Raw genomic sequence first — 72,089 nt, forward strand, 5'->3', positions numbered from 1 at the left:
TGGCGTGAGAGGAAAAACAGAGAATTTTAAAAAAATATGAAAAATTTATTATTTAATTTTTAAATATTATAATTATTAACAAATCAATTTTTATATTTTCAATAACTTATTAAAACGTTACTTTTTTTTCTCGCTGTCACCATACTCTTTCTATTCTCTTTTCCAATAAGGAAAAAACAAATGTGTAAATATATATTTGTGAAATTTTTGTTGTCTCTAAAGTTGAAAGCTTTTACAACAAAATTTCAACTTACAAAAAGCGATAGTGGAATTATTACACTCCATTCCCCTCCTATTTTTTAAAATTTTCAATAATATATAAGTCTCCATATTTATCTGCGGAAAATAATTTTAAAAAAAATTACGAAAAATACTTTTTAACAAAATAATTTATTTTTATTATTTAATTTTAATTTAAAAATAAATTTTATTCTTATGTAAAAAGATTTTAATAAAGATTTCAAGTATGAAAAATGAATTTCTCTTTTTAATATTTTTTATGATTAAATTTTTTGAGTACTCCAAATAATAAAAAATATAAAAAAATATTATCCTGAAAAATACTTTTCGTGAGCAAACGGAACTAAGTCTCCATTTTTCTTTTTTTTTTTTTTTTCTTTAATTTAGCTTTTGTTTCGTGTATATATAAAAGTGAGAAAGGGTGGAATATTTAACTATAATAATTCTAATTTTTTTCGTCTTTACTGTAATTTGAAAATATTTAATTTAATTAGATAAAATGTTTTAATTTTCCATTTAAACTGAAATCGTCAAAAACTTGTATTAACATTTAACTAAAATTGTTAAGCAATTATATTATATTTAATTTTACTAAATTAATTTTATTATAATTAAAATAAAATTAAAAGCTAACTAAAATAAAAATTCGCAAGTAAAAAATCATTATATTTTTAGTGATGAATATTTGAATTCATTGCTAATACTAAATTAGTGAAAATACAATTATTACTATGATAATGAGTTTAATTTTAATAATTCATTTTGGGTTTTTTTCTGTTCATTTCAAATGGATTGCATACTAACCACAAATGGATTAGAAAATAACTAGTGAAGCTCATAATTGTCCATTTGCTGGAGCATCTGTTGAATTAATGCTTCAATAAAAGATTTTTCTCCCTGTTACCAATCAGTTTCATTCTTCAAATATCCAGAACCTTATCCTAGGTCTACTAAATAATAGGAGTAACAATTCATAATTCATTATTTGATCATTCTGGAAAATGTTTTAACTAAAATCAGAATACTAAACACAGCCTTAAAAGCTATTGTCAAACAGAGATGTGTAAAAGAATAAATAAATGATAACTAGTCATAAATTTTGGCAGCTCTAACAAGCTTTTCGCATCAACTACCTCTGCGACCATCCGAGCATCCAGACATTTTCTTAATTTTCACAAGCTTCCAAATATTTTTTTAACTCTTGCGAACTTTTTGACATTATACGATTCTAATAGGTTTTTTGGCTTTTTATAACCCTATAATTTTTTTACATTAAATACCTTTATAAGTTTTCAGGCATTTTTCTAACTCTTTGACTTTTTTTGTCCGGCTTTCTGCTATCAAATATCTTAAAATTTTTTCATGATGCAGGATTAATACTCGGTAGGTCGACTTAGTGTGTTGAAATTAAATATTTGGATGGCCATGTGACCTTTTATAAATCGTCTAGATTATAATGCAGGATCCATATTCGGATGATCTTGTGGCCTTTTATGAATTTATTTCTGCAAACCAGTACTCAAATTATAATGCGCAATCCATACTCAAATGATTTTGTGACTTTTTATAAATTTATTTTTGCGCCCCAGTGTCCGGTTTTATCCATATAATTTAAAAAGGCAGATATTTTTTTTTAGCCCTAAAAACTTAAAAAGCCTAAGTTTCTTACTGCATTGTTCAATAATTCAATGAAAACTTCTACTTTGCATTGAGTCCAACCATATCTTAGATAATTTTTTTTTAATTTTAAATTGCTTATATAATTTCATCGAAGGAGTGTATACATCCGGCGCCTGGTAGAATTTTCGAGCTAAACGTTGCAAGTATATGATATATTTTGAGTTCTGCCAAAGCAGATAATCAATCCTTTTCCTTTTCTTCACATTGCCTTAAAGCAGGCATGTAGCTCAGCTAAATCTAAATCTTCTAAAATGTCTGTGTTTAATTTAGAAATCAACGTGTTTACATTCCTCACAACACACAAGAATTAACTAACAAGAAACAATACATGCATGATTATTTTCGCAGGAAACAAACAGAAAAAAAAAAAAAGCCTTAGTATATTGAGGACTAGAAACTCTGCAACACAGGCCTCTTCCCAAGCCTCTTGATCTCTTTATTCATTTGGCCGGTGATCATCAATCCAAACATCTTAAAATCACACAGAAGAGACAAAAATGGATGCCCAAAAGTTGCAGGAACATTCCTTTCCACAAAGAAATGGCTGTACCAGGCGAAACCATAACCAAAGAAAGGCACAAAGAGCAAAAGCCACCAATTAACGAACACCGAGCAGAGCAAAAATAGCATACTTGTAAGTGTGCCGACAAAATGCCAACACCTCGTTGATGGTTTTGAGTGCTGCGTCACATAGAAGGGCCAGAACTCTTCTAAGCTCCTGAAATTCATATCTTCTACAGTAACAAAAGAAAACCCAACTCAACACGATCGATATAGATATAATTCCAAAATCGAAATCAAAGGCCAAAACTCTACCTGGGTTTTGTTTGGATTGGAATGAAGAGCGGGAGGGAATTAAAGCTTATCAGATTGTGGGTCGGCTTCAAAAGGTTGAAACAATTATTGAGAAAAAGAAAACCAGAGATTCTGCGGCTGTGGTTGACTGTAATTTGGGATTAGAGGATTCTTTCAAATCCTCACCAAGAGCTGGTTTTGATTTAGTGGAAGATCCATCAAAAGGTGAATTGTAGCTGTCTGTCTCTCTGTTAGTGGGGAAATCAAGAGTAGGTTTGGGATCTAGTCTTCATCTACAGGACTTGAGAGATAAAGAGTGACTGTCGTGGATTTAATAATTCTTGTTGTTTCGTTCTGTGGAATATAACAGAGATATGAATCATATAGATTTTTGAAGGTTGAAAATTTTCTGTGAGGAAAGGAAAAATAAAATTTTTTTTATTTCGTTATTTCAGTGTGAAAATTCAAAATAATTAGTATATTCAGAGTTGCATATCTTAAATATAACAAAATCGAATTTTAAAAAGTTTAAATTTGAGGTGAGTTTGATTTCAATTCATAATAAACTCAATTTATTTTTTAAACAAATCATGTTTAAGTTAGAGTTTTATTTATTAATAAGTTTATTTAGTTTAAATTTAATTAATTTAAATTTTTAAATTTTTAAATTTTAAATTAAAAAAATAAAAAAAATTAGTTTATTTAAAATATATGATAACAAGATTTTTATTTAAATTATAATAAAGAAATTTCGCTCTTATAATTTTATAAATTTTGGATGTGAAGTAGAGATTTGATTAATAAATGATGGCTTTTTTGAGGTTTGGGTTTAATTCTAAACAAATGATTAAATTTTTTTATATTTTTTTATTATTTAAATTTTAATATTTAAATTCTTTTATTTTTTTATTATTTAACATTTAATATTTAAATATTTATTTATTTATAATATTAAATATTCTTTATTATTTAAATACTAATTATAAAATTTTTAATTAATTATATAAAATGCATTTAATATAAAATCAATAATATAACATTAAATTTATTTAAATATTTATATTACATTTTATATCAAATTAATTGAAATATATATAATAAATATATAAATCTACATATAAATACTCTATACAGTGGGGAAACGGTTTTTATTTAAATTACATAATTTTAATTAAATCTATATCATTTTGTAACTACATAATTTTAACTAAATCTATGTAATTTTGTTTCCAATAGATATTTTTATAAAAAATTTATTAATATATTATTATTTATTTTTATTTAAATATATAATTTATATTAAATTATTTTATATTATATAAAAAATATTATACATATAATATAAATATAAAATATTATATTAAATAAATATATTAATATAAGTATAATCAACTTAAATTATAAAATTATATATATATATATATATTATACTCAAACTTCATCAATAGATTTATATTTAAATTATATAAAAATTTTAATTTATAAAATTAAGTGGATAATATTAAATATGAAAATAATAAATATATAAAATTAAAATAATAATAATAACTTATTAAAAAATTTAATATGTTAAAAAGAGTATCTATTCAGAAAGACATATAGTGAAAAATAAATATATAAACTAATAGTATAGTTACACAATTAAGAGATAGAGATATATAATTTAATAATATATATAATTATTTAGTTTTATATTATTTAATTTTTTAAAAATTAAAAAATTAAAAAATTAAAAGAGATAAATAATATAAATAAATATTAAAAATAGAGTTTCTATAACTTTTTCTATTAAAAAATATTTATAATATTACTTAATATTTATTAGTAGTAGTTTTTATTTTATATTAAAAATATATTTTATCTCATATATTAAATTTGTTCCTACTTATGGTATTGTATTAACTTATGTTTTTTATTAAAAATTTAAAATAAAATTATATAATAATTATATTTTATAAACATGCATTTTATAATGTTTATATTTAATGAGTTCATAAATAAAAGTATTATTAAATACATTTATGAGCTTTATAAATTAGTTTAATTTACGAGCCTCTTAACGAATTTGCTTGACAAGCATCTTCGTGAGTCCGCTTACAAGCCATTTAACGAATATGCTCATAATCCTTTTAACAAGCTAGCTTGCAAGTCTCTTAATGAGTCAGCTCGCGAATTTTAACGAGTCAAATACTACTAAACTCAAGTTTGGCTCGTTTAATAAATGAGTGATATAAGATTGATTAGACTCCGTCAGTAATTTTAACAAATAATGCTCGGCTAAGACAAAATAATAGAAATGAGAGACTAGAAGGTGAAAACTCTTATTAAAATTTTTGAAAGATTGAAAAGTATCACAAAACAGCAAGGAAAAGCTATTTATAATAGAAAACCCTAATATGAAAAATTACAAAAAAATTTAAAAAAATAATCAAAATGCAAAATTGACCTCTTAAACAGTGGAATTTTCGCCTCAAATTTTGTGACAGGCTTATGACCATTGTCACACTTTTAAAAGTCTTGCATCTCGATATTCCCTTTCTGAAAAGTTATCGTGGGTCTCTATTGGAAGTTAACAGCAAAAAATTAGGTCTGATTCAAGTCTGCTATAAAATTCAAGACTAATTGTTTCGTATCAACGAGCCTACAAAATCGAGCTGAATCTCTAATACCTATGCATACAAGACAAAATAGGTCATTGATTACTGTACTTGTATTGGATGATTTGTTCTATTCGAGCACGACTCTACAATTTATCTCATTCATCACATTTATATATGTGTATATGTATTTATGTCTTTTTACAATGTTCTATTGAAATATTACTCCCCATTTCGTAAAAAAAAAAAAATACTTGCCGTGTTCTCATGTTCTTGGCAGGATGCATAAGTTTTTTTTTTAAAAAAAAAAATAGAAATATATGAATTGAAAATATAATTCTCTTTCTAGTTTTTGCTGAAGAGAAAATCTCTCAACGTTTTCTTATCCAATGGTTTCTAGGAGCGAGTATTTCTTCGTTATGTAATTTAACGGTTACCTTCTAATAGAGTCTTCCTTGCTACAGTCTAAAGAATGGGTTTTAATCCTCATCTTGAGTAGTTTTATTTTATTTTATTTTATTTATGTAGCTCCAAATCCAATAGAGGAAGAGGAGAATTTTGTTGATATACTTCTTAGTTGATTTTTTTCTTTGGGTGTGTCAAACTTTTGAGTTTAAATAAAAATTTACTTGATGGATCTTAGAAGTGTGCTCTCAGTTGTCTTTTTTTTTTTTTTTTTCTTGATTTAGGGAGAACCCTAACATAATCTTCACGGTTTCTTCTTTCTAAGTGCTAGACAAATCTCTGTTTGAAACTACAGAGACCATTTGCACGAATATACTATAAACAAAACATCACAGGTCTATTCTACTAAAACTTAAAACCTCATTCAAAAAGGAAAAACTGAGCTCCATTTCAGAGGCTAAAAATAAAAGAGCAGAAGGAAAAAGCCATAACAACTACCTAAAAAGTAACCTAAGAAACTAAGGAAGAAGATTAATGGCGAAAATGCCAAATATCCCCTTGAGAAGAAATCATAAGAAAAATTTTTTTAGAGAGAAGAGAGTTTTTTCTAGAATATATAAGTTAATCCACATTTTTATTTAAGAAGTTATTTATCATTCTCATAATTATTCGTTAGTGTTTGAATTTTATAAATATAATTATTAATTTTCTATACTTATTAAAATATAATTATTACATTCCAGAACAATGAAATAAAATGATAAAAGGTATGAAAGTCATAATTATGCGTTCACCAGTGATAATGTTTAAATGGTTATATGTTGTTCCTTTCCCGTCTCTCCCTCTACACTTTCTAAAGAGAGAGTCTCTTCTTGTTTTTCTTTAGATTTCTAGGTGATATACTCTTTTCTCTACTATTTTTCTCTTCTTCTTGTCCGAGAGTGGGTCTTCTCTCTTCATTGTTAGGCTGGGTGTATATAGTCTTGTTTTATTATTTTTTTTTTTTATACTTTTGATTGGTCTCGTAAATTTTGAACAGTAGATTGTTATTTTCTTCTAGACTTTCATCACTGGTTAAAGTACTAAAGAAGGTGAAATATCTTGTTTGTTGTGGTGGAAATTTAAAAGGTTTAGATAGCTCTAAATAATTTTGAGTCGTGTTTCGCTTTTTCTTGAAGACTATAGTTGTCAAAGCTTTGTTCTTGGTACTCTACTGCTTGGTGATGCCCTTTGCATATGAAACCTACTGGTGATCTTGGCTATTTACAAATTAATGGCTAGATGGAGATGTCTTGCATGTGGGTTGTTTCGTATTCTTCGGTTTGTACTAAGTTAGATCTAGCTTTTTTATGAACATGTCCGATATTTCTTTAGTCGCCTTTTCCTTCATTGGCTTTAGTTTTTTTTTTTTAGGATTGTGTGTTTCTATGCTTGTTTCTATCTTGCCTAAGCTTTGTATTGGAGGGATTTTCTAGAGAGTTTTATTATGTGTTTGGGACCGGCATTTGTTCTCACCGACAATGAACGAGGTACTCCGTGGTTTGCTTTAAAGGCTAATATCCCTTATTGGGTTGTATTTATGGTTGGGCCTTTGGCCTATATCCTTACCATGATCTCTTACCATTTTTAGAGTCTTTTTTAAATGGTATATTGAGCCTAGTATTCATTTATGAATTAAAGATTTCCATTTTTTATATATAAAAGAAAAAATTACATAATACAAAATTCAATATAAAATGAAATACAATTTAAAAATAAATATTAAATAACTTTTTTTTGAAAACGTCATGGATTGAAGTTGCCCTCATTTTTTTTCTTCTAGATTTGGTTAAATTTTGCTATCCCTTCCTTAATTAATTCACATATTTTGAGAAAATTAAAAAGAAAATAAAAAAATGAATCCATCGAAATTGATAATTATAATTTTAAGTAACCTTTACTATGTTATCTTATAAAAGTTGAGTCCATTTTAGTATAGAATCAATTGGCCATCAATTATGAGATGCAAGTTTTATTTAAAAGTTAGAAATTATTAAACTAATAATTCAATGTTAGGTAATGAGGCCACAAAAACATGCCATCTTGAAAAATTATTCAATTAAAATGTTTTTAATATTTTATAAATTAAATTTTTTTATTTTTTTATTTAATAAATATTAACCGATTTATTTTAATATGACTAAATAGTATAAATATTTAAAATTATATAGATTAAAAGATATGTATTATTAGAATTATGCAGCTAAATATTAGAAATATTTCAGATTAAACTAAGTAGACTAATATTTTTTTATAGTATGATTAAATGGTTACATCTCACTGTATTCAGACACATTTAAATAAGTGAATTTAAAATAGAGATTAAATAGTTAATTTTGATAAAATAGGGAAACTTGATAATAGTTTATTTAAAATTAATTTATTGTCTCTCTATCACTATTCTTTTTTTTTTTTTTTTTTTAATTTTTTCTAATTGTGATTCTGCTAATTTTATTGAATTTAACTTGACCAACTAATTAAAATTCACTCGCCAATATAACTCTTCTTGTTACTATTGTCAACGGCATGATCAAGAGGAGACTGTGGTGAATGGAAAAGCAATGGCGAAGGTGTGAGAACTTGAAGATTGAGAAGTGGCGACAGAGGCAACAGGAGAGAATTGAGATCCAATACATTGACACAAACATCAGTCTCACAAAAAAAAATTAATAGAAAAGCAATAGAATTGAATTTTATATACTATTCCTCATCTCAGAACAGTTTAATTCTCGTACCGGCTGATTCTAAAAAGAAAAAAAAGAAATTAAAAGAAGGCAGATATTGCACCTAATAGAAAATACTTTCTAGCAATATTATAAATAAAGAATTATAAATAACTTTGGAGTTTTTATAGATTGCATTATAAAGAAAGAAGTATTTACAGTGAGTTTAGCCACAGATTTTATTTTTATATAAAAAAATTTATATCAATAATAATAATAATAAATAATATATTAAATTATTTTCGATAAATTAACGATAGAAAAAGTAAATAATTAGTATTAGATTTTTTTTCAATCCCTAATCAGTCAAAAACTTTAAAAAATAACTTGAAATAAAAATCTAACATCTCTTTCTCCATTTTAAAGATCAACCGCCAAACTTCATTCTTTGCTTCTCCTTACACGACAGTTGCTCTTCCTAGCCTTTTTGATGCTGTCAACATCGATACACCTTTTGCTGAAAGTTTCCAAAACACTACGGATGGCCTGCACCAACTTTTGTGACACTCATTCACTCCTGCAGAAGCTACAACTCATTGTAGATAGCCCCTACTGTGCGCCTCCGCCGCCTGCAATCTCTCCCTTCTCTTGTAGGCAGCTTTTGAATTTTATCGAAAGGGTTAAAAGGTCAATATCTTTTTTTTTAATAAATTGAAATTGTAAGTATTTGTTGCGGATGATTTATGAAAAAATGTTATTTTTATCAAGATTTATGTTGATTATTGTTGAATTTTTATTAAATTAAAGTTAAATTTATTAAATTGATAGATAATTAGTGTTGAATTTATTAAATTAAAAAATAATTAGTGTTGAGTTTGTTAAATTGATAGATAATTAGTGTAGGATCTGTTAAATTGGTATAATTAGAGTTGTATTTATTTAATTAATATTGAATTAGTGTAAAATTCCTTAAATTGATGTTGAATTAGTGTAAAATTCATTAAATTGATGGGTAATTAGTGTTAGATTTATTAAATTTATATTAAATTAGTATTGAAATTATTAATTAAAATTGAATTAGCGTAAAATTTGTTAAATTGATAGGTAATTAGTGTTGAATTTATTAAATTGATAAATAATTGGTTGAGTTTGTTAATTAGTGTTATATTTGTTAAATTGATAGATAATTAGTTGTAGGGTTTCGTCAATTAAAGAATAATTAGTGTTAAATTTGTATATAATTAGAATTGAATTTGTTAAATTGATGGATATTAATGTTGAATTTATTAAATTAATGTATAATTAGAGTTAGACTTATTTAATTAATATTGAATTAGTGTAGGAATTATTAAATTGATATTGAATTAGTATAAAAATTATTAAATTAATGGCTAATTAGTATTGAATTTGTTAAATTAGTATATAATTAGAGTTAAATTTATTAAATTGATGGGTAATTAGTGTTGAATTTGTTAAATTTATGGATTATTAGCGTTGAGTTTATTAAATTGATTGAATTAGTGTTGTATTTGTTAAATTGATATTGAATTAGTGTTAGGTTTATTAAATTTATATGAGATTAGTGTTGAAATTGTTAAATTAATTTAGATAAGATGTGTTGGGTTTTGTTAAATTGATGGATAAGGAGTGATAGATTTGTTAAATTTATTTTATTAGTGTTGAATATGTTAAATTATTATGTAATTAATGTTGGATATCTGTTAACATTTAATTTCTAAATATTTACTATTAGCACATTATTTTTTTATTATTATTAGTATTAGTTGTGTATAGTTAATGAAATATATTATTTTTTTACTTATGAAAGTTATTTGAGTGTTATTATTGAGAATTTTGATAATAATTCTGAAAGTCTTTTGGTATGAATAAATAAATTGAAATTTTTATAAAGGAAGTGTGTATGATTTTGGATTTTTTAGGATTGCAAAATCAGAAATTTCAATTACTTTTTTCTTGTGTACATCCATTCATATTGGAGAATCTTCTCAAATTATAATATCTTTAGAGGTTGTACAAATTTCAAAGGAAAATCGGACGAAAATAAAAGAAAAAATAAAATACTTTCTTTGAAAAAAACAAATAGTGCCTGCAGTGCTTCACAAGCACGGTAGGCAGCTATCAAAGCCAGTCTTTTAATTTTCTTTTTATTAAAAAAAAACTCCAAAAAATGGCGTTGCTAGCTTTAATTTTTTTAAAATTATTATTATTATAATAAAATAATATATTTATATTATATTATTATTAATTTGATGATATTATCATAATTTTTTATAATAAAAATATTTTTTATTATTTTTTATAATATATTATATTATAATAATATATTTTATTATTTTTAATGTTTTAATTTTATAACAATAAAATTAAATAATATCAGTTATAAATTTAATAATAAATAGTTATTATATATTTTTTTTATTGCAGCCTAATGCCATTTTATTTCTCAACATATTACTTGAACTTTTTATTTAATTATTTCTTATGTGTCTTTACGACATAATATTTATAACATTAAATATATTTTAATATTATTTAATGTTAACGTAAAAATATTTTTAATGTTATATTATATATTATAAAATATATTTAATTATATTATAAATATATATAAATTTTTTTTTTAATAATAAGAAAGCCGGTCACGCAGCAGGGTTTTAGGAAAAAAAGTAATGTTAAACGCAGCATGCACATTTTAATTTCTTTCAGAAAAATTTAAAAAATTTCAACAACTTACCATGGAGAATCCTGCATACTGAGGTGCTATATCCTGATCAAATAGAGATTCATCAATTTGTATGTGATCATAAGGTAGGGCTTTTATAATTGTTTCTCTACGGAATGAATCAAGAACTTACTTGTATATTAAGAAGAAAGCCAGCTTGGCTGAAAGAACTCAAACTCAGGGCTGCTGTGATGAACATGGCAGCAGTCACTGGTATCTTGGCAAAATTTAAGCAGAGCAAAGACACCCCAGGTCCAATGAAACCAATAGACTGTAATGTGCATGATAATTACAGGTAATTAACTCAATAAAAATCTTGAAAATGAACAGATATCCAGTCATTTAAAAAATATAGAGGATGCTCTACGGCTCTACCTGCATGATCTTTCGGACTGGTGTGAAAGAATAGCCTGCCTTGATTAATGAATCTGATGCTGCTCCTGCAATGTAGCCAGAGACTGCCATTGCTCCCCAGAAACAGCACTAAACCAAGCTGCTTGCTTCAAGTTCACATTGAACACCTGCATTCAGGTAAAATTACGTATTAACTGAACAAAAACAAGCTACGCCCTCAGCAACTCCAAAGAAGGCACGAACGGCCAAGAGGGCAGCGGTGGAGTGGTTAGCAGCCTATGGAGTGAGAAGGGTAGCGAACCACAGTCCCACGCCCCATGCCAGCACTCTTTTTCCTCCATTTTTGTCTACCAAGGCTCCTCCTATTACTGATGAGAATATGTATCCCCACAGAAACGATGACTTCAACAAATAATTAAGGAAAGCATCTGTTAATTCTATTGGAATATGACCACCTAGTGTTTGTTATTTTATTAAAAGGGAAAGTCTGATATAAACTTGAGCTCGTAAGAAAATAAATTTAATAACCGTTGAGATTTGTGCATAATTAATTAAGGGCTATTAATATTAAAAATCTTTACTTTTGCATAGGTTTGCGATTTACTCCTCACTTTTCACAATTTCTAAAATTTTTATTCTGATTTAAATTGAAACGGAAGGAACTCTCCCATCTACGTGGCAAGCCACATGATTAATTTTATTATTTTTTAATAGAGTCAATTAATATATTATTAAGTAATTTTAAGTTAAAATAAAAAATTAAATAAAATATTATTAGAGTAATATGTCAAATGGCTCCATTAAATAATAGTAAAATAAACTTCGTGGCTTGCCATGTAAATAGAAACACATTCTCTCTAATCACAATTTGAAATCAAAGATAAATATTTTAAAATTTTTAAAGATTTAGTTTATTATATCAAAATTAAAAAAGAGAATTAAATTATAAAATAACGTAAAATTATAAATTTTGACATAAATAGCCTTAATTAAAATGTATATGGTGAATGTACAAAAAATATTTTAAAATATATAAAAGAAAATCGGTACAGAAATTAAATATTAATTTAATTTATTGAAATAGTAAAATAAATTCGTTTCACTACTATTCTTACTAATTAGATATGATTTTTCTAGCTGGACTCTAAAATTGTGCACAGTCTTACGTGCAACAACTAAATATTAGTTCAATTTTACCTAAAAAACAACTAAATATTAGTTTTTGCTAAAATCAACTGCAATTTCGGCGTCATAAAAGCACAGTGCAGAGTCCGTGAAACACAGAGGCTATATTCATGGATCTACCAGCATTCGTTCATATATATTGGAGGCTAACTCTTTTGGGACTATATGGAATTAGGCAGGCATGTATTTTTTATAATGATATGGAGTAAGGTAAGAACTATTCGGTTTAAATTGAAAAAATCGATCGAATTGAATTAATTTAAAATTTTAATTTAATTTTTTATTTATTTTAATTTGGTTTAGTTTTTAATTTTAAGAATTTTGGTTATTTCGATCCAATTTGATTTTGATCAGAAAAAAATCAAAAAATTAAATCAAACCGATAAGTGATAATAGTATATTATTTTCAATAATATAGAAAGATTAGATCGTATTAAAGTTAAAATATTTCAATTAAATTTTAAAATATTAAAAATAACATGTAAAAAATTAAAAATTTATTAAAAATTTAAATCGATTAAATCAAATCAAATCGAATCAAATCAAATCATTCTGATTTGGTTCGATTCAATTTCTGATTAAAATTAATTCGGTTCAATTTTTTTAAATACTAAAATTTTAATTTTTAATTTATTCAATTCGATTTAATTTTAAACCGAATCAAGTTAAAACATTCATAGACCTAAATACAAATAAAAATACTTAACTTAGAACACGTACATAGAGCTCCATATGTATATATATATATATATTGAGTTTATTTTGTAAAATTTAAATTAGTTTTAACATTTTTTAACTAATATATTTAAGAACTTTGTTTTCCAAATACAGTTAAACTGTAATTTTAAATAGATAAATTAATTAGTTGCCAAATTAATTTTAAAATAAATCAATAAGACATAGAAATATAAAATTTGAATTTCATACATTTTAAAATGTAATGTTTACATAATTATTTCCTAAATAGGTTTATAAAACTTTTTTAAATAAAATTCTTTATTAACATTAATTCACTAATAATAGATGCGAAAACAATATGTTATTTGACAAATGGAACTAATTAATTCCAATATTCTCAAAAAGAAAAAGATAACAAGCAATTTCAATTGATAAAAGAAAAAAAAAAACAAGCAATTTCAATTGATAAAAGATTATAATACACATATAAGTCTCTTTTTTTTTTTTTTTCTCCTCATGATTTTTAAGTTTTGCATGTTTTATTTGTTTAATTTCGTCTAAACTCTAAATTTACATAAAACGATTATGGCTATTTAGGATTTAAATATTTCATCCAAATTCCACTTTAAATTCCATCCATTTTCTTTCATTAAATTCAAAAATTAAAATTATAATTAAATTTTTTTTTAGTTAATAGAAATTTTATTGTCAAAGTCAACATACAACTGACAAGCTAAAATCTAGCAGAGTAGTCAAATGCAGACACTTAGACAGTGACTCGATTCTAAACAGATCAATGAACTGTGATTAGCTTGATGAGGAGTGAGTGCCCTTGAGATTTCATAAAGGTTCCTCCATACTTGACCTTGAGAAAAAGGACATGCAAAATATGAGTTGACCTTGAGAAAAAGGACATGCAAAATATGAGAAGACTGTCATGGGTCTATTGGGGAGACTTCAGTGGAGACCCTCCGACGCTCAAATTAGATATGAGACATTTTAATTTTAATAGAGTAAAGAGAAAAAGTTAGATATGAGACATTTTAATAGAGTAAAGAGAAATAAAACAAAGAGGAAAAGAGGAAGAGAAAGCTTCTTGAGAGTGCCTGTTGAAGGAGGCACTTGAGAGTTCTTCCGTGTATGTGTTAGAGAGAGAGAGCCACTTGTATGGTTGGTTTAAGGGTTTTCATACCTCGATCATCTGGGCATTCTTTAACTTACGTCCCGTCAGACTGGAGGAGGACATCCGATGGCAGGTATGTCCTGCCTCATTAATGATTGGTAGTTGGCTAATAAATGCGGAGTCAATTAGTCCATACCATATCCATTCATTTCTTATACGTCATATTAGTCTGTCTTTTTGCATGCGCATTTATAATCCTGATGATGTATCCAGAAGACAACCAACATATTGGAGGTCGACTTCTTACTCCAGTCCCATTAGGTCGTGCTCGGATTTCATTGAGGTCAGTAGTCTCCATATTTAATTCTTGTTTATAGTACGAGTCTTAAAGTAGTCGGCCTATTCATTCCAGGCATTAGTAAAGTCAAGGGTGCTAATGGTCTGATCTTTGTACTCCATAGGTCGGGCTTTTTACTGCCCGATCGGACCATATGGAAAGGATTACACGTCCATTCCAAATCTCGTGTACATGTGTCACGATCTTAACGGGCCCTATTTTTTATATATTATCAAATGCCCTTTCGCTTCTTTAAGGGTTATTATGATGGTTAGAGGAGCAAATTTATTTCCATTGAGACATTGTGGACAGTTTTCGACGCATTTTCCTTCCGAGAAACATGTCCTTATCGCTATCGATCTTCGAACAAAAGCTATTAAATGAAGGTAGTAATTATCAGGGGTTTTTTCAAAGAATCGCCGCCCAAGATTTCTTTTAGGGATTTTGAATTTTGAATTCTTTGGCCTATAAAAACCTTCCTTTGGACACTTTAAACCACTTTAGTATTTTTGAATTTTTTTTCCTTCTTGCTTCAAACTCCCTTCTTCTTCAGCTTTTCCTTTGAGAATTTTCCTGCTTCAGGTACGTCTCCCTTTTTCATGGCTCCCTTAGAGTTTTCTCTCGTAGATGGTTGCAGTTTAATGTTACCCCAAATAATCTTTGGAGAGCCATTCATGAAAAGTTGCTTCACATGGAGTCCTATCAAATTAGGGCTCCACACTCCTTTGAGAGAATTGCTCTATTCTCTTCTCCTCCTTCTCATGGGCTAGTCGATGCTCAATATGGCAAAATTAGTCTTTTAATTAAAATAATTCGACTATGGTATGTCTTTTTCTCTCTCTCGTTTCTTTGTGGAGGTCTTCTGGTTCTATCAAGTGCCTCCTCGGATGCTGACTCCTAACTATATTTTATTCATGTGTGCCTTTGAGGTGGTGTGCTGGGGATGGAGATTTAGACAATCTGTGAACCTCTTTAGGTCTCTCTTTAGGATCCTTAAGTCAAATAACAAGTTTTAGAACTTTAGTGGCCGTATGTGTTTGTTTATTTTCACAGGCCATAAAGATTCTATACGTCACTGAGTCGAAAGCTTTACTATTGTCTGGTTGAGTGGAGAACGGAGTTGGGGCTTCAACCTAACTTGGGAGGACATTGATTCTGAGTGTAATATTTTTTCCTGCTTGTTTGAGTGGGAGCAACTGTATTTTGCTCGTCTGACATCTTTTCCTTATAAGTACGATATTTTTAAATGTCTACAACTTCCTCTTGGGGGCAATTGTTATACCATTGGTATACATTGATTTCTTTCATTTTGTTTTCTTCTCCTCCTTGACTAAAATTTTTCATTTTTATGTTTCGCAGCTTCTAAGATTCCAATGAGTGAGACCACAATGCCCCAAAATTTCACCTTATCCACGAATTTCATCAAGCAGGCTATCAAGCAGTTCACTGCTCGAAAGGCTATGGAGGTCATTCATGATGCCCTTGGTCTTGACCCTCAATAAGAGGAGAATGCACAACCTGTGGCCATCATGGGACCTCCGTCAAATACAGCTGCGGAGGAGGGTATTGTGGAGACTGTGGAGGAAGTAGGCGCTGGGAAAATGGTTGGAGAGGGAGGTGTTCAGCAAATGTCTCACAAAGGAGATAACTCTCGTGGTCCCTTCGATACCTCTGCAATCCATGTTCTCCCGCCTGACCACTCTTCAGAAGGGGAGGTTGAGTGACCACTCTTCAAAAGGGGAGGATGAGTGACCACTCTTCAGAAGGGGAGGATGAGGCTTCAAGTGGCCTGATAAGGAAGAATTCCTAGTCCGCTTCTCAAAGGTCTTACCCTCCCCAGCCTCTAAAGAAGAAAAGGAGGCTAGTTAAAGAATCTTAGTTGCATAAGTCTCCGGGCAGGGGAGTCTCCTTAGGCAGTCGCGCAAGAAGCACCCCTGACACGGTAAGAGGAGATAAGGAGAGCCTGTCTACTGATGTCAATATAGAGCTGCCTCAGGCCCTGATTCCCCATGAGTCGGGGATTACTTATACCCTGAACCAAGAGTCGACCCCTACTTCTATTGCAGAGTTTCTCCGTAACCATGTCTTTGGGTCTTCTCCTGATATCTGTGATCCTTAGTTCTTGGGGACCTTTCGTCATCTGACTAAGCTTAGTGCATAGTTAGAGGCTAGCAGTTCGAAGCCTGTTAAAGAGCTTTTTACTGACTGCAAAAGATAAGTCCTCTCGGTATATTCTCTATTTACTTGTTTTACTAACTTCTGCTTTCTTCATCGTGTTAATTGTTTGTTTGTGTTCACAGGTCCTTAGTACCCTTGTCGAGTTGGAAGAAAAATTGAAAGGTGCCCAAGGGGTTGCTCGTGCTGAAATTGAGAGAGTTGGGTAAGAGGAGGCTACCCGTGTTGTCGCCTTAAAAGGAGAACATGAGGCGTGTTGTCGCCTTAAAAGGAGAACATGAGGCTAAGGTGAGGAGATTGAATGATTTACTTAAGCAGAGCCGTCTTCAAAATGATCGGGCTACTCAATTGGAGAATCAATTGATTAAAAAGTAGTCTAAAGCGACAACTCGATTGTCCTAAGTCCAAGCTAATGCAGAGCTGAAGGTTAAAGGCTTTCTTTCACAGACTTCCCAACTCGAGGGTGAGCTTTTGAAGATGTCTGAAGACTTGAAGCAAGCTCATCATCGCTTGGAAAAGTCTTGAGAGGATGCTCGCACCAGTGAAGCTATGAGGAATCAGTATAAATTGGAGGTAATTAAGCTCTCTACTCGTTGTAAGGAATATGATGCAGCCATAATAGATATGCACAAGAAAACTGAGAGCGTCAACAGGACCATGTATCAAAAATACCTGCAGGCTGATGAGCACAAATCCAAAATTCTCAATTCTGCTATGTGTTTTTATGCTAGCGGTTATAATTTGGGGCTGAAGGCTGGTCATGATGAGCTGAGAAAACCTCTTAGTGCTCTTCGATTAGCTGAGTGTGATTCTGATGATGAGAACGTGTAGTATGTCCTTGATGACTTATCAATTAAAAAGCCTGCTATGACCCCTGTCTCGAAGACCTCAGCTTCCAAAGCTCATACAACCTCTTTCTATGGTGCTTTAGGGAAGGATAGTGATCTATCCGGTCAGATGATTGTCAATCTCATTGCTCCAGAGGCCATAGATGCCCAAGTTTCTCCCTCGAGGGATGTTATTTTTGCAAACCCGACTGTCGAGGCTACTCGTGCTACTCCTACCATCTCCAGGGTTGAGTTTGACTTGGCTGGTGAACTTGCTTCTTCTAAGGAAGTTCAAGAGTATTTTCTTATTTGTAAATATATAGCAAGCTTGTCTTTGGCATGCCCTTATCATTATATAGCTTTTACTTTTTTGTAACACATTTTTTTTTATTAATGAAGATGCTTTCGTTTCTGTAACGACCCGAAAATCGGACCGCTACCGGCGCTAGGATCCAGATCGGCTTAAGGCCGCCGGGACCCGTAGCAAGCCTGACATATAACCTGTAAACCTGTATAATCCCATACATGATCCACAATATACATAAAAATTAAAACTTTTCTTTCCATGAACATCAACCAAACTCAACCTGTGCATAAACATTAACATAACATTAATCCCTCTGTGGGATCTCATCAGTGTCCCCAAGGGGTGACATAACATACGTTGAGTTGGTTTACATAAACATCGTAAAAAATCTCTAAGATCATGTGTTAAAGGGATAGCACAATCTATGGTCAAGCACACACTATCATCCATAAACCTCATTACATAACTATACTGTACTTTTACATTACAATTTGATCATGTCCATTGCTAGCTATTACATAAGCATGACTTCTTTACTCTATCCGGACTCCCGCACTATACTGTACCTGCAAGCCTGGGGGTAAAGGGAGAGGGGTGAGCTAAAAGCCCAGTGAGCTGAACTATAAAACATATTAACACTATACTTTAATGAAATGCATCATAACACAGACAATTCACATAAGGGTTGGGTGAACTTGTCACCAATTAGTCCAAGCTAACATAGTGCCAGGCCGTAGCATGGGGTCCTGGTCTTCCTGTCATACATACATTACTTACCATTATCACAGGGCCTCCTCTGGGCTCCTGGTCTTCGAGTCCACAATCGTGCCAGGCCGTAGAATGGGGTCCTGGTCTTTCATTTCCGTGCCAGGCCGTAGAATGGGGTCTTGGTCTTCCTGTCATGGACTAATTGGGTCATCCAACATTCACCCACATCAACAACAATCGATGCAATGCGGCATATTCGTGAATACTAATGCAATCATCCTATTGCATAATCATGATGCATGAAACATGATAAAACATTTAATTTAAAAGATTGAGTTTAGTTCCACTCACCTCTGGCTGACTCTGACAACACCGAAGCAGCTGAACTCACTGTTGGGGTCCTCGGTTCCTCGGGTCCGAACCTACACAGGTGGACTCAAATGAGGGACCAAACATGCTAGAATATAACTCTAAACTACTCCCCAAAAACCCCCCTAGAACATCATGAAAACATCACATAAAAACATGCAAGAAATGGCTGAACAGGGCACTTTCGGCGGCAGGTTCGGCGGCCGAAAGTCCCTCCAGAGCCGAAAGTCAGGCAGGTTCGGCGGCACCTTCGGCGGCCGAATCTCCCAGACAGATCCGAAAGTCTTCTTTCGGGGGCAAGCTTCGGCAGCCGAATGCTGCCTCCACAAGGGGGTTCGGCGGCCGAAAGTTCCTTCGGCTGCCGAACCTGGTTTCTCCCAAAAGGGCAGAAACTTGGCTCACATGAGCCTCTTGCCTCCCAAAACCTCAAATCATGCATAAAGCTCAACTAGGACATGCATACAAGTTCCTAGGGGTCTCAAACAATCATATACCCCAACTACAACACTTCAAACACACACAATCAACACACATTGCTCAAAACATCAATATTAACCCATAACTCAACATATATCCTAACATGCATTTCTACCCAAAGAACTCATAAAATCTTACTTAAAACACATAAGGAGCTTAAGATCGGCTCTTACCTCTTGAAGATCGAGAGGGAGACGACCTAAACTTGGAGATCCACGAAAATGAGCTCCTGAGTTCCCAAAGCTCCAAAACTTGTTTCAAAAGTTCAAAACCTTCAATGCAAGCTTAAAACTCAAGAAAAATGGTGGGGATTTGAAGGAAGAACACTAGATTTGGAAGAGGGAGGTCGGAAGCTAGCTGTGGCCGAAAATGGGAGAAAGCTCGCCCATTTCGGCCAAGTGACCCTTTTATAGGTGGCTGGCCAGGCCACGTTCGGGGGCCGAAAGTGCTTCCGCATGCATGCCATGTTCGGCGGCCGAACCTGGACTTCCCTCACTCATGCTTTCGGGGGCCTAACTGCCTCCAAAACGCATGCATGTTCGGCGGCCGAACTTGACTTTCGGCGGCCGAACTTGACTTTCGGCGGCCGAACCTGGGTTTTCCTCCAAGGACTTTTCATGCAAACACTCATTTAATTTCATACTTAAAACCATTAAAAACATGAAAACATTTTACAAAAACATGATTTTACCCTCCTAGAGGTCTCCGACATCCGAGATCCCACCGGACGGTAGGAATTCCGGTATCGGAGTCTAGCCGGGTATTACATTCTCCCCCCCTTAAGAACATTCGTCCCCGAATGTTCCTCGACTAGCACATGCATAGCAAACAACATAACATACTTACAAAAACACATAAACTCACAATAAACTAACCTTAGAAAAGATAAGGGTACTGCTAGAGCATGGACTCCCGTGTCTCCCAGGTGCATTCTTCCATATTGTGGTGGTTCCACAGGACTTTCACCATCGGGATTTCCTTGTTTCTCAGCTTCCTGATCTGGGTGTCTAGGATCCGTACTGGCTGCTCAACATAGGTGAGATCCTCTTGGATCTCCACATCAGGCTCACTAAGAACCTTGCCCGGATCTGACACGAACTTTCTCAACATAGAAACATGGAAAACCGGATGGACTCTCTCCATTGAAGCAGGTAAATCCAGCTTGTACAATACATTCCCAATCTTTTGCAAGACTTCAAAGGGTCCGATGTACCGCGGAGCCAGTTTACCCTTCTTCCCGAACCGAACCACTCCTTTCATTGGAGACACCTTGAGCAATACTAGATCCCCCTCCTGAAACTCTACCTGTCTTCTACGAATGTCTGCATAACTCTTCTGTCTGCTTGCAGCAGTCTTGATTCTCTCTCTGATTAAGGGTACCACCCTGCTGGTGATCTCTACTATCTCAGGCCCTGCCAAGGCCTTTTCTCCAACTTCTTCCCAGCAAACAGGTGACCTGCACTTCCTTCCATATAAAGCTTCATATGGAGCCATCCCGATGCTAGCATGATGGCTGTTATTGTAGGCAAACTCCACCAAGGGTAGATGCTACCTCCAAGAACCGCCAAAGTCCAGCACACACATTCTTAGCATATCTTCTATGGTCTGGATGGTCCTCTCTGACTGTCCGTCTGTCTGTGGATGGAAGGCAGTGCTGAAATCCAATCTAGTACCCATGGAATTCTGCAGACTCCGCCAAAACCTGGAGGTGAACTGGGGTCCTCTATCTGACACTATAGAAACAGGAACCCCATGCAGTCTGACTATCTCATCAACATACACCTGCGCCAACTTATCCACAGAATAGCCACTCCTAACAGGGATGAAGTGAGCAGATTTGGTGAGTCTGTCCACAATCACCCATATGGAGTCCAATCTGTTGGACGTCGCCGGTAACCCCACTACGAAGTCCATAGCTATATTCTCTCATTTCCACTCTGGAATAGGTAGCTGGTTAAGCATTCCAGCCGGCTTCTGATGTTCCAGCTTCACCCTCTGACATACTTCGCAGGCTGACACAAACTGTGCCACTTCTCTCTTCATAGCTGGCCACCAATAAACTTTCTTCAGATCTTGATACATCTTGGTGGCCCCGGGGTGAATGCTGTATCTTGCATTATGAGCCTCTCTCATAATGTCCCCTTTTAGCTCTGTGTCATCTGGTACACACAATCGACTCCCATAGCGGAGGATCCCCTTATTGTCGAATCTGAACTCACTGTCCTTGCCTGACTGAACAGTCCTGGCAATCTTCACTAACTCTGGGTCCTCATGCTGTTTCTGAGCCACTTGCTCCAGAAACACGGGTGTCACTTTCATCTGAGCAACCAAGGCACCTGTACCAGACAACTCCAACTGTAGACCTTCCTCAATGAGCTTGTAAAACTCCTTAACCACTGGTCTCCTCTCTGCCGTGATGTGGGATAGACTGCCTAGTGACTTCCGGCTTAGAGCGTCTGCCACGACATTCGCCTTACCCGGATGATACTGAATCTTGCAATCATAGTCACTTAGCAGCTCCACCCATCTCCTCTGTCTCAAGTTCAAATCTCTTTGACTCAGGATGTATTGCAGGCTTTTATGATCTGTGAAGATCTTACATTTAACCCCATAGAGGTAGTGCCTCCACATCTTGAGTGCAAAGATTACTGCTGCCATCTCCAGGTCATGTGTGGGGTAATTCAACTCATGCTTCTTCAACTGTCTAGAAGCATAAGCAATCACCCTCTCATTTTGCATAAGTACACAACCCAGTCCCACACGGGACGCATCACAAAAGACTGCAAAGTCTGCATCACTAGATGGCAGAGCTAAAACTGGTGCTGAAGTCAACCTCTTCTTAAGCTCTTCAAAACTCTTTTCGCACTGGTCGGTCCACAGAAACTTCTGATTCTTCCTGGTTAGTCTGGTCAGAGGAGCTGCTATCTTTGAGAAGTCCTGAACGAACCTCATGTAGTAACCTGCCAAACCCAAGAAACTCCTGATCTCTGTCACTGAAGTGGGTCTAGGCCAGTTAGCCACAGTTTCGGTCTTCTTGGGGTCCACCTCTATCCCATTCTCTGACACTACATGCCCCAAGAACAAAATGCTCCTTAGCCAGAACTCACACTTGGAGAACTTGGCATACAAGCCATGTTCCCTCAAGGTCTGTAGAACCAACCTCAGATGATGGGCATGCTCCTCTGCATTCCTGGAATACACCAAGATATCATCTATGAAGACAATAACGAAGTGATCCAGGTACTGGCTAAACACTCTGTTCATGAGGTCCATGAATGCTGCAGGGGCGTTGGTTAACCCGAACGGCATTACAAGGAACTCAAAATGCCCATATCTGGTCCTGAAAGCTGTCTTTGGTACGTCCTCTTCCCTGATCCTCAACTGATGATACCCGGACCTCAGATCTATTTTGGAGAAACAACCCGCTCCTGCTAGCTGGTCGAATAGATCGTCGATCCTTGGCAATGGGTACTTGTTCTTGGTAGTGACTTTGTTCAACTGCCTGTAGTCGATACAAAGTCTAAGGGATCCATCCTTCTTTCTCACAAACAAAACTGAAGCATCCCAGGGTGAGGTACTCGGTCGGATGAAGCCCTTGTCTACCAGCTCCTGCAACTGCTCCTTCAACTCTTTCAATTCTGCTGGCGCCATCCTGTAGGGAGGGATAGAGATCGGTCGGGTTCCAGGCATCAGTTCTATCTCGAACTCTATCTCCCTAGCAGGTGGTAAACCTGGCAGCTCGTCTGGGAACACATCTAAGAACTCTCTAACCACTGGCACCGAGGCGGGCTCTCTAACCTGACTGCTAAGCTCTCTCACATGAGCCAAATACCCCTGACATCCCCTCCTGAGCAACCTACGAGCCTGAAGAGCTGATATCAGACCTCTAGGTGTACCCCTCCTGTCTCCTCTGAAGACAACCTCAGACCCATCCTGACCTCTGAACCTGACTACCTTGTCCCTGCAGTCCAAGGTAGCACCATGGGTAGATAATCAGTCCATCCCTAGAATGACGTCAAAATCTGTCAAATCTAGAACCACTAGATCGGCGGACAAGCATCTTCCCTCAACAAACACAGGACTACACTGGCAGACTGATTCTGCCACAGATGGATCACACTTGGGTCCACTGACCCAGAGAGGACACTCTAACCCAGAAGTCATCAGACCTAACCTCCCCACGGCTCTCGGAGCAATAAAAGAATGAGATGCACCAGGGTCCATCAAGGCATACACATCTGAACAACCAATAATTAAGTTACCTGCCACTACGGCGTTAGATGCATCTGCCTCCTGCTGTGTCATTGTGAAGATCCGTGCTGGAGCTGATGGACCTTCACCTCTGAAGCCCGCTGAAGAAGAGGCTGCCCCTCTCCCTCTGCCTCTGCCACTGGCCTGAGTCATGGCTGGAGCTGCTGGCTGCGCCACACTGCCTGAAGCTGTCTGCTGGGACTGAGCCATCGGGACTGCTCTTGGACAATCTCGAGCCATATGTCCCTCCTGACCACATCTGAAACAGGCATTCGTCCCAAACCGACATACTCCCCTGTGTGGCTTACCACACCTCGCACAAACTGCATTATCCGCACCAGAGCTTGAGCCACTCCCAAATCCCAGACTGGACTTGACTTTATTCCAGAACTTATTCTTCTTACCCTTGGGCTTACCCCATCTCTTACTGCCTGAAGCTGCTGCACTCAGGGTAGAGGGATCTAATCTTCCCCCACCCGGAGTTTTAGAACCGGAAGACTGTGCCACTGATTGCTTAACTGCCCCCTGAACGATGGCACTGGCCTCCATTTTCCTGGCCATATCCACTATGGCATGGAAGCTCTCCCTGTCCACTGATTGAATCAAGGAGGAATACCTGGAATGAAGTTTCATGACATACCTCCTTGACTTCTTCGAATCTGTATCCAGACTCTGCCCTGCAAAAGGCAACAACTCCAAGAATCTGTCGGTGTACTCCTCTACACTCATTTCATCCGTCTGCCTCAACTGTTCAAACTCTATCATCTTCAGCTCCCTTGAACTATCGGGAAAAGCCCATCCTGCAAACTCGTTTGCAAACTCTTCCCAAGTCATGCTGTCCACTCTCGGGTTCACATAATTCTTGAACCACTCCCGTGCCTTCTTGCACTTAAGCGTGAACCCGGCCATCTGAATGGCTCTACTGTCATCAGCCCCAATCTCCTCTGTGATCACTTTAACCCTTTCAAGATATACAAATGGGTCATCCCCTTTTTCATACTGGGGAGCACCCAATTTCATGTAGTCAGTCATCTTAACCTTGCTCCCACTGGCTGAGCTAGGTTTAGATGGCTGAGCAACTGGGGCTGCTGGTTCTGTAGGTGGTGGAGGTGGTGCAACATTTTCTGAGGTAGGGTTTGCTGGATTTGGATAGTAGGGTGGAGGTGGATACATTGGGTACTGAGAGTATGGTGGGTAGTATGGTGGGTATGGCATCTGTGTGGGATAAGGGGTGAAACTAGGGTAATTCGATGTACCTCCCATCGAATACCCGGGATGTTGTGAGAAATGTGGGTAGTGAGGTGGCTGTACAAATCCCGAGGCCTGAGTGCCTCCTTGGGACTCTCCCATACCTTCCTCTGACATGCTAACTCCCAGACTGCCATCTCTCCTCTGCTCTACATCCATCTCATCCCCCATGCTCTCAGACATTCCTCCCTGAACTGTTCCTCTGACTGATCTGCTTCTACTCAGATCCAAAGACCTTCTAGGGTCTCTTGCTGCTCTATCTCTGTTAGACCTACTAGACATTGCCCTAGGCAATGCTGGAGGACGGGCGCTCATGCCCTCATCCTCAGGTGGTACTCCAGTCAATCTTACTGATCGACGAGTTCCTCTCATCCTGTTTTCTGAAAAACGGTGCACAACACATAAACATTAGCATCATATGGTTCATGTGGGCACACATGAACCCGCATCACATACATCACATATCATAGCATATCATTAATGCACATGCATATTATCATGGCATTTCACATCATCATGCAAGAAAGGACTCCACATCCTATCCTAGTGGACATGATCTTTCCCTATTGTGCTTGACCTTCTATAACATCTATGAGCCCGACACTCTAGGTCCGACCATATGAACCTAGGGCTCTGATACCATTCTGTAACGACCCGAAAATCGGACCGCTACCGGCGCTAGGATCCAGATCGGCTTAAGGCCGCCGGGACCCGTAGCAAGCCTGACATATAACCTGTAAACCTGTATAATCCCATACATGATCCACAATATACATAAAAATTAAAACTTTTCTTTCCATGAACATCAACCAAACTCAACCTGTGCATAAACATTAACATAACATTGATCCCTCTGTGGGATCTCATCAGTGTCCCCAAGGGGTGACATAACATACGTTGAGTTGGTTTACATAAACATCGTAAAAAATCTCTAAGATCATGTGTTAAAGGGATAGCACAATCTATGGTCAAGCACACACTATCATCCATAAACCTCATTACATAACTATACTGTACTTTTACATTACAATTTGATCATGTCCATTGCTAGCTATTGCATAAGCATGACTTCTTTACTCTATCCGGACTCCCGCACTATACTGTACCTGCAAGCCTGGGGGTAAAGGGAGAGGGGTGAGCTAAAAGCCCAGTGAGCTGAACTATAAAACATATTAACACTATGCTTTAATGAAATGCATCATAACACAGACAATTCACATAAGGGTTGGGTGAACTTGTCACCAATTAGTCCAAGCTAACATAGCGCCAGGCCGTAGCATGGGGTCCTGGTCTTCCTGTCATACATACATTACTTACCATTATCCCAGGGCCTCCTCTAGGCTCCTGGTCTTCGAGTCCACAATCGTGCCAAGCCGTAGAATGGGGTCCTGGTCTTTCATTTCCGTGCCAAGCCGTAGAATGGGGTCCTGGTCTTCCTGTCATGGACTAATTGGGTCATCCAACATTCACCCACATCAACAACAATCGATGCAATGCGGCATATTCGTGAATACTAATGCAATCATCCTATTGCATAATCATGATGCATGAAACATGATAAAACATTTAATTTAAAAGATTGAGTTTAGTTCCACTCACCTCTGGCTGACTCTGACAACACCGAAGCAGCTGAACTCACTGCTGGGGTCCTCGGTTCCTCGGGTCCGAACCTACACAGGTGGACTCAAATGAGGGACCAAACATGCTAGAACATAACTCTAAACTACTCCCCAAAAACCCCCCTAGAACATCATGAAAACATCACATAAAAACATGCAAGAAATGGCTGAACAGGGCACTTTCGGCGGCAGGTTCGGCGGCCGAAAGTCCCTCCAGAGCCGAAAGTCAGGCAGGTTCGGCGGCACCTTCGGCGGCCGAATCTCCCAGACAGATCCGAAAGTCTTCTTTCGGGGGCAAGTTTCGGCAGCCGAATGTTGCCTCCACAAGGGGGTTCGGCGGCCGAAAGTTCCTTCGGCTGCCGAACCTGGTTTCTCCCAAAAGGGCAGAAACTTGGCTCACATGAGCCTCTTGCCTCCCAAAACCTCAAATCATGCATAAAGCTCAACTAGGACATGCATACAAGTTCCTAGGGGTCTCAAACAATCATATACCCCAACTACAACACTTCAAACACACACAATCAACACACATTGCTCAAAACATCAATATTAACCCATAACTCAACATATATCCTAACATGCATTTCTACCCAAAGAACTCATAAAATTTTACTTAAAACACATAAGAAGCTTAAGATCGGCTCTTACCTCTTGAAGATCGAGAGGGAGACGACCTAAACTTGGAGATCCACGAAAATGAGCTCCTGAGTTCCCAAAGCTCCAAAACTTGTTTCAAAAGTTCAAAACCTTCAATGCAAGCTTAAAACTCAAGAAAAATGGTGGGGATTTGAAGGAAGAACACTAGATTTGGAAGAGGGAGGTCGGAAGCTAGCTGTGGCCGAAAATGGGAGAAAGCTCGCCCATTTCGGCCAAGTGACCCTTTTATAGGTGGCTGGCCAGGCCACGTTCGGGGGCCGAAAGTGCTTCCGCATGCATGCCATGTTCGGCGGCCGAACTTGAGTTTCGGCGGCCGAACCTGGACTTCCCTCACTCATGCTTTCGGGGGCCTAACGTGCCTCCAAAACGCATGCATGTTCGGCGGCCGAACTTGACTTTCGGCAGCCGAACCTGGGTTTTCCTCCAAGGACTTCATGCAAACACTCATTTAATTTCATACTTAAAACCATTAAAAACATGAAAACATTTTACAAAAACATGATTTTACCCTCCTAGAGGTCTCCGACATCCGAGATCCCACCGGACGGTAGGAATTCCGGTATCGGAGTCTAGCCGGGTATTACAGTTTCTTTATCATTTTTCAATGTTTGACATTTTTTTGCCCTTATGTTGGACTTTATTTTCTTATTGGGCATTATCAACCATGTCGTTTATATGATATCTTAATGTATCGTTAGGTCGGCAAGTCATTTATAACTTGCTTTAGCCTTGATGATATGTCGGGGTAACCATGCTTAGGATTCATATAAACGAAAAGAGTAACATATAATTTATTTAATAAAGATCATAACAAAAACTAGCGTAAATTGTTGTATGCAATCTTTGATCTATGATTTAAACATTTCCAAGGATCGGGATGCCCTTCACTTTTCTTTTTATGTTATCAATTTGTACTTCTTTTAGAAAAGAACTTTTAGGTTTTTCAAGAACTGAATTATTTTTTCGATCGTTTTTTGTGTTCTTTAGACCTGAGTTTTCATAAGCGTTTCAGTTCTTTATCGGGCTCTTTAGACCTTATTGTTACTATGAGCATTTTAGCTCTTTATCAGACTTATTAGCCCTGATTATTTTTATGAGCATTTTAGCTCTTCACCAAGCTCTTTAGTCTAGATTCTTCGTTTGAGCTCTTTAGGTTAGATTCTTCGTTCGAGCTCTTTTGCCTCTATATTATTCCGGACTCTTTAGCCCTGATTCTTTATTAGAGCTCTTCGGCTCTCTGTGTTATTCCGAACTCTTTAGCCCTGAGTATTTTTCCTGAGTGTTTCAGCTCTTTATCGAACTTTTTAGCCTTGATTATTTTTATGAGCATTTCAACTATTCACTGGGCTCTTAATGAATATAAATATTGATCATTTTACAATTTTCAAATCACATAGCAGCATACTTAAATAAATACTCTCTTTCTCAATGAATTCATATTAATATTAATTACCGATGAGAGCTTTTAAACTACTTCCATATATTATCATGTTTGGACTCATATACACAAGACTTTCGTCTAAGATAATTTTATAATTAGTCATAATAACAAAAATACTTTGAGTTAAAGAAGTAACTGTGCAGCTTAGTTAACTTGCACAATCACCTTTCTTCCACGAATGATGGATCGCCCTTGTATTGCACTTTCTCCTCATATCAGCATCTTTCTTTATCCGACTTTTACCGTGTGGCTTTTAGATGTAGCTGGTGATTCTCAGGTCTTTCCACCATCTCTCTTCCATCTGGTATTTCTTGTTGCTGGTTGTTAGCTTTTTTTAATTTTCTATATGGATCTTAATGGATTTTGTTTGGAAATTCAAGCAACATGATAGTCTCCTCATTCCCATAGACGGTGCCAATTCATCCAAATTCCACTTTAAATTCCATCCATTTTCCTTCATTAAATTTAAAAACTAAAATTGAAATTAATTTTTTTTAATAGAAATTTTATTGCCAAAGTCAACATACAGTAAAACCATACAAAATCACTATTCTGTCAAGTTTCCCATACAAAAAGCCTAAAATAAAAAAGACCCAGCAACTCCCTCCTTAGCGACCCCTTCAGAATGCGGTCCTACAATCACTAAGGAAAGCACATCTTCCTTCTGATGAGAGTCAGGTCCCAGCACCTCGTGAACAACCTCCATAGTCTTCTGATGAGTGAACTGCTCGACTACCTGCTTAATAAAATCCTTAGACAATGTGAAATTCCCGGGCGCTGAAGTCTTTTCCATTGGAATGGCAAAAGATACAAGACCACAAAAAATAAGTTTTAATCAAGAAAAAAAGAACCAGAAATACAAAAAGCAAAGTAATAAGTACCAGCAGCATAACAATCACTCCTAGGAGGGAGCTTGAGACACTTGAAAACATCATACTTAAAGGGAAGAGAGGCTAGTGAAGCAAAATCCCACTTCTGCTCTCCCTTTAAACGAATGACGGCGAAACTCTCTATCATGTGACAGGTAGAGTCTTTATGACCAATAAAAATAGACAGACCCATCCAACCACTAAAACTCTAGAATCCATTATTTGATTTGGTGATCCTAAAGAAAGACCTAAAAAGGCTAACAGATGGCCTGAAGCTCTAGCCCTAACACACTGCTAAAAGGCTCTCATGAACAAGATAGAATTAGGAGTTAGCATCTTAGGAGAGACCCTATAAAACCTAAAAATCACAATGCAAAAATCGGAAAGAGGAAAAGACAACATGTACTAAAACTGTTTTAGGAAGAAAATTAACTTTTCCCATTTTAAGCATCCTCAAGACCAGCAAGAGGAGGAGAAGAAAAAAGTATGATACGCTGGGTAGAACGAGGAGCTCGAATATAATAAGAAAGAGTGAATAAAAGCTCCTTAGAAATAACTCGACAGAGGTTACTAAAAGTAACATTATTAAGAGTCTCTCGACCAAAGAAAACTCAATAAGGGCCATAGCAAAAGAAGACGTGCCTGTAGTAGAAAAATCCAATAAAAAAGCAAAGGAAGAGGAGAGTTCGAAGTAGAAAGACAAAGTTCAAAATGCCAATGTAATACCCGGCTAGATTCCGGTATCAGAATTCCTACCGTCCGGTGGAATCTCGGATGTCGGAGACCTCTAGAAGGGTAAAACCATGTTTTCATGAAATGTTTTAATGTTTTTGATGATTTTAAGTAAAGAGGAAATGAGTTTTTGGAATAAAAACACCCTTGGAGGAAACTCAGGTTCGGCAAGAGGAAATGAGTTTTTGGAATAAAAACACCCTTGGAGGAAACTCAGGTTCGGCCGCCGAACATGCATGCTTTTCGGGTGAGCCTTAGGCCCCCGAAGGCATAAGTGAGGGAAGCCCAGGTTCGGCCGCCGAACCTCAAGTTCGGCCGCCGAACATGGCATGCATGCGGGGGTACGTTCGGCTCCAGAATGTGGCCTGGCCAGCCACTATAAAAGAGCCCCTTAGCCGAAATGGGCGAGCTTTCTCCCCATTTTCGGCCAAGGTGAGCCCTTCCGCCGTTCCTCACCATCCTTGAGTTCTTTCCTCCAAATCTTTCAAGATTTTCACAAGTTTTTGCTTTGTTTTGAAGATTTTCGAGTTTAAAGCAAGTTTTGGAGCTTTGAGGTTCAAGAACTCAAAAATCTCCCACCTCCGAGTTTAGGACGTCTCTCTCTCGATCTTCAAGAGGTAAGAGCCGATCTTAAGCTCATTTCATGTTTAAAGTAAGTTTTATGCAAGATCTATGGGGTAGAATGCATGTTTAGCTCATAGTTAGGTTTTTGAGTTAATGTTATGTTTTGAGCAATGTATGTTGGATTTGTGTTGTTGTTGTGTGTTGTAGTTGGGGTTTAAGTTAGTTTGAAGCCCCTAGGAGCCAATGTATGTATATTTGCATGTTTTGGTTGAGCTAAATGCATGATTGGAAGTTTTGGAGGCAAATGTGCTTAAAGGAGCCAAGTTTCTGCCCTTTGGCAGAAACCAGGTTCGGCAGCCGAAGGAACTTTCGATCGCCGAACATGGCTTGGGAGGCAGGCCTTTCGGCTGCCGAAGTTGCCCCCGAAAAGAGACTTTCGTCTCTGTCTGGGACTTTCGGCCACCGAAGGTGCCGCCGAACCTGCCTGGGTTTCGGCTCTGGAGGGACTTTCGGCCGCCGAAGGTGCCGCCGAACCTGCCCTGTTCTGCCTTCCTTTGCATGTTTTTGCATGATTGTTTGAGGTGTTTTAGGGGGTTTTTGGGGGATGTTTTTAGAGTTATGTTCTAGTTGTTTGGTCCCTCATTTGAGTCCACCTGTGTAGGTTCGGACCCGAGGAACCGAGGACCCCAGCAGTGAGTTCAGCTGCTTCTGAGTCAGTAGAGCTTCAGCAAGAGGTGAGTAGAATAAACCTTATGTTTTTAAAGCAAATGAATTATACAGTTGAGCATGTTCATGCATCATGAACGCCATGTGATGAAATAGGTTGTTTGCATTAGAACCCACGAATATGTTGCATTGCATTTATGATGTTGATGTGGATTGGTTATTGGATGACCCTTTAGTCCTCATATGATATGATGATGCTACGGCATGGTATAGTATGGAAGTCCAGGTTGTACCCATTCTACGTCCCTGGCACTATGTAAGAGAAAGTCCAGGTTGTACCCATTCTACGTCCCTGGCACATTGGTATGTTATGATATGTTATGTTAAGAGAAAGACCGGTTGTACCCATTCTACGTCCCGACACTTTGGAATGTAGAGGACTATTGGTGACAATACCATCCGAGATGTGATTTGTTGTGATGTGTTGCATTACATGATGGCATGAGATTTTAAATGTTGTTTTCTATTATTCTGCTCACTGGGCTCTAGTAGCTCACCCCTTCTCCCTAATCCCCCAGGATTGCAGGTACGGGCTAGACAGAGGAGTCAAGAAGAGTAAAGTCTTATGTTTGTAATAGATAGATAGTGGACATGGTAAAATTGTATAATGATGTAAAGTTAAATAGTTATGTTATGTATAATGATATTGAGGTTTAGAAGTGTGCTTGGCCATAGTTCATAGTAATCCCTTGTTGATACATGATCTTAATGTCTATTGATGTTTATGTTTAACCAACTCAACTTATAATGTATCGCCCATTGGGGCATTGATGAGATCCCACTGAGGGGTCAAGTTTATGATTAAGATTATGTTTAGTGCTTGCTCAGGTTGAGTTTGGTGTATGAGGAATGAATGAAAGAAAAGTTTTAATTTTTATGTATGATTGTTGATCATGTATGGGATTAAACAGGTTTACAGGTTACATGTCAGGCTTGCTACGGGTCCCGGCGGCCTTAAGCCGATCTGAATCCTAGCGCCGGTAGCGGTCCGATTTTCGGGTCGTTACAGCCAAAGTATACTAAAGCGTCCAGGAGAGGCTTTTATAGGCTGCAGAATTCAAATTTGTAATTCTCCAAATGATCTTGGGCAATAGTTCTTTGAAAACCCCCCCCCCCCCGATAATCATTGCCTTCATTTAATGGCGTCTGTTCGAGAATCGACAACGATGAGGGCATGTTTCTCGTAGGGAAATACGTTAAAAACTGTCCATAACGACTCCCTAAAATTAAATTCTCTCCTCCAACTGTCATAAATAATCTTTGGAGAAGCAAAAGGGCATCTGATAACATATAAATAACAGGGTCTGTTAAGATCACAATACGTACACATAGGATTCAAGAAGGTTCCATGAATCTCACCAATTGGTCCAATTGCGCAGTAGAAAGCTCAACCTATAAGGTACAAAGGTCAGACTACCAACACCGTTGACCCTGCCAAAAGCCCGAAATGAACGGGTAGACATTTTTAAAGCTCATACCACAAAGAGATACTAAATGCGGGTACAACTGACTTTAGTGACCAAGGGGAACCCACTATAGTACAGATCAGGTGAGCTCGACACGACTTGATAAAATCAAGATAGGATGTTGACCTCTAGCACATTGGTCATCCCCTCGGTATATCACTAAGGTCATGAATGCACGTGCGGTAAAACAAATTGACGTGATGTATACGATAGACATGGTATAAACTAGCTAGCTCTGCATTTATTAACCAACCGTCCATCATTAATGAACCCTTAACACACCTGCGAAAGGACATCCCCGTCCAGTCTGATATGACATGACACCAAGGGTGTCAGAATGATCAGGAATATATATACCACTGATCTAACCCAAAGCAGGGAGAACCTAACTATCGCTCTCACACATGATCTCTCACACTTTTACACATACTCTCGGACACATCCTCTCTTTTTTTCTCTCCGAAACTTCCTCTTTCTCTTCACTACTCTATTTTTATTTCTCTTTTGCATCTATTTCCATAATGCATCTCTCTAAAAGTCTTAGATTTAACTTGAATGTCAGAAGATCTCCACCGCATCCCCGGTAGACCCCTAACCATTTTTTCATATTTTCTAAGTCCCTTCCTTAAGATCAAGTATAGAAGGATCAATATGAAATCTTAAAGTCATTCACTCTTTATCAAACCGATCACGATTTATTGATTTACCCATCGAATTAAATCACAGTTCAAGTATCTCCATCTAGTGACCCCATCGAATCTCAGCTCATCAATTATAAATGCGTGAAATCGGTTAGCACACAACCCTAATTCCTAATTTTTCGTATAATTTTCATATCATACTCAGTTCGCCTCTAAAATTGTCAGCCACCTTTATTATGTCCTTCTTTTCATTATCAGAAGTATAGTGTAACACACGTCTCCTTCAATTTCAGGAGTCGACGAGCCATTACAGTATTTTTCTCAAACATATCATGTACACGCTCTGCTCTGTCTTTCATGATAAATAAAACGACACCGAATCACTTCATATCCAAACAGACTCATTGTTTAATACGTACTACAATTCCAATCTGGTTTTCCATAAAAAAATAAATAAATAAATAAATAAAAATGATAGATTCGAAAGTTGAAATTAAAAGGACGTTTGGCTAATTACAGTAATAGTATTTTGATTAATATTTGTTGCGATAGCACATTTATTGAATATATTTAAATAAGATTCTCAAGTAAAAAAATAAATTAAATAAGGAAAAGAAAAAAAAAGGGATTTGCATTTACCTGGACGATGCCGAGAAAGGAACTGGACCAACCGTATTTGGCAGCGAGAGGAACAACAGCGACGGGCATGACAACACGATCAGCATTACAAAGGCACATAACGCACGCCGTTAAAGCCACCACCTTATACCTCTCTGACACCATACTAACTTCACCTTCTCTGCCTCCCATCAACATTTCTCTCTCGATACTCTCCGCCGTACACCTCAACCCTCCGCTCTGACTCCTCTCCTTCAAAACCCCTCCTCTGCTCCTCCAATCACTGTCCCATTTAATACTCTGTTTCGGGATTCTTCGTTCAAATCTCAACTGGATTCTCCCAAATTTGATCAAATTTGATTAAGAGAACAAGACAGGAGCGGAGCTCGGTGAGGAAGAACGTAGCAGAGTATTAGCCTCCATGAGAGGGCAGGTGAGAGAATAAAATAATATGGAGAATTAAGCAGTATCAGAAAGTTACCTTTTTATCCATTAGAAATAAAAATGAAAGGAAGCTGCGAGAAAGATCTTTATATGAGATTGTTGCAAGATGGGAAAGTTTTAGAGGATACATTAAATAAAAATATTTAATGTATTAATAATTTAATAATAAAAATTTTAATTTTATTAATTAAAAATATCACGTCGTTTATATCATGGGGTACTCCCATATCACCAAATAATTGCTCTGCTAAGGGTATTTTGGGTACTAAAAAGTTATTAGGTTGAGAGTCGAACTTGTAGTTGTGGTGCAAGTAGGCCTGAGCATTATTCGATTTAAATTGAAATAATCGACCGAATCGATTAATTTTGAAAATTTGATTCGATTTTATTTTTAATTCGGTTCGGTTCGATTTTAATTTTCTGAAAAATTGATAATTTTGGTTCGGTTCAGTTTTAGATTCAAAAATTTCGATTAAACCGAACCGAACCGAAATCACTTATACTACGTCGTTTTGAAATGTACCCTTATTTACCCTAGATCTAAAACCCGTGCCACACTTCACGCTATGACGCTAAATCGCTAATCTCCATTCCTGCATTCCACGCCGCCTCACATCCTTGTGCCTCTTCTCTGAGCTCCACCACTTCCAGCGGGTCCAATGTCCACCGTCCAACCTCCACTCTCCTCCTGACATCGACCGATTAACCATCGCGGCTAACTCCGATTATCAATCTTCACTACGTTGCGGATGCGCGACTTAGCAAAGCCGACTCCTCCTCACCTCACCGTCGCTCTCTAATCTCTCTCTCCACACAATCGTCGGCGTCGGTCGTCGCTCTCCATGCAATCGTCGGCCGTCTCTCTCCAGTCCATCGGCTCTCCGCACCGTCAGCAACTCAGTCTTCATCAGTCCTCGGTCTTCAGTCCTCAGTCCTCAGTCTTCCTCAGTTCTCTGTCTTCCGTTCTCAATCCTCATCAGCAATTGTAAAAGGTAAGTAAATTTTTTTTAGAAAGAGTATTGAGTCGCTGTTGAGAAAAGTGTTGGTTGTATAACTTTCTTGTTTGAGGTATCTTGTTAAATGTCCTAAGACAGAGTCTAACACAGTTAAGAAAAGAGACTTTGTACTTGTTACTAAAAATCTCCTTAATTCCTTTCAAATTCTTCTGATGCGGTCATGCTTTCTGGAGAAACTACCCATGGAAAGTAAATGAACTGTGAACTTCGCTCATTTACTGATCAAATTCTTCAATTGAATTTTAGAACACAAAATCAATGTAAAAAAAATAATGAAAAATTTAAAAATCAGTTCAACCGATCAAACAAATCGAACCGAACCGAACCGAATCAAATCAGTTCAATTCGATTATTCCTCTTATTCGGTTCGATTCGATTTTGAACCGAACCGACTGAATGATCGCCCCTAGCTGCAAGACTCCTACGTGGCAACACGTGTGCACACTACCGCCTATCACCAATTCTCCTCCCTCAACCTAGATGAGTAATTTTATGGAGAAATTGTTATACCACGTGAGATAATTACATAAGAAGGATTGAAACGTAATAATTAATTTAAAAATAAATGGGTATGAAAATATGGATACGACTAAAATTTATGTATGTTAGAACAATAATGGGCGTATATAACAATTTTGTGATTTTTAATAAAAAATTTAGATTAAAAATTTAAGAAAAAGTAAAAAAATTTATTTTCTAGAAAAATTTATAGTATTACTATAAGATTTAGCAAAATCAATAACTCAATTTGTACTATTTTAATAATAATTTATTTAGTTTTTTGAGGTTTTATTTCATTAATAAAATAATTTTTTATTAAGTTTAGTATTAATCAACCGTAAATTAAATAAGTAAATTCAAATGAAAGGAACTAAATTATTATAAATATTGAATTTGTAAAGATTAAATTATTATAAATTATTAAAATTAAAAAAATTAAATTATTATAAAAGTAAAATTTGAAAAATTAAATTATTATGATAGAACAGAATAATTATTTTATTAATAAAATAAAATTTAAAGAATTAAATTATTTATCATTAAAATAATAAAAATTAAATTATGAATTGAGTTAAACTTCAAAATACATAATTAATTTTGATTTGTAAAAAATAACTCGAAATGGTAGTTTAGTTCATATCATCTTTTCCGGAATGGATTGGAGCTCTGAATAGGAGGATTAGGGTTTCTAACGCAATAAAATATAATTTATTAAAAAGAAAAAGAGAAAAAAAAAAAAAAGAAACATTGTGGTTCAGGAGTATTCTTTTACGAATTTCATCGGGAAAATGTATAGACCACACATTAAAAAATTTCCGTTGCCGGGACTTGAACCCGGGTCTCTCGGGTGAGAGCCGAGTATCCTGACCAACTAGACTACAACGGAATACATGTTTTAAATTTTCTATCTTTTTGTACAAATAATAAGATTGTTTGTGATTAACTATGCGCCTTTTTTTTTGGATAAATTACATTCTTTGATGTTTGAAAATATATAATTTAGCTCTTTGCTTTATCAAAAAATACTTTCATGTTTTCTAATATACAGAACATTGAAAAAAAATGGATATATAAAAAATATTGAGAAAATTTGATAAATAAAAATTTTTCTTCATTAAAATAAAAATAATAAAAATAACTTTGCTTTTTTAAAAACAGAAAATCGTTTTCAGCATTTTAAGATTCTTGTAATATTATTATATATAAATTTATTAATATTTTTTACTTTTAATTAAAATTAAGTAATAGAAAATAATTATTTTAATATAAATTATTAAATAAATCGAGATTTGGCCTTGGTATCTTTAAAATCAAAATAATTTAGTTCTTTACTTTTATAATAAGATAGCAAAAATTTCCAAAACTACCCTTACTCTATTCTCATTAGAAGACAATTTAAGTCTAAAGTTTTAATTTATTGACAATTTAAAAATTAAATTTTAAAATTATGAAGAAAATTTCTTATTGAAATTTAATATTATATTTTTAAAAAAATTTTCAGAATAATTTAAAAATTAATATTTAAAATTTTTATAATAAAATAATTTAAATTTATTAATAATTTATAAAAAGTTAACCTGTATCAAGTAAATCAGTTATCTATTATTAACAATAACTATTAGTTACATCCAACAGTTAAATCAAGTAAACTTAAGATTGTAAGAATATTAATTCTAAGGCATAATTAATTTTTAGCATAAATTAGAATTATAGTTTATATTATTTTCTGTAATATTAAAAATTAAAGTTTTTTACAAAATTAATTAATCAGTTAAATTTTCAATTTCAAAATTTAATATCAATGAGCTTCTTTTCACTAGATGTGATTAGTATCGAATTAATAAGTATTAAGGATAATTTTGTTGTTGACAAAGCCAAACCATATCATTTTCTCAGTAGCATCTCATTTTCCGGTTTGTTATGAAAGTTTTCTATTAATATATCTCCTGCTAAAAATATTCTTTTTTTTTCTTATTAAATAAAAATAAAATTTATTTATTTTATTTCTTCCTGTTAAATTTTATTTTAATTATAATAAACAAATTAAAAACAATTTAAGTGTTAAAAAATAATTTAACTAATTTTGAATTTAATAGGAAATCATTTTGACCTATCAAATTAAAGATTTTTTTAATTATCTAACTTATTTTGAATTTAAATAACAAATCAATTTTTTTTTAAATTTAAATAAAAACTCCAATCTAACCTATGGTTTTAGTTTTGGTACTGAAATCATTTCAGAAGCGAGAGATTTTTGAGTTAAAGCTAGTCAAAGTCAATTATAAGAAAAAAGAAAAGAAAAAAACTCCTACGGATTTCATTTCCCTGAGAACTTTCAAATGAGCCAAATAGCATAATTGAAATTCAACTTAAAAAATTGCTCAAACGATATTTTTTTTAAAAAAAAAAAACCTTTCCATTATTTTAGTTATCAAAATTTAAATTCCCAAAAACATAATATTAATAAAATAATACTTTATTTTAAATAATAAAAAAATTCTTATTGTTCACATGTATGTTTTATTATGGCTATTATAATTAATAGATTCATATAAATTTTCATTATAATTAATATGGTAGTTTATAATATAGTTTAGCAAAATCTATAACCTAATCCTTATTTTTTAAAAGTAAACTATTTAATTTATGAATTTTTATTTTTATTAATAAAGTAAAAATTGATGAAATTAACTTTAAATTAAAGAAATTAAATTATTATAAATATTAAAATTATAAATTATTAAAATTAAAATAGAAAACTTATCAAAATAAATTATTTATAAAAAAATCAATTTAATTTTTTATAAATGCAAGTTTTATTTTTTTGACTTCGAAGAAGAGCAGGAATTAATTTTTTTTTATATTTTTAATTTTTTATTAATTAAGAGAAAACGAAAAAGTATTTAAAAGTTATAAATAAAAAATTATTGACCTATTAGTTTGATGATTAGAGTTAGGGAATATGTATTTTTTTGAAAATTTTAAAAATTTTAAATTCTCCCAAACATAACCATACAATTTTAAAATTTGAATGAATTTGAAACCAATAATTTCATGAACACGTGATTTCATTAACATCTGCTTTAGTATATTAATGTTTCTTATATCGATTATCGCTGAAGTTTTTAAATTTGATTCTGTTTTCAAATTAACTATGTTATTAAATTTTAAAAATAATTAATTAATTAATTTTATTTATTATATTAATTAACCGGTTGCATTCAAGTATATATGAGATTATGAATCTCTACTCTCCTAATCCTCGATCCCAATTTAAAAAAAAAAAAGGAAAATTAACCCGTTAATAGGAAGTAAATGATCTCAACTTACTTGTTGAGTGAAAATTTCTTCATACTTCTTCCACTTACTGCTGTTTGATCTGAGAAATGAATCTCTAATGTCATGCAATTTGTTGACAACAGAGCTCATAGCCATTCGGTCTCGAGGTGAGCTTGAAGAACAGGAGATTCCAATACTCATTGCAGAGACTACGCACTCTTGTATTCTACTTGCATTGCTCTGTGCATTACTGTTTCTGATTATTGCCTTTTCTTCATTTGTCTCATCATCAGCAGTTTTTTCTTCATCAAGCATTGTTATGTCAATAACATCCATGGCATGTTCAGGCAAAGCCATGGCAACAAATTTGTGAATGCTTAGATCATCTTTGAACATGTCATCAGTAGGCGTTCTCCCTGTAAACATCTCCAGCAACAGTATCCCGAAACTGTAAACATCTCCAAGTGCAGAAACTTGGTCATTGAATCCATACTCTGGAAGAAGATTTATATAATTTGATGTTATTATTACAAAAATTCCAAAGTTTAGCAGACTTGATCATGCAATGTATTGATTTTCAGGCTGAAGAAAAGAAAGATACCTGGAGGGATGTAGCCAATTGAGCCGTTTAATACAACTGAAATTGCTTCACTTTTGGAGGGATTGTTTGATGATTCAAGAAGGAATGTTGCCAATCCAAAATCGCCAACATGGGCTGTCATGTCTTCGTCGAGGAGTACATTGCTCGGCTTTAGATCGCAATGAACAATTGGAGTTTCACAGTGGTGATGTAAATAATCCAACGCAGAAGCAATATCAATGGCTATATTCAATCTCTGGATAAAGCTCAATCTCTTAGTTTGATCTTGCTCATCTGCTTTAGGATGCAACCATTTGTCCAGACTTCCATTTGCCATGAACTCAAAAACCAGACATTTAAAGTCATTGCCTTGATGATCAGTGGTTGAGCAGGCATTGATAATTCTTAGGAGATTACGATGTCGTATGCTTCTTAATGCATCACATTCATCAATGAAACTCTTTGAAGCACCTCGTTGTTGGAGGTTCATGACCTTAATGGCGACCATTTTTCCATCACCAGGGAGAGTTCCTTTGTATACAGAGCCAAAACTACCCGAGCCAATCGAATTTTCAGCAGAGAAGCCATTAGTTGATTTCACAATTTCTGAGTAAGACATACCCACATGCCTATCCTCAGAAGGAGGTGCTTTGGAATGGGCCATACGCAAAATGACAACAGAACATAATATTGCAATTGAAAATACAACTGCAATTGTTACAGAGATTATCACCTTGAGGTTGAGAGGCTTTTCTTTCTTTTTCTTGGAGCATGAAGGCAAATCTAAATCTGGGATACCACCGCAGAGCTTATCGTTTCCAATGATTGAAACGGCACTGGCATTTGCAAATATTCCTTCTCCTGACACCTCTCCCTCAAAATCATTGAAGGAAATATTGAGATGCTTGAGAGCCAGTAACTTGCTGAGAAATTCAGGAATTTCGCCGGACATGTTATTGCTTGAAAGATCAAGTTCTTCTATACCTCTTAAATCTTTCAATGACTCGGGAATTGTTCCTCCAAGTTTATTACCCTCCAAATGCAGGCGTTCCAAACTAGCACAGCTGCCAAGTGAGCTAGGAATTTCACCAAACAGTTTGTTGTGTGACAAATCCAACTCCACGAGATTGCGCAAGTTACCTACTTCTGATGGTATGGAACCAGTCAAGGAATTATTAGACATGACCACAGAAATTGAGAGGGAAGAAAGACCAATGACCTGTTTGGGTATGCTTCCATTAAGATTATTACTCGAGAGGTTTAAGTTTCGAAGATTTTTGCAGTTCCCTAGACTATCAGGTATGCTACCTTCAAATCTGTTTTCCTCCATGAAAAGCCTATTCAATCTAGTCAAGTTCCCTATGAAGGGTGGGATTGATCCAGAGAATCTGTTACGATTCAAATGCAGGGCTCCTAAATTTTGCAGTTTCCCAATAGCAGATGGAACATTTCCACTGAGATAGTTACCTTCCAATCCCAGAGTGGCCAAGTTAACTAGGTTCTCAATCTCAACCGGAATGCTTCCGTGAATCAGATTGCTTCCTATAGTAAATATTTGTAAATTGGTTGAAAGGTTGGCTATGGAGCTGGGCAATTCGCCTGCATAATGATTTTGTGCCAGACCCAAAACCTCTAAACTGGTGCAGTTAGCCAAAGAACTAAGAAAATTCAAGTCATCTATTTCCCCATTTCCCAAGTTATTTTCATCAAAATTAAGTCTATATAAGCTTTGCAAGTTCTTTAGATTTCTGGGAATATTTCCAGTGAGACTGTTTTGAGCAAAATCAAGCACCTGAAGTCCAGAAGCATTTGACAAAGATACAGGAATCACCCCTGTAAAATTGTTGACACCACCGGCAAATATTCTGAGGCTAGGAAGAGTCAGGCCAACATCTTGTGGTAATTGCCCATGAAGCTGGTTTTGAGTAACAGAGAAGTAGTATATGGAAGAGAGATTGTAAATTGAAGAAGGGACAGTACCCGAGAGATAATTGCCATAAAGCTGAAAAAAGCCCAAGCTTGAAAGCCGTCCGAGCTCATTTGGTATGTTTCCTACAAAATTATTCAGGGCAAGTGAAAGAGCAAACAGAGAAGAGAAGTTCCCTATCCAGGTTGGAATCTTGCCTGTAAGGTTATTTCCCCCAAAAGCAAAGACAACCAACTTCGACAATGAGCTAAGCTGCTCTGGAATCTCTCCTACCAAGTTGTTGCCAGATGCTTCAATTACTGTAAGTTCCTTACAGTGAGTGAGATTAGATGGAATTTTCGCGACAAAGGAATTGTAGGTCAAATTTAAATGCTGCAAGCGCCATAGACGACCCATTTCTTGGGGAAGCTCACCAAAAAAGCTGTTCTTGAACAAGTTGATTCCAGTCAGATGGGTGAGGTTTCCTATAGAAGGTGGTATAGAACCAGCCAATTTTTGAGAATTCAAGTTCAAAGTTACTACTCTATCATTAGACGAGCTGCATGAAACACCAATCCAATTGCAGTAATGGACAGAATCATTCCAGGAACTCATGACTTGAAGAGGATCTTGAGTTATCAGATTCTTGAAGTCGAGTAAAGCGAGTCTGTCAGTCTCATTCCCACGAGTAGCAGCTGCTGTTGCAGATTCCAAGCCGGAGTTCATGCATAAAACAAGAATACCATGGAGAAGATTTATGAAAACCCAAATAGAATTCAACCGAGAATCCTCCATATTTTGTTTCTTCAAGTGCAGAATTTTCATCAACATGTACATGTATAGAAGTTGTGGCTTTCGTATGCATCCCAGGAGTTTAATACAAATTATAGTACTGATATACGACGGCCCCCCATAAGACTGTGAGGTCCTGTTTATTAATCTTATCCGCCGATATTCTTATTTTTAAAATTTTTTAATTAAAAAAAATAAAAACGTGTAATATATAAATTTAGATTCAATATTAAAAATATTTAAAAAACATTAAAATTTTAAGAACATACCCTATAAATATTTGTAAAAGTTTTGTTCATCATCCTCAAATATATTTTCATTTTAATTTTTAAAATTTGACAAACATATGTTTGAAATGATTTTACATTTGTAAGCATTTTTTCTATTAAATATTGTAATTACTTTTTAATATTAATTTTATAAAAAATTTATTAATTCGTCTCTATGTTATGAGAAACTCATTGATTAGTTTTTCTGTTTTAAAAAATACATTACAACATTTTTGACGTTTTATAAAGTCTATCAATTACTCACTCTATTAATTTTAGCCGTTAAATAAGTACAGGATTGTTACCGACAATCTACAAAGACGATTTTTCACAAGTCTCCTCCAATCGAGCTTCTTAAATGATCAGAGAGATCTCTTGTTCTACAGCCAGATGATAAGGTAACAAAAATACAGCTAAAGGATGACAAGGTCATATGGTTGGTTTTAGCATTATGCGGTGAATCACAATTGGAGATAATTGCAGTTTTGAAAAAGCATGTCTTCACATTTGCATGGTACCCTACAGATGTTAAGGGGGTGAATTTGAATATCATTATACATAGATTGAATGTTGATCCAATACGCAAGCTGATTAAACAGAAGAAAAGATTTGTTACCTTATCTGGGTTGCCATCATGGTGCCTCCCTTTGATAAGGTAAAAAATTTGATCCAATACGCAAGGTGCCTCCCTTTATACAGGGCACTCAAAGCAAGGAAAAAATTTGAATGGGGCACGGACTGCCAGCAAGCATTCGATGAGTTGAAAAGTTTCGTTACTAAACCACCTCTCTTAGACACTCCAAGAGAGCGAGAAACCCTTTTCTCATACTTAGCGGTTATTGTAATACCCGGCTAGACTCCGATATCGGAATCCCTACCGTCCGGTGGGACCTCGGATGTCGGAAACCTCTAGAAGGGTAAAACTATGGTTTTATGAAATGTTTTCATGTATTTCATGTTTTTAAGTAAGAAATTAAATGAGTTTTTGCATGAAAAATCTTTGGAGGCCCAGGTTCGGCCGCCGAACTTCGAGGTTCGGCCGCCGAACATGCATGCTTTCGGAGGGACTTTAGGCGCCCGAAAATTTTGAGTGAGGGAAATGCAGGTTCGGCCGCCGAACTCCAAGTTCGGCCGCCGAACCTTGCATGCATACGGAGGCACTTTCGGCCCCCGAACGTGGCCTGGCCAGCCACCTATAAAAGGGGCACTTAGCCGAAATGGGAGAGTTTTCTCCCATTTTCAGCCACAGCAAGCTTCCGACCTCCCTCTCCCAAATCTTGTGTTTTTCTTCAATCCCCACCATTTTCTTTGAGTTTTAAGGTTCCACAAAAGTTTTTGAGTGTTGTTAAGCAAGTTTGGAGCTTGGAAGTCTTGGAGCTAAATCCCTCCATTTTCCGAGCTAGGGTCGTTCTTCCTCTCGATCTTCAAGAGGTAAGTTTCGATCTATGCTTCTCTTATGTTTTATGAAAGTTTTATGCAAGTTGATGGGGTAGAATGCATGTTTAGGCTTGTTGTTAGGTTTATGGGTTTATGTTGTGATTTGAACAATGTATGTTGGAAATGTGTTGTTTGAAGTGTTGTAGTTGGGGTATATTATAGTTTGAGACCCCCAGGTGGGATGTATGATGTGTATGCATGTGTAGAAAAAAGTTTATGCATGTTTTGAGGCGTTTTGGAGGCTGTGGACACAAGGGAGCCAAGTTTCTGCCCTTCGGCAGAAACTCAGGTTCGGCCGCCGAAGGGACTTTCGGCCGCCGAACCCCCTTGTGGAGGCAGTTTTGGCTGCCGAAGCCTGCCCCCGAAACTCAAGTTTCGTCTCTGTCTGGGAGGTTCGGCCGCCGAAAGTGCCGCCGAACCTGCATGACTTTCGGCTGCAGAGGGACTTTCGGCCGCCGAACCTGCCGCCGAAAGTGCCCTGTTCAGCCATTTCTTGCATGTTTTCATGTGATGTTTTCAGGATGTTTTAGGGGGTTTTTGGGGAGTATTTTAGAGTCACATTCATGTATGTTTGGTCCCTCATTTGAGTCCACCTGTGTAGGTTCGGACCCGAGGAACCGAGACCCCCAGCAGTGAGCCAGCTGCTTCAGAGTCTCTTCAGAGCTAGCCAGAGGTGAGTGGAATAAACTTTAAGTTTTAAAGCAAATTAATGAAATGTTTTAGCATGATTCACGCATCATGAATGCCATGAGATATATTAGGTTGTTTGCATTAGAATTCACGAATATGTTGCATTGCATACTTTGTTGTTGATGTGGATGAATGTTGAATGATCCATTAGCCCTTGTATGTCATGATAGCCTATGAGAGTCCAGGTGTGCCTGCTACGGCTCTACGCCCCTGGCACTATGACAGATTATGAAAGTCCGGGTGTGCCTGCTACGGCTCTACGCCCCCGGCATGTATAAGTAAGAAAGATAGGGGCTAAATGGTGACAAGTTCATCCTTGTTGTGAAATGTTTGTGTTATGGCGCATACATGAAAGCATGATTTAAATTGATGTTTTATTATTCTGCTTACTGGGCTCTAGTAGCTCACCCCACTCCCTTTATCCCCAGAGTTGCAGGTACAGGATAGATCAGGAAGTCGGCTAGAGTGAAGTTAAGTCATGTATGTTGTAATAGATAGTAGTGAACATGAACATGATGTAATGAGTATTTATGACCATGTAATGTAATGAATGATTTGATGATGTATTGAGGATTATAGTAGTGCTTGACCTAGAGGTGTGTGAATCCCCATTATGTACAGAGTGTTTAATGAGTAATGATGTTAATGACCATTATTATCCAAGCTGATATGTATGATGATGATACCCCATTGGAGTATTTGATGAGGACTCCAGTGTGGGGTTTATGTATGATTTTGTGCATGCACAGGTTTTGCTTGGATAAGAGAAAAGAAAAATTTTTACAGATCATGTATATGTTGTTATGTATGGGATTCCACAGGTTTATAGGAGGTATGTAGGCTTGCTACGGGTCCCGGCGGCCTTAAGCCGATCTGGATCCTAGCGCCGGTGACGGGTCGGATTTCCGGGTCGTTACAGTTATAGTAGAAACAATAAGCTTAGTCACTACAAAAAAACTGTGAAATTGCGACCAAAATTAGCGACCAAATTTTTTAGTCGCTATATAGCTACCAATCAGCGACCATTCTGCGACTGAATGAATGAAATAATATTTTTATTTAACAAAAAGATTAACGACCAATTTTTGGTCTTTAATTGGTTGCTATTTAGCGACCAAATATAAAATTGTCGCTAATTTAGCGGGAATTAATGGCGCGAGTTATTAGCGACCATATTTGCGACGAAATTGCGACAACTTTTTGGGCGGGGATATTTAGCGACCATATTTAGCGACTAAAATAATTAGTCGCTAAATAGCGACCAATCAGCGACCAATCAGCGACCATTTTATTTTTAAAATTTTAATTTAATTTTTAATTAAATTTTATTTTATTTAAAATTTTAAATTAAATAATTTCAATTCGGTATATAAAACGTCGTTTTGACAATTTAAGGGATGCTCTAATCTAGGGATGTAAACGGGTAGGGTACCCGTGAAAATTAAACTATCCGAACCCGAACCCTATTTATATTAGTAATATCCAAACCCGTTCCGAACCCGATTAAAAATTAATTTAAATTATCCGAATCCGTTCCAAACCCGATTATTATTATCCGAATAAAACCCAAACCCGTTTAATCTTATATATTTTAATTAATAATTTATATAAAAATATTTTTCATTAATAATTTTCATATAAAAAATATAATATTTCTAAAGAATATTTAAATTTAAATTTTTAAATAAAAATATATAAAAAAATTATAAATATTATTATAAAATATATTTTTTTTATATTAGATTAATTATTTATATAAATAAATTCGGATAGTGGGTACCCTGTACATAAAATCCGAATCTGATCCAAACCTGCAACGGGTATTATTTTTAAAATCCGAAATCGTCCCAAACCCGATTATAACTACTCAAATCCGTCCTATTAGGGTTCGGTCGGATCGGATATCTTCGGATATCCGATCCGTTTACATCCCTACTCTAACCTAATTCCTAATCCTAATCTCTAATCCCTAATATCTAATTAATCCCTAATCCCTAATAAAATTAACCCTAATTCCTAATTCCTAATTTGTAATCTCTAATCCTAATTCCTAATTAATCCTTAATTCATAATAAAATTAACCCTAATCTCTAATTCCTAATCCTGAATCCCTGATCTCTAATTTACAATTCCTAACCTTAATCCCTAATTTTAATTTTTAAAATAGCGATCAATCAGTGACCATTTTATTTTTAAAATTTTAATTTAATTTTTAATTAAATTTTATTTTATTTAAAATTTTAAATTAAGTAATTTCAATTCGGTATATAAAACGACGTCGTTTTAATAATTTAAGGGAAGATCTAACCTACAGATGTAAACGGGTAGGGTACGTGAAAATCGGACTCAAACAAAGCATATCCTAAACTCTAACAAAGTCGTCCCATCACTCCGCCTACCAGTATAGCCGCGCGCCTCCCCTCCCGCCGATCGTCCCTCTGCACTTCACACTGGTGAAGGTCGTTGCTGCGTCCGCTGGTCCTGGTTACTTCTTCTCTCTCCTCCTTCGCTTCCTCTCGTCCTCGTCGCTGCGTCCGGTGGTCCATTCCTTCTGCCGTCAGGTGCTGCTCCTCGCCGGTGGTCCTTGTCATCAATCACGCCGCCACCACTCCTCGCCGCCACGTCAGTCGCTGCAGGTATGGGTGGATTTTGAGATTGTGGTTTCAGATTTGTGCTTTGTAAGATTTGTGGGATTTATTTATTGATGTGGGTTTCTGAAATTTGTGGAAGTTTTAAGATTTATGTGAATGTGCTTGGGTTTGTATTTGTGAAATTTATTTTTAAATTCGTTGAAAGAAAGACTATTATGAATGAATTGAGGTTGTTTCTGTGAGATTATTGAAATGGGTTTTTTTAATTTTAATGAAATATGTGAGGTTCATGAAAATTTGTGGACATGCTAAGATTTATGTAAATGTGTTGAGGATTGTAATTGTGAGATTTATTGAAAATTTGTTAAAGTAAGACTATTATTAATGAATTGAGATTAGTGAAATGCTAATGTGAGATTTTGTGTGAATTTTTTTTTGGATTATGAGTTAATCGGTTTCAGGTAGTTTCATGTTGTAAACTGACAATGTAAACGGGTTTGATTATTAAGAGGTCTGATTCGCAGACGTGAACCAAATAAGTGAACCTAGCAGGAGCTCTGGGTTTTCCTTCTCTGATCTCAAGCATCAAAATTAAGAATCTGTACTCAAGCGGATTTGATTTCTATAGCAACCATTTTATTTTGCTTTACTTACCTACTCTGGAATCTCTAGTCAAGTTGTTCATTATCGTTTTCATTCTTGATCTGGTTATTTCTGTGCATTGATGAGCCTTTCCCAATTTTCACACTTGTCTTCCATTTGGGGGCCCTTACAAGGCATCAATACCGCTGAATCATGCTACTGAGTCCTGAAGCTGATGTTTTACTTGCTTATGAGATGAATGGGGAGGTCAGGAAACTGTCCATCACTGAATGGAATGTTATTCTAATTTAATTTATTCAATATCTCTAAATGTATTGGTCTCATTGCGGTCATAATGATGTTTCCATTGTACATACTTTAGAAATTGATTAAAGAGAGGGGAAAAGTAATACTTGGTCCTATCATATTAATAGTAATTTCAGAGACCATGCATCTGCAATGCCTAGTTGGTTACATGTTAAACTGCAGTGTATAGGTTCTTATCAGACGGTTTTTTTTTTTTTTCCTCACTTCCCAGAAAAGGCTTTTTAGAGCAGTATTGAGTCATTTCCATGTGAACAGTATCACAGGTCAATAAAGACATTTTTATTGTTTTTTTTTTTTTAATTTTTAACCTTGAGATCATAATTTGTTAATGTACTTAATCTTTATTATTCTGTTTGGTACACTTTTTTTTCCAGTGAAATAATTTTATCATGAATTATTCTGACATCAGTTCATTTCCTTGTTATCATGCCAAAGCCTCTAAAGAGAGATCATGGTTATCCGCTGCGAGTGGTTGTTCCTGGTGTTATAGGTGCACGTTCTGTCAAATGGTTGGATTCCATTAACATAATTGCAGAAGAATGTCAGGTAAAGAAGAACACTCTATTTTTTATTTTTATTTTTTAGTTGTGGCTTCTTTCCACAGCTTAACGGCTGCATGTCCCAGGGCATGGATAGAGTGATCTGTGCTGTGAAAATAACTACACTATATCTTAAATAAAATAACTATATATCTTAAATTAACCATGTAACATTGCATTATAATATTCTTTACCTTCCTCAAGACTTAGAAGGTAATAATTTTCTCACTTGTTTTTATTTACTAATTGAAGTTTCCAGTATTCTCTTAGAGTTATAAAACAATATTATTATGTGATTAAAAAATTACTAATACTATTTAATCACAAGTATTATTAAATTAATATAATATAATTATTTTATTGTAATATATTAATAATTAAAAAAATAAATACATTGCGCCACTCTAAGCTATTATTTATTTTTTTCATTATTTATTTCTTAGTTATTTTATTTGTAAGAGGTGAGGTCATGATTTAATTTTTTATTATTAAAATATTATAATTATATTAATTAATTAATATATTATTTTTATATAATGTTAATTTAATAATTTTATTTATATTATATTTTTTATATAATAATTAAATTTTTTATATTATATTTTTTATTATATTATATTTCATAACTCTCTAAAATATTGATTTTGAGTTGTGTGATTGATTTTGAGTTGTTGATTGATTTTGAGTTGTGTGATTGATTTTCAGTTGCAAGTATGATTCTGATATGTAGGTGATCTCACAAGGAAATTGTTTATGATTTCCAGTTGTGTGATTGATTTAGGTAGTGCTGCCTCTTCTGCCTTCTCTCAAACAGGAACTGGGGGAACATCAACAAATGTTCCATCATCCCAATCACCAGAATGGAAGAAGGAAATTGAAGCAAAGTTTGTAGAGAAGTATAATAGTTTGCAGAAACTTGTAGAAGACCAAAATCAGCTGATAGCTAAAATGCGTGATGAACTACAGACAGCGAAGATGGGACAACAGTCTTCCTCATTGATGCCATCATCGTCTGATATTCCTCCAGCTCATAGATCCCTTGTTGATTCACATATGGATTAGCATAATGTCATTTCTCACGTACTTAAATAATATATTTTATGATATGAATTTGATACTATTTGGATCCATTATATATTTTGAGATATTTTAAGTTTCTTAGTGTTGAACTATAGTAATGTTTTGAACTTTTAGATTGCAGAATTATGAAATGAAGTTTATGTGTATATATTGTCTTTGATGTTTTATGTATTGGAATGTGTGTGTAAATATTGATATTATAGCAGATTTATGAATTTATTGAAAAAATTATATGAATCAGATTTAAATGCATTTATTAGTGACTAATCAGCCACAAAAACAAATTAAATAATAAATATTTTTTTAATTTTACTATTAATTTGCGACGAAATAGCGACTAAATAGCGACTAATTGCTCTTCTCTGATGCGATCAAATAGCGACTAAATAGCGATCAAATTAGCGACAAAAACAGTCACCATTTCGCGACCAAAATTTAACGACCAATTTACTTCCACATAACGACCAAATGCTCTTCCCTGAGGCGATCAAATAGCGACTAAATAGCGACCAAATTAGCGACAAAAACAGCGACCATTTAGCGACCAAAATTTAGCGACCATTTAGCGACCAAACAGCGACTAATATTTCTAATATCAAATTTGCCATGACACCAAATTAGCGACCAAAAAATGGTCGCTGATTGGTCGCTATTTTAGCGACCAATTTCCAGATTGTCGCCAAAAATTTAGCGACTGGCCAAACACCGACCATTTCATTTTGGTCGCTATTTCATAATAGCGACCAAATTCTGCCTTTTAGCGACCAAAATTTTGGTCGCTAAATCACTGTTTTTTTTGTAGTGAGTCTTGGTTTAGGAGGAGAATGGAGGGCAATTTACAATTTATTGCACAAGCCAAGTATTGAAGGGAGCAGAAATAAGATACAAGCCAATAGAAAATTGTGTCCTTACTTTGAAGCACACACTATAAAAGTAAGGAGCGATTACCTATTAAGGAAATTACTTCATAGACCAGACATCTCGAGGAGAATGACCGAATGGGCAGTTTAGTTAGGTGCTTATAATGTTAAATACTCTCTACGACATGCTTTGAAAGCACAAACTCTAGTAGACTTCATGACAGAACTCACTCTAGTAAAGGAAGTATTTTGACCAATGGGAGGAATGAAAGGTATGGGAGCATACAATTTCTAGTAGCTCCGGATCCAATATAAGGGTAGTAATGGATAAGACCATTCGGACGAAACTCAAATATGTGATAAAAATGAATTGGATAATTTACGATTTAGTCCTTGGATATTGCCATTATTAATAAGCCAGTCCCTGTATTTTCAGAAACCTATTAAAACGTCCTTATGTTTTATTTCCGTCAACGAAATAGTCCTTCCGTTAAAATTAGATAAAGGAGGAGAGAGAAAATTTTTAAAATCCAATTTTACCCTCAAATAAAACCATTTATTTAGTCCTTGTATATTGTAATTATTAACAAGTTAGTCCTTATATTTTCAAAAATCTATTAAAATATTTTTATCTTTTTTCATATCTATTAAAACGTCCTTATTATTTTTTTCCATCAATGAAATAGTCCCTATCTTTTCTCACATCTATTAAAACATCCTTATCGTTTATTTAAGTCAACGAAATAGTCCCTCCTCATCGTTTCTTTCTGTCAACGAAATCGTCTCTCCCTATATTTTTAGAAATATATTAAAACGTCCTTATTGTTTATTTTTGTCAACGAAATAGTCCCTATCTTTTCTCAGATCTATTAAAACATCCTTATTGTTTCTTTTTATCAACAAAATAGTCCCTATCTTTTCTTTCGTCTTCCTCCTCCTCCTCCTCCTCCTCCTCCTCCTCCTCCTCCTCAGCAGAAGAAGAAGAAGAAGAAGAAGAAGAAGAAGAAGCAAAAGGAAGAAGAAGCAAAAGGAAGAAGAATTAATGAAGAAGAAAAGGAAGGAGGAGGAGGAGAAAAATAATTGGGGGTAATTTAGTCTTTTACTATATTTTTAACGGCAAAAATAGACAGAAGGACTATTTCGTTGACGGAGAGAAGAAGAAGAAGAAGAAGAAGAGGAAGAAGAAGACGAAGAAGAAGAAGACGAAGAGGAAGAAGAAGAAGAAGAAGAAGAAGAAGAAGAAGAAGAAGAAGAAGAAGAAGAAGAAGAAGAAGAAGAAGAAGAAGACGAAGAGGAAGAAGAAGAAGAAGAAGAAGAAGAAGAAGAAGAAGAAGAAGAAGAAGAAGCAAAAGGAAGAAGAATTAATGAAGAAGAAAAGGAAGGAGGAGGAGGAGAAAAATAATTGGGGGTAATTTAGTCTTTTACTATATTTTTAACGGCAAAAATAGACAGAAGGACTATTTCGTTGACGGAGAGAAAACATAAGAAGAAGAAGAAGAAGAAGAAGAAGAAGAAGAAGAAGACGAAGAGGAAGAAGAAGAAGAAGAAGAAGAAGAAGAAGAAGAAGAAGAAGAAGAAGAAGCAGAAGAAGAAGAAGCAAAAGGAAGAAGAATTAATGAAGAAGAAAAGGAAGGAGGAGGAGGAGAAAAATAATTGGGGGTAATTTAGTCTTTTACTATATTTTTAACGGTAAAAATAGACAGAAGGACTATTTCGTTGACGGAGAGAAAACATAAGGACGTTTTAATAGGTTTCTGAAAATACAGGGACTGACTTGTTAATAATGGCAATATTCAGGGACTAAATCGTAAATTACCCAAATAAATTTTAATGCCACCAATAATATCGCTTAATATGGAGCCTTACTCATATCACTTCGAATTCTAAAAGAGCTTAAGGCAAGCCATGCTACGATCCACAATGATCCTCAGCTAGTGGTCAATTAGTGCTGTAAAAACTACCAAGTTAAAGACTCTAACCTTAGCAGATATGAGCTCCAAGTCAAAATATATTCCTTGTCGAAGTACAATCAAAAGTAGGAGAACTCTTAACCACCCAAGTTTGTTAGTTCGAAAATGAAGAAGCCAACTATTTGGCGAAATTGACCACCTTAGGGGAGCAACATATCACCCAATCCATCCCTTACGAGGAGATCGAAACATCAACCGTTGGGGGTGAACAATATTATATTCAAATCGAAAAAACCGATCGAACCGAATTAATTTGAAAATTCATTTCGGTTCGATTTTTAATTTTAAAAATTTTGATTATTTCAATTCGGTTCAATTTTGATAAAAAAATTAAAAAAAATCAAATCTAACCAATTAGTGATACGAGTATATTTCAATTAAATTTTAAAATACTAAAAATAAAGTGTAAGAAATAAAAACTTATTAAAAATCCAAACCGATCAAATTAAATCGAATAGAACCAAATCAGATCGATTTGATTCAGTTTGATTTTTTATCAAAATCGATTCGATTTGATTTTCATAAATACCAAAATTTTGATTTACTCGGTTTGGTTCGATTTTAAACCGAACCGACCAAATGCTCACTCCTATCGGCCGTGGACCAAGAGGAAGTCTTTCCTGTCGAAACCAAGGACACTTGGATGAGCCTAATGTTTTACTATCTCATAGAAGGATCCCTTCCATATGATAAACTAGAACTTGGAAAGTTAGTCAGAAAAGCATCTAAATACAAAATTCTTGATGGATGGCTTTACCGAAGATCATACATGCAATCTTGGCTAAAATGTATCACACAAGAAAAAGGGCTTAATATCCTCTAAAATATTTATGTAGGGTTACGCAGGAGTCACGAAGGGGTAAGAACGATCGCTAAAAATACTTCCCATCAGGAGTTCTTCATGCCAATAATAGTTAATGATGCCAAGAAGATGGTACAGACATGTGTCAAATGCCAACAACATGAAGTCATTCTGCATGCACCAACCGAAGAACAAATAACAATTAGTAGTCCATGACCTTTCTTCCAATGGAAAATTGACATTATAGGTCCATTTTCAAAGGTAGAATGCTATGTTATTGTAGCAATTGATCATTCACCAAATGAGTGGAGGCAGAGACAACACTTAAAATCATGGCCGATAGAGTAATTTTTTCTGCTGAAGATGTATATTCAGTAGATTCGATATACCATTGGTCCTAATTACTGACAATGGAAAACAGTTGACAAGCAAAAAGTTCAAAGATTTATATGCAAGTTATAGGATCAATCTCATATTCACTTCTATCTATCATCACAATCCAATGGTATGACCAAAGTTACTAACAGAACAATTTTGTAGGGCTTGAAAAGAAGGCTAGATGAGGCTAAGGAAAATTAGCTAGAGAAGTTGCCTAGTGTCTTATGGGCTTATCGAATGACACCACGGATAACAACAAGAGAAACATCTTTTTCTCTCACCTATGGAATAGTGGCCATGATCCTAGTGGAATTCTAAGTTCTAAGCCAAAGAACGACCAATCCTAAAGCAGCAACCAATTTGGAGGACCTTCATTCGCACTCGATCAATTGAAAGAAACACAATATAGTGCATTTATCCACATGACAAAGTACAAACAAAGAATGAAAAAGGCATTCAACTCTAGAGTAAGACCTAAGAGTTTCATGGTAAAAGATCTGGTATTACGAAGAGTTAGATCTAAAGAAAGGAAACGCAGGTCCAAGCAAGCTAGGAAAAAATTGGGAAGGACCCTTTCGAGTCATAAAAATGGTTCGACAAGGAGCATAAAAAATTACAGACTTAGATAGCAAAGTGAAATCCAATATATGAAATATTTTTAACTTGAGAAAATTTTATCAGTAGAATACTTTCAGGCAAATGAGTTGATATACTTTTTTGGACAAGTACTTATTTCTTTTTTCTCAGATTTCAATTCAATAAAAATTGGAGAGCACAAAGTCCAGCTCTCATTTCTCAAAATGTGATAGAGGGAAGAAACCGCAGTCTTCACAAGGCGATAAGATCATCATGGACAACATATAAGGCAATTCATTGCAAAGAAAAGCCCGCAAGGTGATAGGATCGTCATAGACAACATGAAAGGCAATTGGTTGCCAAAAAAGTCTACAAGGCGATTTGATCATCATGGACAACGTTAAAGGCAATTTCTTCACGGACAACATGAAAGGCAATTAGTTGCTAAAAAAAGTCTACAAGGCAACGCGATCATCATGGGCACAATTAAAGGCAATTCGTTATCAAGAAAAATCCGCAAGGCCACAAGATTGTCATGGACATCATAAAAGACAATTCATTACAAAAATAAGTCTACAAGGCAACAGGATTGTCATGGACATCACAAAAGGCAATTCATTGACAAAATAAGTCCACAAGACGACATGATCATCATGGACATCACGAAAGGCAATTCATTGCTAAATTAAGTTCGCAAGGCGACAAGATCGTCATAGACATCACAAGAGACAATTCGTTTCCAAGAAAAGCCCGCAAGGTGACAAGATCATCATGGACAATTGCCAAATAAGTTTGTAAGGCAATAGGATTGTCATGGACAACATGAAAAGAAAAGTTTACAAGGCGGTAGGATCATCATGGACGACATGATAGGTAATTCGTTTTCAAGAAAAGTCAAGGTCATAGCATAAATCCTGCATGACAATTGAATCGATATGGTTAAAGGTGGCTCAAAGAGCGAAACAACAAAGTCTGTGACAGTCAAAGCATCCAACAAGGAAAGAGGTAAGCACAACTTATAGTTACAAACTTCTTAGTTAGTGGTTTTACATACAAAAATAACTCTATGTATGTTTTGCGAATTTCTCTTCAGCTTCGAATGAAAAAACCAAAGCCCAGAGACTTCAAATCTAGAAATTGTTTCAAGTTCTAGTTTCGACCCCTAAAACTCACTAATTTCAGTTCATGAGCACGAAACGATAAAAGTTTCAACCTGATGGATCGAAGCCCAACCAGTTTCAGACTAAGAAGCTTAGTTTGCTGATTTAAGCTCTTAAAGTCGAACATCCTTTTAGACTAGCCTGCACAAGTTTAGGCAATTTTTAAACAATAAAATACAATACATTGAACCAAATAGCAAAAAGAAACAACACATAGTTTTTCATTCATAGTAGTAGAATTCATCCATTACAAAAGATGGGAACTTAAAAGCCCTACTAAATACAAATAGTTCTATCATCCTAGGACCTTCTAAGTATGGTAAAGGTGCATTCCCTCTTTCGTTAGTGGTTGAAAAGTCTTATGTGAGTGAAAGTATGGTTACGAGTTTCCTTTTCTATCCCCATCGAATCGTACATCTGTTTTTTCTTTCTTTGAGACTCGGGGACAGAGACTCATAGGGAGAACATGTGTGACTTGCCAATGTCAAAGCTCTTTCTTCTTTATTTTTGAATCCAGACTAAAGTCCGATCGAGGTTATATTCTCCCTTGCCTAGGATAATTTCCCTAGCCCCTTTAGTGAGGTACGCTAACCTTGCATTAGATTAGCTTTTGAAGTGTTGTAAGGTGCATTTGCTTTAGCTTGAGTGCTTCCATACTTGCTTCCCGTCTATTCCTTCTTAGTCCGTCTGGTAGATCGAGTTCATGTGCTTGGAGGTCTGTCTTCATCCTCTGATGGTCGTATTATGGTAAGGTTTCATTTTCTTCTTGTGAAAAAACTTATCTTTCCGCTTTCAATGCTTTTTTGCTTGTTGCTTGTTAGCTTCCAGTTGGTTGAGCCACCCTCAGTTGGTGTCTTCGATCGTGTAACCTTACTTCTCTTTCCCTTTATCCCGCCAACCTCTTCCGCCCATTACTACCGTACTATCCCGTCTTCCGTAAAAGCGAAGGCTTCAGGTCTATCCCCATTGCAAACTTTCTTAGTTGTGTCAGGGGCTATTGCCTTTTGTTTTTTTTAACTTTTTTTTTGAATCTCTTAGTTCGGCTATTACGTAGTCCCTATGTCTGATGTTGGCCCTTTCATCCTAGCTTTCCATTCCGTAAGCATTCCAAACCCTACCATTGTTGGAAGGAAGGCTTACTGCTTTTTGGTTGTTGCAAGGGTCGATGTAATTGAGGGTTATCTGCTATTAGCTTGTGTAATAGCCCCCCGGGGCTTAACTTCTTTTCTTCTAGCATCTCCCGTAGCGAAGAAGTATTTTCTTTGCTTTGAATCAATCCTATCATCAATCAGTAGGGGCCTAATAAACTTGATAGGCCTACAAGCAAAACCCCTTGCCCTTTGCTAGTGGGCTGGTGCAGAACTGGTCTTGGGAATCTCTTTTTGTTCCTGCGATAATGACTACCAAAAGCATCGTGGGACTCGTCAAGGTACAACTTTCAGAAGAGAGTCTCCAACTCTGTTCCTAGAACTTTGGGGGGATAAAACCCTTTCAACTCTAGCTTCCACTTTCCTTTTCTTTTCATGTGAGTTGAGTCTATCAGAAGAAGGTATTTTGGTCGTTGTGCCGAACAACTTAATGTTGTGCTTTCATCTACCTAATCTAATTGAATTGTAGAGTACTTGCTAGATTTTCTTCACCTTCAGTGAACTGATCCAGACTTTCTTTGAGTCGGTGGGTTGTGATTGAGCTTAGCTTGGCGATCTCGCACCGTTATGGGAGTGCTTATTTACAAAAGATAGATTGTTGGTATGACTGCTGTTACAAAAAAACATACTAAGTAAATAGAAAGCTATGAGCTCTACTAGCTTGACTTTTACTTTATAACTCTATAAACTTTACTTGGCTTTCCCGCCCTTCACCCCTTTACCCCATCTTTCTTGCTTGCTATGAGCGTTATTGCTGCTCAGAACGATCTTGGTTGTCGAAGGCTTAAAGCCAACAAAATGACTCGGTAACGTTGCACTCCATTGGCTTAGGCTTATTTAGCAGCAGTAGCTTCCAGCTCATCAAATCCATCATCATCTCTCTCCCCCTCCCTTGAACCTAGAAGGAAAGACTGACCAGGAATGCACCCAGTTAAATTTTTGACCAAAAAAGTGTTTTTGCATCTCTTTTACTACTGACTTTTGGAAAGTGATATAAGTATCGGCAGAACGGTAAGCAACACTATCCAACTGTTGCTGAAGGTCATTTATTTTCTTCTTAAGCTCTTCCATATGGCTATGGTCGTCTTCTATCTTCTTCTTGAGAAGGACATTATCAGACTTGAGGGAGTTCACCAACTTGATTATTGACTCACAATTTTTCAACTCAGTATTGAGCATGGTGTAGTGGCAGTCTACAGCTCTCCATACTCATGACAGAACATTTGATATCGTTCCCTCACAACATGCACGGTCGAATTGGACTCTACGCTTAGAGACATGGATCAAAGAAAGAGATCATCATTCATCTCCCAATTAAGGTGCTCTCGGCCACCTCATAGTATACTCTCGGCCACCTCATAGTATACTCTCTTACCAATAGCGCTGGCCAAATGATAGTTATCCTCAAATAATATAATTGTCGAGTTCAATAATATTTAATAGTGACCATTTAAGTTTAAAGATCAATCTTAAGTTAAGCCCATAAAATAGTGACCATTTAAATTTAAATTAGTTGTCAAGCTTAAATAATATAATTGTCTAGTTGAATAATATTTAATTTTGATATCAAAAATAAAAAGAAAAATAACAATAAAATTTTATCACAATATGTCCGGAAAAACTAAGACTAAAAATTACTAAAAAAATATATAATAGCATCTACATAAAATATTCAATTTGACAATTTAGTAAAATAACCAAAATACCAAAAATATAAAATTTCAATTTGCTAATACATTAATCGCTCAATAATTAAACTATCAAATCTAAAAAAATAAAAATATTTCGATCTTAAAATTTAAACTAATAAGTCTTCATGAAGATTTTTTGAGACGTAAAAAAAAAAATTATAACAATGTATAAATGTAATCTAAATAGGAACAAAACTTGCAAAATATAAGCTTGATAAATTCGGGCAATGTATAAATTCAAAGGGCCAATTTTTATCTCTGGCCTATTCTTGGATCGTATGCCAGAGAAATTACTGTTGTGAAGACCAGGTCAGAAAATTCGGGTAAATGAGCAGTTTCTCATGTAATTAATTAATTGCTAAATCAGCAGAAATTCAAAGGGCCAATTTAGCAACAAACTGAGCAGTTTCTCATCATTCATGATGGTGCAAATTTCTTTGAAAAGTCTCATACTAGACAAATGCTTGTGCAAGATTGTCTTCACACAAATTTTTTTGAAAATAATTTTTTATTTTCAAATTATTAAAACATAAATATGTTAAAAGAAAAATTATTTCACACATTCCTCTCCAACTCGAACTCTTTCAGAAGGGATTGGGGATGGAAACTAATTTGGCACTGGAATGCTCCTCAATGAATCAAAACTTTTCTTTGGCTGTCCTATCATGATAAACTATTGACTAATGTTGAGCGCATACGTAGACATCTCAGTTCCTTTGCCTTGTGTCATGTGTGCAATACTGATTTTGAAGCCGCTCTGCACGTGCCAGAGATTACCCTCTAGTGTAGAAACTCCTAAATGGAGTTACTTCCTTTCTACTGACGCTTTGATATAGACTGAATTGGTGGAAACCTCCATTCTATTGAAGAGAACGGGCAAAAAGCACCTGGGTCATTATTGTTTAGTGTAGTATGTTGGAGAATCTGAAACAGGCGAAACAATTTTTTCTCTTTGCCCAAATAGATTTCAACCTATACTCCTTTATTTATATAGTACTTAACAAAGCATACGAATTTAACCATTCGATGAACAGGATGCTTTGGATAGATAATATTTTTTTTAGAGAAGACATCATGATTCTAGATAGAAAAAAATCAACAGAAAACTTTGTGAAACTTAACATTTACGACAATAAAAGACTCACGTTTGGGCCAAAGGAGCTATGACCCCTGAAAATTTTAATATTATTTAAGGAGTGCTTAGGTAATTTTTTCAAGAAAAATTATTATTAAATTTCTAAAATTTTAAAAAATTAATTACTTCATCCCTATTTGAAATTTACAAAATTAAAATGCTTTTTATTTTATAAAATCAAAATTTTTAATTCTTTTATGAAAAAAATCCATCCATTTATTTTGAATATTTATATTATTTAATTCTATAATTTTAATTATACATATTAAAATAATATATATAAATTTAAGTGTTCATACTATTTAGTTTTTATAATTAAGAGTAAAATAAATTAATTAATATTTTTTTATAAACTATAAAATAATTTAATTTATAAAATAAAGACATATTTTACCGAATGATTTTGGTATAGAAATAAATTACTAAATTTTTTTAAAATTCAGAAACTTAATAATAATTTTCTCATAAATAAAATAGAAATATCAAATTCTCTTTTTACAGTAATCACCTTATTTCCTTATTATCTTTCAATCTAAAAATTTATTTTTAATTTTCAAGATTTGAACTTTAAGTATTCTATTATTTTTTTAAAAGTATTTATAAGATAAATTATTCTAAAATTATTTAATTTATTTTTATATAATCATTTTTTATTAAAAAGTGATAGTTATGTTATTTTGTATTAGACTATTTAAATAAATAGAAATAAATTTAAAATTTTTTAAATCTAAAAATAATGAGTTTAATAGATTATAAATTAAATTTTTTTATTTTATTTTAAAAATCTTACATATAGGTAAAATTAAATAGCGTTAAACAAGTTAAGCTATTTAAATTAAAAAAAAATTCTAAACTATACAAATTGATTTAACTTGTAATATTTTTCAGTTACTTTAAATTTAACTTGAAAATCTTATCTTTAATATTTATATGAATAATTTTTTTAAAAATAAATAAAATTAAAATTCTGGTTAAAAAGATAAAATTGGAATCCTAACTTCAATTTCTAGATCTGTCCTTGATTAATTTAGCAGTTTCTGTAAATAATAGTATTGTATCGGATAGAAATATTCTATGTGTTGAAGTAATCTATGTGTCGAAGTAATTATGAATCTCTCATACGCAACCATTGCGAGACTTTTTTGTATAAAAATATAAATAATTGAATTATTACTTTTTTTAATAAACTTATTTTTATTTTTATACAAATTAATAAAACATATATTTTAAATTAATAAATTTTAAATAACTTCCTTTAAGAAATTATTGAGGAAACTAATAAGTTTTGGAATTTTACTTTCTTAAATGTATATTATATATGTAAATATTAGTAAATTAATAAATAAATTATATTTTTTTAAAATAAAACGCTTTATACTTGAGAGAAATAAAAGAAATAAGGCTTCTTAGGATTTATCAACGCAATCCTTCCCTTATCAACACATTTCTTACATTTCAAATCTAAAATTTTATTTTAATTATTTTTTTCTAAAGATTTTTTCAAATAAAAAATTTAATTTTTACAACTTGAAAAATTATAATTTTAAAGAAAATCGAATTTTTATAAAATTTTATTTAAATTTTTTTTCTATAAAATAAATTATGTGAAAGATATAATATATATATATATATATATATATATATATATATATTTATAAAAAAAAAAAAGGAAAAAATTGAACTTCCTACCTCAACCGCATGGCCCCTAATACGGAAGATGAGAGGATCAGAAAGGCCCCACTTCTCACAAAATCCGTAATCCTATGTTTTAAAAGCGTTTCCGTTTGCATCCATTTCCCGCCTCATCTCTCTTCAAAACCTAACGGCTACTACCATCTTCAAGAATCCACTCCGCTATCACTCACTCACTCACTTGTCTCGTGTGTGCCTCTTTCAATTCAAAAATGAAAGCGAATCGCAGGTCCAAGAAGCAAGATGCGTCTTCCAAGGTACGTATCAACACATTTCCAAAGTCCAATTCCCCTAATCCATAACCCTAAATCTCTGATTTTCTGTGAAAAATTGCAGCTAATTTTGGAAGAGATTATTGGATTAACGACAAAGAATGCCAATGGTTTGGCTTCCAACATATCCACAGCAAGCTGTGCTTATGTGGCAGGATGCGTGGTGGTTGTTTACAATGTGGATTCCGGCAAACAGTCGCATCTCATGGTGTCTCATAGAACGCCGAAACCCTTGCGCTGTGTTGCGGTGTCACAGGATGGGCGTTTTATAGCTGCTGGCGAGGTACTAATTTATTTTGTACCTTTTATGTTCGATTCCATTTATTTATTTATTTATCTCTGCGTATGCGGTTGTGAGTTTCAGATTGAGTAGAGTGCAGTGGTATAATATAAGCTCACTTAATATGGAAAAGCTCGATCATAGTGAATTGGCAGCTTGTGTTTTGACGCAACAAGAGGAAATAATTGGCTTGTATTTCCTAGTGTTTCTATAACGTGTATTTTTACTGGCAAAATGTTAAGCTGATTTTGCAGATTGAGAGGATTACGTTCAGTTTGATTAGATTAGGAATTATTATCACGATCACTTCAGAAATTTTAATAATTGAAATTTGTGACAAGGCCAGTAGTGCTTGCTTTGCTTAGGACTAATAAACAAATTATGAAGCTCTTATAAACGCTTGAGTTGATGGGTGAATCATATAAACTTAAAAGCTACGTTTGGTAGGCGTAAAAAAAGGCGTAATAGAATGGTGATTACATTGCATTTCATTGTTTATAAATAAAAATTTGATACTATAATTATACATTATAATGTAATGAGTTACACCTTGACTTATGTAATGACCATTACATATACAAACCTTAAACCTGCATTTAATTATGATTAATTATTTTAATTTATTCTTTCATTGCAATTACCACTATACATCACTTGACAACCACCAGCACCACCGCCACTGTACCTTCTCTATCACCAACACCCCAACTTCCACAACCGCTATTAATCAATGACCATCACACCACATGGCCACTATTACTAATACTGCTACAACCACCATCCAGCCACCAGTCAATGCACCTACTGTCCCTCCCTTATCAATACCACCAAAAATAAACTAATATTAGGACAAATATTATCATTGTATTGCAATCCTGATTTTTTTCTTTGCACCAAACATGGAAACGGAATGACAATTACATTCTATTACATTATATCATTTATTTTATTGTATTATTGATTACGTTACATTACATTATGTCCTACCAAATATAAGGGTTTTCATAAAAGCAAACTTGATATTTCACAACTTTAAATGGTAAACTTATATTCTAATTATATGTTAGTATGCTTGGAGAAATAATTTTGGGGAGATGACTTGAAATGACGTTTATTACCTGCATGCATTTAACATGTTTTTGCAGTCAGGGAATCAACCTGCAGTATTAGTGTGGGATTGTTCAACTAAGGCTTTTGTATCTGAACTGAAGGACCATCTATATGGAGTTGAGTGCATTGCTTTCTCACCAGATGGTGAGTTACAATCAATCAATTAAATGCTTCAGTTTTGCAGTAGTGCTTGCTTCTTCTTCTTTAGGTATTCCCAATTTTTATTCATTTCTTCTTTTTTTCCCCCACCCTTAATTTGTTCTGTTCAAGGGGAGCATCTTGTGTGTGTTGGAGGATATATCTATCTATGGAATTGGCGGAGTGGAATGCTGGTTACAAAGATAAAGGCAAGTTCATCTTGTTCTGCTGTTACATCTGTGAGCTTCTCAGCAGATGCAGAGTTTGTTATTACTGCTGGAAAGAAGCACTTGAAAATCTGGACAATTGGATCATCTCCAGGGACCCGCTTAAACAAAGGGACATTGTCACTGACAATGCATGGAAAACCTGTTAATCTTGGTGCTCAGAAAGGAAGCTCATTTACATCTGTGACATCTACAATCCTTACCAGTAGATGTGTTGTTAATAATAAACAAGCTGGTGATCTGTTTGCTATTTATGCATTAACTGATGAAGGTTGGATTTCGCCTACAATTAGTATGAGAAGTAATGCGATGGAATTTTTGAAGAAAAGTTCTGTGACAAAGAGTCCATTTCCATTCTGCTTCTTTTATTTACAGGTGTTTTATGCCTTGTGGATCATGGGTTGTCTGTTAGAAATTCAGTGGAATTAAAGGTATATTTACTTAATTATTTACATAGTCAATGATGCATTTCAAGAAGTCTTGAATACTAGCAAAAACTGAAACCATAATTGAGGTGCAAATTGCTGGTCTAGATGCACGAAGTGACAGCATTATGAATTCCCCATAGGATGCTAAATGTGTATGTAATGATGTGCGATTTTCCAAACTGTTGAATTGGGATATATAATGTTCTCTGTGGTACAGTGCATATTTGGGTGCTGAAATAGAGAAACCATGTCCAGTGGGCATAGATAATATACAGGAGTCGGTCCTTGGATTTTATATAAAGTGATAATAAAATTGCTATAATATCATTTTGTTGAATTATACCCTTCTTGATTCACAAGTTTCCAACCTTAATTTTCAGGTTGCAAAAGGCTTTGCACTATCTGCATCTGATAAGCTCGTTGCTTGTGCATGTTCTAATGGCATCGTACTACTCTTTACAAGTGAGACTCTCAATTATGTTGGAAGTTTGCTGTACTCCAAAGCCAAAAGTTGCCAGGCGGGAACTGATGTGTACCATCCTAGTGCTCCTGAAAAGGGTTTTCAACTTTTGCCTGCCCTTCCTGATGCAGTAGCTTGTCAATTCTCTACCTCAGAAAATTTGGGTAAGTATTTAATCGGTGTCCTACTAATGGGACTCTTTCTTTAGTTTCAAATTAAGATATTCAACATTTTCTTTGCAGTGGTTGTTTATGGAGATCGTACTCTCTACATATGGGATATCCATGATGTGAACAAGGTGATTGCTTTGTTTAAAGTTTGTATAGCCTTTTTTGCTCCTTGTATTCATCTTACTTTTCAGTTTCAGTGCAGTTAGTTTTCTTGCTGCTCAAAATTCATTCCCCAAGTAGTTTATTGAAGCCTAAAAGATCACAGCTTATTTCAACCTAACATTTCTTATACTTCCAGGCCACCAGGCGTTGCATGTTAGTTTCACATTCCGCATGCATTTGGGATGTCAAAAATCTTTGTTGTGAAAACATGCATGATCTGTCACTTGCATGTGTTGCTAGAGGTTGTCCTGGTGGAGTTTCTTTTGCAACATGCTCGGCTGATGGTACTATTAGGTTATGGGACCTTGCATTGCAACCTGATTTGGTAGATCACGATGCTGACCATCATATTTTGAATAAAGAAGCAGCGGTCACTGCAAATTTAGGTAATTTCTATCATTGTGAGACTGTTCATACTTCTTTGCAAAAGCCAAAATAAATTAATTTTTCAAGTTCTTATATCAAACAACATAATAATTTGCTTGTGAAAAGTACATTTGAGCATTCATGCCTCGCCTAATTACCATATCTTACTGTTTGTCATTCCAGTGAGTGCCGGGATTTTTGAGCGAGATACCATGGAGGCAAGCACTAGCACCCAAGGGTTTCGATCAATGGCTACCAGCTCAGATGGAAATTATTTGGCTGCCGGTGATTATGAAGGAAATCTTCACATTTATAACCTACATACATCTGATTATACTTTATTTCAGGTAAAATTAGGAAGCTAATTTTTTTCATTTGAAATCTTTTCTTATTGAGACAAAGCAGTAGAAGCCATAAAATTTTGTTTTCATGTGACAGAAGTTCAGATGAGGGTGGCTTTGTTATAATAGTAAAGTTACTCCATCTGTGACCTATAGGTCTTATAGGTCATGAGTTTGAGGCTTTGAGCCATGAAAGCAGCCTTCTGCAAAGAAGGGGTAAGGCTGTGTACATAAACCCTTTCAGAGCCCACTAGTTTGGGTCACTGTTATTAGAATCTTACAATTATTGGTTCAATTCGTATGATTCGATTCATTTTTTCATCCTATATGCAAATCTATGGGATGAAGAATTTTTGTCAAATTCTTTCATATAGTTTAATTTGGTTCCCCATTTTATCAATTTGAATCCATGGTGTGAATCATAAATGTTGTTCCTGAATAATTGATGGTAAGTAAGTTGAATCAATACGAATTGAATGATTTGTTTGATTGCTTTTTTCCTACAGGGTCATTAGATCCTATCGCTTCAAAATTTTTAAGATTTCACTATATTTTTATTATGAAAATTTACATAAAACCTTTCCTTAGTTATCTTTCTTCCACAGTTATTCTTTTCCCTCCTTTTTATTTTTCTTTATTTTTTTTCTAAATTACTTCTCTTATTATAATTAAGTTATGATATATTGTACAATAGTATATTTTAACATTTTAATTGAACTCACTATTTTTTTTAATTATCTAATTATTTGGTCAAATTTAAATGGGAGTTTCAACATATGTGCAATGATAATTACAAGAATTTATAATTTATAATATCAAACTATACAATATAATAAGAATATTTGGTTCTATCATAAAATATATTTCTAATTAGCTAAATTATAATTCTACATTTTTCAAAATATTTTACAATGATTCTTTTACTTATTTTTCAGATCATATATCTTTTTAATTAATTTGATTTGTATTGGATCTTACAATTCGATTTGGTTCTCGATTCTCACTTCATAAAATGAAGATTTTGATTCTCGATTTGACAACTATGATGTGAATGCTTTGTGTATTGGGTCATTCTCTCATGAAAGAAGTTCTAAGCCTGTTGATTATCAGAAGTAACATATGGGTTGTTCTGGCAGGGTGTCCATGATGCAGAGATCCTTTCATTGAGCTTTGGCTTGTCAAACAACAAAGATGATATTTCTGAAGACTTTGTGGATGGCAATTACTTCCTTGCATCAGGGGGACGAGACAGAATCATCCATCTTTATGACGGCAAAAGGTTTTAAACTTTAAACTTACCACTTTCATGGTTTTCTTGTCAACTCATCTTGTGTGTCAACAAGATTTCCCTTTCTTCTCAGGAATTTTGATCTTATTGAAAGCATTTATGACCATTCAGCTGCTGTGACTTCTGTAAAGCTCACTTGCCATGGCTCTAAGATTCTCAGCTGTAGTGCTGATAGGTATAGTGCTGCAAGTTCACTCTTTTAAGTTGCATGTTGAACCTTTAGAAACAATTGTTAATGCTATATTTCTTCTAGAACATAATGAAATAAACTAATTAATTCTTATTACTACTAAATTGCATTATGTTCTACATTTCTACTTGAACTTAAATCAGTTTTAAGACATAACAACCAATTGATAATTGCGTATTTTGATATCCCTTCTTTTTTATAGTAAACTAAAAATTTATTTCGCACAGGTCTCTGGTGTTCCGGGATGTTTCTGCAACAGATAGTGGTCATCAGATTTTGCGTCGTCATCATCAACTAGCATCTCATGGAACTGTCTATGACATGGCTGTAGATCCAGCAATGGAGTTCGTTGTCACAGTTGGGCAGGTAAATTACATCTCAGAAATTAATGGATATAAGCAAATTATTTTATGATTGATGGGTTGAAAAGAAAAACCCATATTAAGTGCAATCAATTGAAAAAGTTCCCCTGTAAAGATGTGGAGTTAAAAAATCTTTTGATTAACCGATTATATGGCAGATTCCTCAAAGTTCAGATTCCGGAACTTGGACATTTGATGATTTAGTTAATCTACTTGTAGGATAAGAAAATCAATGCATTCGACATTGCTTCTGGGAAGCCAATTAAATCATTCAAGCAGGATAAAGATTTTGGAGATCCAATTAAGGTGAGTAATGTAAATAGCCTGTAATGTAATATAGCCTTTTCATGACCTTATGCTGAGATCTAATCATGCATTTATAGGTTACGATGGATCCAAGCTGCAGTTATCTGGTTGTCTCCTACTCTAACAAGTCTATGTGCATATATGACTCTATCAGTGGAGAAATGGTTGTGCAAGTCATGGGACATGGTGAAGTTGTAACTGGTGTCATCTTTTTACCTGACTGCAAGCACATGGTGTCCGTGAGTTTTTGTTATGTTTAACAGTCATTGTTGATATATTATCATGTCTATGCAAACTTCTAGATTTTAGACTTCCATTGAACATACCCTACATCTGCATATTACTACATTTTAATCATCACTGATCTTGAGACTTGTAATCAAGTTTTTATTAATTTAAGACTGTAACTGTTTATATGATTCTGTAAGCATACAAGTTAGAACAGATTGCCATGCTATGCTCCAATTATCGAGCTGTTTGCACCCAGAAAATGAAATATTGAATATCATAGGATAAGGGCCAAATAATATTGATTCCTCATGAAGAATCTGAAGAGCAATTGATGAGGGAAGAAGTTTGATCAGGGCTTGTATGTGGTAGGATTTGTTAAGAGTTTGATAGCGGTTGTCGAAGCCGTAAAAAATAAACCTATTAAACAATCAACAATAAACTTGCAGATAGTGGCAATAGGGTCGAATCCACAGGGAATTGATACTTACTTATTTTCCTTGTCAAGACCAAGTAAAGAAACAAACAATAAAAGTAAAATGGGGGTTTTGAGGTTTGATAAACTAAACTAATATTGAAAGCAATAGAGAAAAGCAAATAATTAAAGTAGAGAAATTAAATAATGAGAAAGGCCTAGTTGAAGAGTTGGATCCACTTTAGTTGTTGGGATTGATCATTGAAACTTATATTCTCTTATTTAACTCAATAAATTAGTTATGGAGGTGGAAGACGCTTCTCACCAACCATATCCCTCCTTAAGCATAGATTATTTAGGGAACGACCTCTAATTAATCACTAATTAACAAGTTGCCAAGGAACGTCCTTGGGCCTTTGGCATCTAACAACTGTTAATTGCATTAAGAAATAGAGAGACCTAATTCTAGCTACCCAAACGTATGGTGATATTGCTAGATTATGCAATTTCCTAGGTTTTTACACCAAGGGTTACTTGTGTTTGAATAATTCCAGCAATTACGGACTAAAAATTATCCAAACTAACAAAGAATTACTTTGCAATCAAGAATCAAGTGGCCAATTTGATCAAAACAACAAAGCAACAATGAATTAAGCACAAAATTGCATAAATACTGATTAATAAAAGAATAACATAAAGGTTCAGATCTCCCAATCCATAAACAACCAAAATTTCACCTTATTCTTCAACTAGAAAAAGGGTTTCAGCCACTCATGGCTGAAACTAACATAAAAGAAAAGAAAGAAAACAAAAAGAGATGGAGAAGGGCTGGCGCAAGGGGCGCGCAGCTGCTGGAGTGGTCCTGCCGAGGATGAGTTGATCCAAAGATGATTCAAGGATACTTGATCTGCTGGTTTGCATGCCCTTTTATAGCTGAAGAGGCTGCCCTAGGTTTCCTTGTTGAGATTGGACTCCTTTTCCCAATTGGAGTTGAATTCTTGGAAGGTAATTGTATTTTGATGAGATTTGCCTTCCTAAATATGTGGGATTGAGTGCTGAGGTGTCTTTAGGGTTTGCTGAGCTGTCCACACGTGTTTGAGAGGGAAAACACTTCTTGAGCATTTGAATTTTGATTTTCCCGCAATTTACTGTCTGCTGGTTGCTGGTGCTGTTTGCCCGCGTTGTTTGGGCAAACAGCTCGGGCAAACAGTCGGTTTTCCCTGTTGCCTGCGCACTGCTGGCCTGTTTGCCCAGTCTGTTTGGGCAAACAGTCTAATTTTTGTGCTCTGCTTTTGCCCTGCTAATCTGTTTGCCCAGTCTGTTTGGGCAAACAGTCTGGTCAAACAGCAGATTGTTCCTCTTCCATTTCAGCTTCAACTTTGGTTTGGGCAAACAATTTGGGCAAACCATGCTTGTGCAATTTTGCTCTCTTTTGGGCAGATTTCAGGCCATTTTTGCCAAATTACCATTTTACTCCATTTTCTGCAAAATAAGGTTAAAACCACAAAATTAGGTAGAAAATGTGTAAATTAACATAAATATTAATATGGAAAATGGGTCTAAATTTGGCTCTATCAGAGTTCCACATATAAAGAAGGCATCAAATGTAAGGAGTTAATAATCATAAAGGGCCAACTAACTAATTGGTTAGTTTTTACCTTTTAGCAATGGTTGGTCGAATCACAAGTAAGCTCAATCTTCACAGCTCATGAACTCTTGCTTCTAGTTCATTCATTCATGTCCACTCTTCAATTCAAGATTCTAAATGGTATTAGAGCATTTTCATCCAATATTACGCCTCCTATAACTATTTTACTCTCCAAGTGTTTGGTCTTGAGCATGAGGGGATATGTTAAATCTCACCTATGATACTCCAACTCTTCAATTTGCTATGCTGTACGTGTGTCGACACAACACTTCATGAGATATGATATGGAATATGTAACATCCTCTGGGCCCACAACAGTAGATATTGTCCGCTTTGGGTTCGAGGGCCTTGGCCCAGCCTTCCCCTCACGGTTTTGTTTCTAAGGGTTCACGCCCAGGGTTCACGCCCAGCGTCCTTCCCCCGCATCCTTCCCCTCAAAACGCGTCTACTGTGATCTCTTGGGGCTTGCCCTTATAAGGCGTCGCCCCTCCTTACCTCTTTCCGATGTGGGATACTTTCAATCCACCTCATAGGGCTTCTACCCCCCATAAGGCCTGAGCGTCCTCGCTCAGCACACCGTACTCGTGAGGCCCAGGCTTTGATACCAATTGTAACATCCTCTGGGCCCACAACAGTAGATATTGTCCGCTTTGGGTTCGAGGGCCTTGGCCCAGCCTTCCCCTCACGGTTTTGTTTCTAAGGGTTCACGCCCAGGGTTCACGCCCAGCGTCCTTCCCCCGCATCCTTCCCCTCAAAACGCGTCTACTGTGATCTCTTGGGGCTTGCCCTTATAAGGCGTCGCCCCTCCTTACCTCTTTCCGATGTGTGGGCCTTGAGGATGTTACAATTGTTGGTATCAGAGCCTGGGCCTCACGAGTACGGTGTGCTGAGCGAGGACGCTCAGGCCTTATGGGGGGTAGAAGCCCTATGAGGTGGATTGAAAGTATCCCACATCGGAAAGAGGTAAGGAGGGGCGACGCCTTATAAGGGCAAGCCCCAAGAGATCACAGTAGACGCGTTTTGAGGGGAAGGATGCGGGGGAAGGACGCTGGGCGTGAACCCTGGGCGTGAACCCTTAGAAACAAAACCGTGAGGGGAAGGCTGGGCCAAGGCCCTCGAACCCAAAGCGGACAATATCTACTGTTGTGGGCCCAGAGGATGTTACAGAATATGCATCCGTGTACACTCAGATACTTAAGTGACATATTCATGCATAGTTAATAGAGCATTCTTTTCTCTCAAAATAAAGAGCATGTATTTAGATAAAAGTAGTTATTTGGTTACATTCTGGATGATGTATTTGGTTACATTTGATCTTCTATTTAGACTATAATTATTATTATATAACTTTATATATAATGTGCCTAAATTTAGATCCATATCGCTGTATTTTCTATTTAGAAAGTTGACAAATTAGACATTTATGTATCCATTTCTGACACTTGTATCCAACTCCAAGTAATATAGATTCTCACATTGGTTTGAGATAGCGATTATATGCCCTTATAAAGCTTAGGGCTCTCCTATTTCCTCTGAGTTAGCTTTTAAGGGTGGATTATGTCCCACCCATTTTCTTAAGAAGATTTATGAATAGAGAGAAATTAGTGCATCCTGCACTTCCCCCAATCTTGAGACTGAGTCGTGCACACTTGACTTGACAGCCTAAGAGCTTTATGATATTGCCGGACAATTTCCTCTTTAAGATCACAGTGGTTTTTA

At 35.0% G+C, this 72,089-nt stretch overlaps 3 protein-coding genes, 1 non-coding gene and 1 pseudogene across 4 annotated transcripts in view; 1 reads left to right on the forward strand and 4 right to left on the reverse strand.

Moving 5' to 3' along the window:
- Nucleotides 1-2,102: 2,102 nt before the first annotated feature.
- LOC110620477 lies at nucleotides 2,103-3,079 on the reverse strand. The gene is made up of 2 exons (XM_021764229.2): nucleotides 2,737-3,079; nucleotides 2,103-2,654 (listed from the first exon to the last, which is right to left on the reverse strand). Exon 2 carries the CDS (start codon nucleotides 2,647-2,649, stop codon nucleotides 2,311-2,313), a length of 339 nt encoding a protein of 112 aa, XP_021619921.1. The 5' UTR covers nucleotides 2,650-2,654; nucleotides 2,737-3,079; the 3' UTR covers nucleotides 2,103-2,310.
- A 5,161-nt stretch (nucleotides 3,080-8,240) lies between these two features.
- LOC110621509 lies at nucleotides 8,241-35,054 on the reverse strand (annotated as a pseudogene).
- Nucleotides 35,055-37,308: 2,254 nt separating this feature from the next.
- Nucleotides 37,309-37,381, reverse strand: TRNAE-CUC. Its single transcript has one exon. It is a non-coding gene; the product is annotated as a tRNA-Glu (tRNA).
- Nucleotides 37,382-39,472: 2,091 nt separating this feature from the next.
- Nucleotides 39,473-43,140, reverse strand: LOC110620395 (probable LRR receptor-like serine/threonine-protein kinase At3g47570). The gene is made up of 2 exons (XM_021764115.2): nucleotides 40,376-43,140; nucleotides 39,473-40,268 (listed from the first exon to the last, which is right to left on the reverse strand). The coding sequence occupies exons 1-2, from the start codon at nucleotides 43,095-43,097 to the stop codon at nucleotides 39,817-39,819; spliced, it is 3,174 nt and encodes a 1,057-aa protein (XP_021619807.1). The 5' UTR covers nucleotides 43,098-43,140; the 3' UTR covers nucleotides 39,473-39,816.
- Nucleotides 43,141-62,067: 18,927 nt separating this feature from the next.
- The window catches only part of LOC110620565 (mitogen-activated protein kinase-binding protein 1), a 17,485-nt gene continuing 7,463 nt past the window's right edge, over nucleotides 62,068-72,089 (forward strand). Inside the window, exons 1-14 of the mRNA XM_021764353.2 lie at nucleotides 62,068-62,236; nucleotides 62,316-62,534; nucleotides 63,677-63,785; nucleotides 63,912-64,277; nucleotides 64,382-64,437; nucleotides 64,815-65,058; nucleotides 65,137-65,192; nucleotides 65,363-65,612; nucleotides 65,776-65,939; nucleotides 67,070-67,212; nucleotides 67,295-67,396; nucleotides 67,639-67,777; nucleotides 67,993-68,079; nucleotides 68,157-68,318. Of these exons, the coding sequence (XP_021620045.1) occupies nucleotides 62,192-62,236; nucleotides 62,316-62,534; nucleotides 63,677-63,785; nucleotides 63,912-64,277; nucleotides 64,382-64,437; nucleotides 64,815-65,058; nucleotides 65,137-65,192; nucleotides 65,363-65,612; nucleotides 65,776-65,939; nucleotides 67,070-67,212; nucleotides 67,295-67,396; nucleotides 67,639-67,777; nucleotides 67,993-68,079; nucleotides 68,157-68,318 (2,142 nt within the window). The 5' untranslated portion in view covers nucleotides 62,068-62,191. The remainder of the gene's footprint in view (nucleotides 62,237-62,315; nucleotides 62,535-63,676; nucleotides 63,786-63,911; nucleotides 64,278-64,381; nucleotides 64,438-64,814; nucleotides 65,059-65,136; nucleotides 65,193-65,362; nucleotides 65,613-65,775; nucleotides 65,940-67,069; nucleotides 67,213-67,294; nucleotides 67,397-67,638; nucleotides 67,778-67,992; nucleotides 68,080-68,156; nucleotides 68,319-72,089) is intronic.

Source organism: Manihot esculenta, chromosome 8, assembly GCF_001659605.2.
Source record: "Manihot esculenta cultivar AM560-2 chromosome 8, M.esculenta_v8, whole genome shotgun sequence".
Lineage (NCBI taxonomy): Eukaryota > Viridiplantae > Streptophyta > Magnoliopsida > Malpighiales > Euphorbiaceae > Manihot > Manihot esculenta.

What these genes read in the sequence shown, in the direction of transcription:
- LOC110620477 (XM_021764229.2), bottom strand. Translation starts at nt 2,649, where the DNA reads ATGAATTTCAGGAGCTTAGAAGAGTTCTGGCCCTTCTATGTGACGCAG.
- LOC110620395 (XM_021764115.2), bottom strand. Translation starts at nt 43,097, where the DNA reads ATGTACATGTTGATGAAAATTCTGCACTTGAAGAAACAAAATATGGAG. An exon ending in AATTGGCTACATCCCTCCAG is followed by an intron (nt 40,269 to 40,375) that starts GTATCTTTCTTT and finishes ATCTTCTTCCAG; the next exon opens with AGTATGGATTCAATGACCAA.